The sequence below is a fragment of the Ascaphus truei genome, chromosome 1 (assembly GCF_040206685.1).
Source record: "Ascaphus truei isolate aAscTru1 chromosome 1, aAscTru1.hap1, whole genome shotgun sequence".
NCBI lineage: Eukaryota > Metazoa > Chordata > Amphibia > Anura > Ascaphidae > Ascaphus > Ascaphus truei.
This window is the reverse complement of record NC_134483.1, coordinates 309,937,713-310,008,235: the sequence shown is the minus strand read 5'-3', so window position 1 is coordinate 310,008,235 and position 70,523 is coordinate 309,937,713. Positions and strand designations below refer to the sequence as shown.

Genomic DNA, 70,523 nt, shown 5'->3' with positions numbered 1-70,523 from the left:
CCCTCAGTGCATATTGTTACTTTGTGCTTGAAGTGTTTTCAAGGTTACAATCAACAAAATAGATATCCCTTGAAGGTATGCTGTTAGTAGTCAGTGTGCACTGCAACCCATCACCTAGTTTAACTCACACTGCTAGAGTTGTTCTGAATAACAGAGATTGTGTGGTCCAACTTCTGATCCTGTTGGTTCTGACTCCATAACCCATTCCTAAGGTACCTTAGACTTGTCAACCCAATACCACTTTGTGTTCCGTGGGAACAAGTGGAATCATTTCCTGCAGTTTGTAGAGTTTAATTTATTGTAAAATAAAGTATTTAAATTCTGTATGTGTCTGGCACTCTGGTAGATTTAAATATACTTTGCATAGCCATTAGTATATCTGCCAGCCAGATGCCTCAGGTGTACTCTTTTTTCAGCACAGGTATGTCTCCCTAGTTTATTTGGAGGGACGTTTGAGGAGATAGATATACACAACTGGCGACTGCTTAAAAATGTAGAAAGGTGTGTGTGTGTTAATATATTGTATATGTACAAATGTTGTACCCTTCCCTCCTTTCCCTACCTCCCTCCACCTATTATTTTACCCAATTATAAGTATCAATGTACCCCACTCCTTTTTCTTTTGTGTATCCCCCTCCCCACGCCGCAAAATCCTGCAAAATGATTAATAAACATGTATGTAGTAAAAAAAAAATATATGTGTGTGTGTGTTCATTTTTTAAAAATCCATTTGCGGATTCTTAAAAATGAATCCGGAAACACAAGACAAGAACACAAAGTGTCCCAAGAAAACCGAAATTAAGCATGGAACTATTGAATTCCCCAATAAGACCAAAAGAAATAACAGAAAAAATAAAAAAAATCTAAAAAAAATTACAAAGCACTAGGACTAGATGTGTAACAGATGAATTCTTCAAAAAAAGGAAAAGACCTGGTGCCAAAAGTTCAATGGAAAGTCCTGTACTCCTCAGGGGGTCCGCACACTTGCTTGACAGGCCATGTAATGGAAAAAACACAAACAAACACAAATCATAGTGCAACACTGTAGGGTTAAAACAGTTCTACACTACACACCACATATAACAGTGAGACTCCTAGTGACAATTAAAATACTATTTATTAAAAAAGAACTATGCCATAAATGGTAAGGACTAATGTAAAAACTGCTGGTCATCCAGGATGGAAAAATTGGAGCCCTACTTACAAACAGCAGGACATAAACACGCGATGTAATATAGAGTCCTCTTTGGCGCAGATGGTTCTTGGCAGAGTTGTTATCCTGCTCCGCCGCGACTCACATGCGAAACCTCCCTTCAGGAATTGCCAGGAACAGTGCCGGTGACGGAGGCCCGCTCGTGGGGCACACAGCTCTACACCACGTGTGGCCGTTTTCCTCACTCCCTCTTCCGGTTTCACAGACTGTCTCTGCGCGCCCGCGCACGAGTGTGCCCGTGCCCTTAAAGTTCGTGCGTGCTGAATGCCAAAAGCTGACAAATGTAAATGTAATGTAATGTAATTTTACATTTGTCAGCTTTTGGCATTCAGCTGTTTGTAAGCAGGGCTCCAATTTTTCCATCCTGGATGACCAGCGGTTTTTACATTAGTCCTTACCATTTATGGCGTAGTTCTTTTTTAATAAATAGTATTTTAATTGTCACTAGGAGTCTCACTGTTATATGTGGTGTGTAGAGTAGAACTGTTTTAACCCTACAGTGTTGCACTATGATTTGTGTTTGTTTGTGTTTTTTCCATTACATGGCCTGTCAAGCAAGTGTGCGGACCCCCTGAGGAGTACAGGACTTTCCATTGAACTTTTGGCGCCAGGTCTTTTCCTTTTTTTCACGTATATTCTGTTAGTACTGGCAGTATTACCAGGCAGCCTATTTTTATTTGTAACTTGTCACATTGGTGTTTTAAACTCCCAAAATGTTTAGGAATAATGTTCGAGCCAGAATTGGGAGAATTATATTGCAACATCAACCATATTATTAATAACAAATAAAAAATCAGGACGATGGATGGACCTTCTGTTGTTCGGTAGAGGATATGCAAGATTATTATATCCCATACACACCCTACCAATGCTGAGACAGCACAAAGACGTAAAATGAGGGCGAACCAGCTTTGTGACGCCCCCACCACGCGTCTACAATCTCCTGCAGCCAAGTTCACAAATCGCTTGGGCTGCAGGAGTGCACGCAGGCAGTATACTAGTATTCGATCACTATCTATTTATTTTATTGTTTGCTGGTATCTGGTAATGTTTTTTTTTGGTGCACAAAGGCAATCCATTTGGAAGGGCATTCATCCACCTCTTTGCTACCTCCCTTCCCTCTCCCCCCCCTTTTTTTTCCCCTTCCCCTACCTTTTTTCATTCTTCCATTTGCTTTCCCCAGTGTCATCCACTCCTACCAATATTATTTATTTATTTCCGTTTTAAATGTTGTTGTGTTTTAACTTTTGTTTAAATTATTTTATTACATTCATAGCATCATTGACAATTGCAGCCTACCCTTTCACTTGTCAGCTATGCATAGAATCCCAGGAATCCGGCAGCCAGTGGAGAAGAGCAGGTCCAGAGCGCTTTGCAGAGCAGACACGGAAGGAGGTGCATTTGATGTCACTGCGCTGGGGCGTGCTCCTCCCCTGGCCTCTTTGGAGCCATTTCTCTTCGACACGCACCATGATGTTGGCCGTCAGCACCGCCCCCCTCCCCGCCTATCCGCCCCCTCCCCAAATGTCCATGCGCCCACCCATGCGCCTGTCAGCCTGCCCGTGAGCCTGCCTGCCTGCCCGTGCGCCTGTGCGCCCCCTGCCTGTCCACCTGTCCACCTGTCCATGCACACGCCCTCGCACAGCATGTTTTGGCGTCTGCCGGTCCGCAGACAACAGGTTTTGCCGCTCGCCGCCTTCGCCCCCCCCATAACAATCTTGCAACCCCGAGAGGAGCGCCCCCCCCCAGTTTGCGCACCGCTGACATAAAGATTTGGGAGGCATAAATGTATCAGATCTGCGAAACTACAATTTTGCATGCCTCCTCTGACGTCGGATTTCGGGGGGGAAATTATTATGCATCAATTGTCTTAGAGAACCAATTGGGAAAACTATTGTCTCTGAATGGGATCTTGCGTATGAAGGATATACCACCACACATAAAACACAATGATTGTAGAGGGAGAAAGGGGGTGGCCCGGTATTAAAGGGGTTGCACCCCATTTGGCCATCCGCTGACCTCACCAGGGAGACAAGGGGTTAACTGGGCTGCGGTCCAGAAATGTGGTTTAACCCTTGTTATAGCATGAAAATGTATATTCCCCTGTCCCCATGCTTTATTGTTATATCTTGTTATATTAGTGTCTGCATTACACACACACACTGGGATCCATCCGGGAGGGCAAGGGTTAATAGTTCTTTAGTGATTATAGCCCTTTGTGTAATTTTCCCACCTTTTCAGGCACCATTTTGCAGAGTCCCATAGGCCGCCATTAGAGCTCAATGCATTTCAATGGCGGATCTTGCTGTTTTGGACCTGTTTCCCTTGAAGACCAGCAGGTGGCGTCCGACAGGAGGAGCGGCGGTTTCCCATTGTAAGTCAATGGGCTCATTGACTTCAATGGAGATTCCTCGATGGCGCTTTCCAGGAATGAGTTGGCTGCCGTCCAAACCGCAAAACCGCAAAGCGGATACTTTTTCTGAAAAAGAGCTTTGATCACTGATTAATCAAGTTCAACGTTAAGTGGCGTGGGAATCTACAGTTCTAGGGCACCCAGAAATAAAATTCTTTTTGCCCCTAGTTCCTAGACCTCCCCCCACTCGACCACCACCGGGTCCCCGAATCCTGGACCCCCGAGAAGGGTCGTGCCGAGAGAGCGGGTCGCGCCATAGGTTCCAATGGCGGCGGCAGAAACAGCTCAGGAATTTGACTAAGTCCGAAAAGCTACAAACCATGAATCCATACCTCCGGTTCCGGAGAGCCCCGAGGGCCAGGGTTTGGGGTACCTGTAGGCACTGCTCCGGCATGGCTGCAGAACCATCCTTGACCCTCTTGGACCAACCCGACGGAGTATGGACCCCCTTGAAAGTTCGGGAATTCTACCATAGACTTCAATGGCGGCCAATTCCCATTGACCGGCTATGGCGGAGAAACCCCATAGACTTCAACGGCGGCGATTCCCCATTGAAAGTCTATGGCGGTGGATTCCCATAGCCGCCAATGGCAGCGGTTTGCCATTGAAAGTCTATGGCGGCGGAGCCCGTTGTTTTCAATGGGGATTTAGTGAAAAACCGTGATTTAATTTACAGCTGAGTTTTTTGTATTCAAATTGGAAACGGTTTAAGTGGTATTTGTGTAACTCCGGTTCCGAAGGTTGTAGCGGGCTGAAACTCGGACCATATGGTGTCTCAGTTCCGGCATTGAGATCTGGGTAGTTTGGACCCGCTGGACCTAACGGAACCGGATATTTGAATATGTTTGTATTTTACTTGTAATACTGTATCCCAAGGCAGGGATAAAACCCAGAGAAAATTCCTTTGCATACAAGGAAGCATATGGTCAGAGAGGTGACCCAATGTCTAGGACCTAAGTACTGTTCAAAGGGTTTTGCCACCCTCACTGGTTACCTGAGGGCGGAGACGACTCAAACCAGAGCAGTCTGTGAATGCCATATTTTACACCTTCCAACAAAGGGTATCCTGCCAGAAATTCCGTTTGGTAGACTGGCTGGCATTCCCGATGTAAATGTGGGGCTACAGAAATGAGACCCCAGGGTCCTAGTGCGCATGAGCTAACTAGCAGGGGGGCATGGATTAAAATGTGTTCCCACGTTAAAGATTGGATACAGCTAATTGTTATCCAATAGCCTGTACTTAATGTTAAGGATAGGGTTACAAAAGATATATAACCTATGGTCAACCCTATATCCTTTGTCTTCTAATACTGTACCATCTTGATTGTGACATGATTGCTGGAGAATTGTTATCTGATACTTCTCATTCCCCACCCCCAAGTAAGTATTACTTCTTGCCTGTTACTGTACTATATTGCTGTGTTCACCTATTTAAGGAATAAATATACTTTATTATATCTAAGCCTCGTTCAGTTCAACCCAGTTATTTGGTGTATTATTATAGCCTGTCACAAAGCTCCCGTCACAGGCTTATAATAAAACTGGTGGCAGCGGCGGGATTGAACTTGACCTGTATTACAGTGTACTGAGGGATACTGTAATATAGTGGGAACTCGATGGTAATTGCGAGTTCCTGGGACTAATGATATTGAACACACGGTAGTGCAACAGTTAACACAAGTTGTAACACCACCTCACTGCTGCGACCCAGAACCATGAGTGAAGCGGAAGGCTCATTCAACCTGAGGACTAGAACTCAGCTGAAAGACAAGTGCCGTCAATATGGACTGGAGTATGAGAACCAGGTGGTCACAGACATGATAGCAGCAATCAGTGAGTATGAAGCCCAGCTTGCAGAGCCTCAGGATACGGCTCAGCTTGCCCTTGTACAGCCGCCCGGAGATCAGGGAAGGAACCCAGTGCCGGGGTGGCAGAATCCCGGGGAGGGAACAAGTGCACCTCCTGGGACCAGTGCAACAGGAGGGGCACTGGTGGCTGCAGCTACCAGTCCGTTCACCCCTGAAATGTTGGCACTGATTACAGCGTTGAGTGACCGAGAGACACCGGAGGAGCGGCTACAGTTCATCTCAATGGCAGTGAACTGACCCGCTTATTGTCCCCTTGTCCAAGCCAGCAAAGATGAACTCCGACTGGACAAGCACAGTCTCACCAAGTTCGTGGAAGGCACTGACCAGATTGACAGTTTCTTAAAGAACTTTGAAATGCAGTGCCGGCGGTACAACGTGCTTCCCCAGCATAGAGTTGCATGTTTGGACCCCTTACTGTCCGGCTTGGCTAAGCAGACAATGATGGCACTTCCAGAGCAGTATGCTGATGATTATGACCACCTGAAAGAGCTGTTATTTCAGTACGGTTTTACCCCTAAAGCCTACCGGGGTAAATTCCGGCTGAAAGAGAGACAGTCACTGGACACCTATGTCACCTATGCGACCCGCATGGCTTTGCACGGGATACACTGGGTGGAGGTCTATGAGGCCAGGACTTACCAACGCCTGCTGGACCTCATCTTTCAGGAGCAGCTCATGCAGCAGTGCCTGCCGGCGGTGAGGGCTTGGGTATATGACAAAAAGCCCAAGACTTACCAGGAGGCGGCAAGGCTAGCAGATGACTATGTGGCCAGCCGAGCCCTGATGCCCGCCAAGGTACACTGGCGACACACTTTATTCAAGCTCGGCTAGTCCCACGAATTCGGGTATACCCGGGTGTATTGAGGTTTGTGACTGTTTTCTGCCCGAGTGCATTGGGTTATTTTCCAGGCAGGGATTGAAGCATTTTATTCCCGCTGGCTGCAATACTGCACAGTATATATATATATATACTGCATTACAATTCATGAATTTATGCCATCTGGTAGACACGCGAAGCATTGCAGCCTATTAAATCCTAATCATTATCATTTAACAGATCAGCCGCCCGTCAGCCAGGCATGAACCCAGGCTGGGAAGGCAAACGCAACGGGGCTTGTTAGAGGTGAGGAGCGGCGCATTCCAGGTATCTGCCAGGTACATACTGGGTATTTGCTCGAATAAAGTGTGTCGGTGCAGTACCAGCCAAAGCAGTGGCGCTGTCCAAAAAGTCTGCTAATACCCCCCAATGGGCTCAGAGGCCGCCAGCGGGCAGCAGTCCACCGAAGGCGGGGGAGCTCCGGCACGAGTGCCGGTGCTACAACTGTAACAGCACTGGTCACATCAGACCAGATTGCCCAGAACCCCTGTGTTCCAGCAGACCCCATCGGGGGCAACGCAACCCAGCTGTGAAGATGGTAGCCCGCGTGCGGGTGGCTTCCACCAAAGAACCCGGACCGGTCATGGAAACAACTCCCAGCGAGACGTCCCATACAACCCCTGTCCCGGTTTCATCGGTGCCTACAGCCAGGAGTGGAGGACAGATCAGCGCAGCCCTGCAGCAGACGGACGGCCGGAGCAGACATCTCACCCCAGTTACAGTCGGTGACCGGCAAGCAGTCGGTGACCGGCAAGCAGTCGGCTTGCTGGATTCAGGAGCTGCAGTGACCATGGTCCGACCTGATATGGTCGGGCAAGAGGAATTGCTCCCAGGCCCTGGGATGCAGATCACTGTGGCCGACGGAGAGCCACGTTTCTTGCAAGTGGCAAGAATCTTTTTGGATTGGGGGGAGGGCCAGGGTGTGCGGGAGGTGGGGGTTTTACCTGGCTTGGATGCTGAAATTCTTCTTGGCAACGATTTGGGACCGATGACCTGCACCTACGACCTTTGCCCAAGCCCGCTGCAGTGGCGGCGGGTACCCAGAGCCAGACAACGGCAATGGCGGCGGCGCCAGTCCCCCAGCCTTGGGACCAACATTAGCGGAGGGCGCAGAGGAGCCCGGAGGAGGTAAGCCAGGATCAGTTGCAACCACAGACTGACATACTGTTCACCCTTCCCCATTCTCCGGACAATGACATGACTGGGGGGTGGCCAGAATTAGGAGCCCATTTTAGGAGGGCAGTGAAGACATACCCTACCCTGGCCGGCGTGAGATTTCGGGCATCCGAATCTCAGGCAGGGGAAGGCACTGAGCACTGCCTATGGCATAAGGGACTCCTGTATAGAGAAGAAGGGAACCCGGGGATAGAGAAGGGGGTGACTGGTAAGCGACAGCTAGTAGTGCCCCAGGGGTACTGACAGCAACTGTTACGGGTAGCTCACTCTATTCCGTTAGTGGGACATCAGGGGCGTCACCAGAACGCGAGCCCGGTTATTACAGCATTACTACTGGCCGGGGGCAACACGGGATGCAAGCAATTTCTGCCGCTCTTGTGATGCCTGCCAGCGAGTGGGTAAGGCAGGCGACTGTGTGAAGGCCGCCCTGAGACCCCTACTGATAATAGGGGAACCCTTTCAGAAGGGAGCGATTGACCTTATAGGACCCCTTATGATTCCTAGCAGGTCGGGGAAGTGCTACATCCTCACGTGGTGAATTTTGCCACCTGGTACCCTGAGGCGGTAGCGCTTGGCACCATAGATGCCAAAACAGTGGCAGCAGCTTTGCTGAACATTTTCTCTAGGGTAGGTTTCCCTAGTGCGATCCTAACCGATCAGAGGTCGCAGTTCATGAGTGAACTGTTACATTGTCTCTGGGATGCATGCGGTGTACAGCACCGGCGCACTACCCCTTACCATCCCCAGACAAACAGATTATGTGAGAGGTTTAACTGTACCCTGAAGCAGATGCTTCGGACCTATATAGAGGCGGAGGGGAAAGACTGGGAGATTCATTTACAGCACTTGCTGTTTGCCTACCGAGAGGTACCGCAGGAACCTACAGGCTTCTCCCCCTTCGAGCTACTATATGGCCGCAGGGTACGTGGACCTCTGGACCTATTCCGTGAGGGATGGGAAGGGGAGGCTAATGCTACTGATGCTTTAGTGATCCAGTATGTAGTAGATCTCCGAGACCGGTTAGAGATGCTCATGGGGGTGGTCCATGACCACCTCAGGGCCGCTCAGACCAAGCAGAAGCAATGGTATGACCAGCATGCCCGTAGCAGAGAATTCATCCCAGGACAGCAGGTGCTTGTTCTCAAACTCACTCACTCGAAAGATGAATGAGTGCAACTACGTTATACAGGTAGAGCCTGAGAGGCACAAGACATATCACATTAACATGTTGAAAGAGTACAGAGCACCGAGTATGGGAGCAGTGATGGCCATTTGTAGCCCACTGCTGGAGGATCCGGCGAGCAATGCTCTGCCTGATCTCCTAGGGGAGGCTAGACAGGGGAACACTGTGGAGCAGGTGGAGATACACTACCGACACGCTTTATCACTCTGCGGCCAGATCCGCAAGCCGGGAGATTTCCCGGCTTGCTAGTGGCCGCCCCTCGGCGTGCCGCGCGTCATAGACGCGCGGTCACGCGTCTTTGGGAGCGTGCGCCCCCTGCACGCGCGTCCAGGGGCTCCCCGAGGGACAGCGGCAGGGGGTTCCGGGGGACCCGGCGGACCTGGCAGCGGTAGGGAGAGCGCCCCGATCGGAGGGCGCTCTTCCACTGCTTCGGCGCGCGCCCGTCACTCTCGGGCGCGCGCCAGGCTACTGCTGCGGCCAAGAACGGGCAAATGCTCGAATAAACTTGGCCGCAGCAGTAGGGGCACCGTTGAGTGCTAGGCAGAAGGGAGAAGCCAGGGACATGCTAGCTAAGTTTAGCGCCCTCTTCACTGACAGGCCAGGGACCACACATCTCACAAAACACCCAGTGCACACAGGGGACCTGCAGCCTCTGCATAAGCATGCTTATAGAGTGTCAGCAGAGGTCAAGACAAGTATGAAGAGGTAAATAGAGGAGATGCTGACCCTAGGGGTAATTACTCCGTCCCAGAGCCCTTGGGCAAGTCCGGTAGTCCTAGTCCCTAAGAAGGACAAGACCACCCGGTTTTGTGTGGATTACCGGTTGCTCAATGCTGGGACGGTGTCAGATGCTTCCCCATGCCCCGCATGGATGAGTTACTGGATGAACTCGCGGGGGCAAAGTATCTGACCACCAAGGATTTGAGCAAAGGCTATTGGCAAATCCCACTGACCCTGGAGGCTAGGGAGAAGTCAGCATTCGTCACTCCAAGTGGCCTCTATGAGTTTTTAGTGATGCCATTTGGGATGAATAATGCCCCGGCTACCTTCCAACGCCTGGTCAATAGGTTACTGGAAGGGATGCAGAGCTATGCCAGGGCTTACTTAGATGACATTGCTGTCTTTAGTAGTTCCTGGGAATCCCGCTTAGGACATGTAACTGCGGTGCTGGATAGGATCAGGGAGGCTGGGCTTACCTTGAAACCCACCAAGTGTATGGTAGGGATGGCAGAGGTCCTCTACTTAGGGCACAGGGTGGACGGAGGGCACCTCAAACCAGAGCCAGCCAAGGTAGAAGCCATAGTTCAGTGGCCTGTTCCAAAAACCAAGAAACAGGTCATGGCATTTTTGGGCACCGCAGGGTACTATATGAAATGTGTCCCACAGTACAGCGCCATGGCCAAACCCCTGACTGATCTGACTAAGAAGCAACTGCCTGTGCTTATTACCTGGACTCCTGCCTGTGAAACTGCTTTCCAGGCACTGAAAATTGCACTTGCTGGAGCCCCCACACTGGCTGCCCCAGACTATACCAAGCATTTTCTCATTCAGACTGATGCCTCGGACTTTGGTATTGGAGCTGTACTGAGCCAGGTGGGAGACGACGGTAGAGAGCATCCTGTGGCGTATCTCAGTCGCAAACTACTCCCCAGGGAGGTGGCATATGCCACCATTGAGAAGGAGTGCTTGGCCATTGTGTGGGCCCTCAAAAAGCTCCAGCCCTATGTATATGGAAGGGCTTTCACGGTCATCACAGACCACAACCCCCTGAGTTGGCTGCAGAGGGTATCAGGGGAGAATGCCAAGTTGCTGAGATGGAGCTTAGCTTTACAAGAATTTGAATTTACCATTCAGCACAAAAAGGGCAGTGAAAACAGCAATGCTGATGGACTTTCACACCAGGACTATCCCTCTGAGACTGAATTCATTAATGGTGCCAGCAGTGCCCCACTCCCCGTTAGGAGTCACCCATTAAGAAGGGGAGGTGTAGAGGGAGAAAGGGGGTGGCCCGGTATTAAAGGGGTTGCATCCCATTTGGCCATCCCCTGACCTCACCAGGGAGACAAGGGGTTAACTGGGCTGCGGTCCAGAAATGTGGTTTAACCCTTGTTATAGCATGAAAATGTATATTCCCCTGTCCCCATGCTTTATTGTTATATCTTGTTATATCAGTGTCTGCATTATACACACACTGGGATCCATCCGGGAGGGCAAGGGTTAATAGTTCTTTAGTGATTATAGCCCTTTGTGTAATTTTCCCACCATTTCAGGCACCATTTTGCAGAGTCCCATAGGCCGCCATTAGAGCTCAATGCATTTCAATGACGGATCTTGCTGTTTTGGACCTGTTTCCCTCTAAGACCAGCAGGTGGCGTCCGAGAGGAGGAGCGGCGGTTTCCCATTGTAAGTCAATGGGCTCATTGACTTCAATGGAGATTCCTCGACGGCGCTTTCCAGGAATGAGTTGGCTGCCGTCCAAACCGCAAAACCGCAAAGCGGATACTTTTTCTGAAAAAGAGCTTTGATCACTGATTAGTCAAGTTCAACGTTAAGTGGCGTGGGAATCTACAGTTCTAGGGCACCCAGAAATAAAATTCTTTTTGCCCCTAGTTCCTAGACCTCCCCCCACTCGACCACCACCGGGTCCCCGAATCCTGGACCCCCAAGAAGGGTCATGCCGAGAGAGCGGGTCGCGCCATAGGTTCCAATGGCGGCGGCAGAAACAGCTCAGGAATTTGACTAAGTCCGAAAAGCTACAAACCATGAATCCATACCTCCGGTTCCCGGAGAGCCCCGAGGGCCAGGGTTTGGGGTACCTGTAGGCACTGCACCGGCATGGCTGCAGAACCATCCTTGACCCTCTTGGACCAACCCGATGGAGTATGGACCCCCTTGAAAGTTCGGGACTTCTCCCATAGACTTCAACGGCGGCCAATTTCCATTGACCGGCTATGGCGGAGAAACCCCATAGACTTCAACGGCGGCGATTCCCCATTGAAAATCTATGGCGGTGGATTCCCATAGCCGCCAACGGCGGCGGTTTGCCATTGAAAGTCTATGGCGGCGGAGCCCGTTGTTTTCAATGGGGATTTAGTGAAAAAACGTGATTTAATTTACAGCTGAGTTTTTTGTATTCAAATAGGAAACGGTTTAAGTGGTATTTGTGTAACTCCGGTTACGAAGGTCGTAGCGGGCTGAAACTCGGACCATATGGTGTCCCTTTTCCGACCTTGAGATCTGGGTAGTTTGGACCCGCTGGACCTAACGGAACCGGATATTTTAATATGTTTGTATTTTACCATGTAATACTGTATCCCAAGGCAGGGATAAAACCCAGAGGAAATTCCTTTGCATACAAGGAAGCATATGGTCAGAGAGGCGACCCAATGTCTAGGACCTAAGTACTGTTCAAAGGGTTTTGCCACCCTCACTGGTTACCTGAGGGCGGAGACGACTCAAACCAGATCAGTCTGTGAATGTCATATTTTACACCTTCCAACAAAGGGTATCCTGCCAGAAATTCCGTTTGGTAGACTGGCTGGCATTCCCGATGTAAATGTGGGGCTACAGAAATGAGACCCCAGGGTCCTAGTGCGCATGAGCTAACTAGCAGGCGGGCATGGATTAAAATGTGTTCCCACGTTAAAGATTGGAAACAGCTAATTGTTATCCAATAGCCTGTACTTAATGTTAAGGATAGGGTTACAAAAGATATATAAACTATGGTCAACCCTATATCCTTTGTCTTCTAATACCATCTTGATTGTGACCTGATTGCTGGAGAATTGCTATCTGATACTTCTCATTCCCCACCCCCAAGTAAGTATTACTTCTTGCCTGTTACTGTACTATATTGCTGTGTTCACCTATTTAAGGAATAAATATACTTTATTATATCTAAGCCTCGTTCAGTTCAACCCAGTTATTTGGTGTATTATTATAGCCTGTCACAAAGCTCCCGTCACAATGATAATAAGTGATACCAAAATAGCCTGGAGAGAAACAGGGGGGGGGGGGGGTGGGATGGGTTACCGTACAATATGATACGTCAAGATATCTGCCCTTACAGGCAGAATTTACACTAGAATTTATACCAGGAAAAACAAAACAAAAAAATCTGGGAAACAAAATGGATAGAATGTCTAGACCACTAAATAGACAGAGTAAAACAAACATGTATCCCTTTTCAGGAACAAAGTGTGAAAAGAGTTACCACAAACTCATTTGTTCTCCTATATCCTAGACCAGGGATGCCCAAACTTTTCCCCCTGTGCCCCCCTGCCTGTTCTTCACCCCTGCTCGCGCACCCCTCTTACCTTATCTCCGGCGTCAAATGATGCCGCAGGGTCATGTGACATCACATTTCCATGGCGAAGCACCATCAGAGACAAGTTAAGAGATTTTACAGAGGCCTAGCGCAGTCCCCCGGCATTTAATTAAAATGCTTTGGGGAAGAGCGCGGGGCATCTGTAAGTGACACTTCCCCCCCCCCCCCCCAACCCCATAAAATCTGGCGTGCTCCCCAGTTTGCGCGCTAGACTATGTGAAAGAAATGCCAGATTATAGGAAATATGTATTACAGAACAACAGATTTGATGACTACTTTGACCATACAAAAGAAAATAGAACTGTACAATGTAATAAGGCAGCGGTGCGCAATCTTTCCAGCATGCGCCCCCTTCCTGCTTCCCTCCCTGCTCGCTCCCCCCTCCCTTACCTCCTCTCTGGCGTCAAATTGCCATGCCAACATGATGTCACATGACACCGCGGTGTCATTTGACGCCGCGTCACCGAAGAGAAGGTAAGTGAAGTTGAAGAGGCCTCACGCGATCCCCCGGCATTAATTTAAATGCTTTGGGGGAAGAGCGCAGGGCCTCTGCAACGCCATGCCCCCCTGGAAAATCTTGCGCGCCCCCCAGATTGCGCACTGCTGTAGTAAGGGATGATGGAGCAAATATTACAGAACATCTTAATAGCATGGCAGAAAGACTTCCCAGAAATACAAGACATAATGTAGATAAACTTCTAGTGGGATTAAAAAATATATGTACATTTACACCTTCGGAGATTTGGAGAGCAGTCCAAATTAAAATAACTCACATGGCATATATTTCTGTTTACAACCGTCCTCACCCATCAGCAGGAACCATTAATCAATGCCCTAAATTTCAAATGTTGAAGGCGGATCTTAAACACTACCTGTGGTTGTGTGCCCCATTAAACATTTCTGGGATTAAATTGTTGACTATATAACAAAAGTAGGAAAAATCACAAAACACAAGAATCCAATGGTGTTACTATCGTAGAGCCATGGCTAGACGAGAAAGGCAACACGACAGGAGCTGACGAAGGCTTCTAAAATGCTGCTATTAGCAGCTTGTGATTCACCCAAATCCCTTTCCCGGATTTTCTCACATTTACACCCCAAAATCCATTTTGCAGTGTAAAATCCGCAAACGGATTTGGTAAATTTTAATCAGTGCGTATTCATCAAAAACCGCCACTGGATACAATCTGTTGACGAATTTGTAGAATCCAATCCACGGATTCAGCAACTCGTAGGCGGATTCTTAAAAATCTATCAACGGATTGCTGACTCCGTGGATGTATTGGCAATAATAATAAAAAATCTGCAAAACACGAATGGCCCAACTCTACTAGCAGCTAGAAAAGTAATAATACTGCAATGGATATCCTCATCACCTCCAACATTAGATATAGTCAAAGCATACCTATTTAAATTGATGTCCATGGACAAAATAGAGGCGAGCTTCCATAAAGAGCTCAAGACCAAAAATGTTTTTAAAAAATGGGGTTGGTTCATTAACACTTTATTGGACAAGGCCAAGACAGCCATAGAAACAATTTTGCGGACACAACATGGTGTCTAACCAGACAACTTCTTCCACAAAATAAAAATAGAATGCCAATAAGAGGACAAATCCTAGAGAACAAAAGATAACCCTGAACAGCTGATATATAAAATACAAAGAAACAGATATTGTAGTTAGGGGAAAGTTGTAATGTAATGTTAATTTAAATATTAACCAAAGTTGAAAAAAAAAAAAAACGAGGACAATAATGTCAGAATGACGGTAACAACATGTAAAAATGAATGTCTCTAAACAAGAAATCTATAAGTTGCTCCATGAGGGTCACAATATACATTAGATAATATACAAACCCTCTCTTGATTAATAGGAAAGTGTCGGACAACTAAATACGCATTTTGCCCCGCTCTGTTCTAGATTGTTCTTGAACATTTCTGACCAGCCCAGGCAGACATGTACAACACAGCGCCCCCTGCTGATTATATAAAATATCTAGCGAGGATGAGTGCAGCCATTTTAAGTGACTGGTGTACCAGGGAAGGCCTAGATTGTGATATACTGTAGTCTTTTTAGTAACTGAGATCTCTGACACAGTCGATAACACAACCTTCAACTAAGCACTTGCAATGGTAGAAGTGTGGGGAAGGGCACAAATAAAGAGGGAAAGTGTTATGTTATGACACCAAATATGCATTTGTACTGTGTGTGTTTACTGAAAGCCTTGATCCTGAATAGCCTGGGGAGATAAATATTGGATATGTTTGAATTTGGCGACAGCCTCCACTTGAGTAATGGAAGCGACGTCTAAGGCAAAAGATGGCCAGAAAGCCTGAGGTGTTCTCCTCTACTGAGTGAGATGTGGGATGTGCTAAGGGAGTGGATAACAAAATACGTCTACATGACACCCATCTATTTACAGAGAGGTCAAGGAGGTGGCCCCAGCTGATGTTGAAGATTTGAGGCACCACCTGCAGCAGTTACTGACAGCACATATGATATTGGAGTCAAGGAACCTTTATGCTTCTCCAATTGTGGTGGCCCAGAAGAAAAGTGGAACAGTGCGAATGTGTATAAATGACCGCACATTGAATTAATGGCCCACCCCACACCACTATACAATGCCCAGAATAGAAGAAGCATTTGATTGCCTCACAGAGAGGCAAGTGGTTTTCAGTCATTGAGCTTTGAAGTGGTTACTACCAGATCGCCATGTATGAAAAAGACATGGGGAAAACACATCTTCTCTAAAAAAGGAAATGCCACCGACCCTTCAAAACTGGAGGCCATAGCATCCTGGCCGAGGCAATTACCTGAGTTGTGATCTTTCCTATTATTTTGTGTGTATGATTGGTGGTTTCTGGATAACTTCTCAGTTATAGTACAGCCTTTGACACAGCTAACCAAAAGCTATCCTCCATCCCGCGGATATAGTTTGATAAAAGGGGTCAGTGGACAGGATTATTTCAGAGCTTTGGAAGGTATTCCTCCTAGCATAGAGGAGATAGCAATGATCTGATACTTACAGTATGTTGCCTATTTTTTTTTTTTATTATTCAATGAAGAAAAACCTTCGTATGATGATAATGAAACTATAAACGTAGATATTTTTCTTTGAGTCACAGAAAAAAAAAATGCCCAGAGTCAGTTAGTAACGCGAGGCTAAACTTTTTGAACTATGGAAAAAAATTCCTCAGAATTAGATACATAACTAATGGTAAAACAGCACATACAGATGTAGCCAGACTTATTATTCTCGTAGCCACGGACCAACAGGCTGACATCCTTGGCTCGTCTGTTGTTTATCCACAGCCCCCGCAAACAGTTAATTTTGTGGCCGAGGATGCTTAAAGCAGCGTTTATCGTCCCGGGCCAGATAATTTGTAATAGCTGTGCAGCGGAGTCCCAGAGAGAAAAACTCTCTGTGTCTTCCAGAGAAACTCTTACAGACTTCTGTCTGTCCTGCCCCTTGATGACGTAGATTACCGAATGTGGGCCTCGAAGTCATGAGGGGGAACACGAGAGGACCATATTCGGTCATTTACATCATCAAGGGGCAGGGCATTTAAATAATTTTTCTATATTGTTTGAAGCCGGGGGTCTGAACCCCATTAAAGTCAGCTCCGAGAACCCCCCCCCCCCCGTGTCCAGATATATAGACCTCTGTAGGGGGTGCTGGTAAAATGTTAAAAAAAAGGTTGGATTGCTGTAAGAGCTGCCATGGGGAGACACAGAGAGATTAACTGCTTCTCTCTGAGACTCCTCAGTGCACACTTACAGACTCACGGCTGGCCTGGCAGGATTAATGGTGTGGGGGTCCCATTCAGAAGCAGGGACCCCCGCTGGGTTATTCCTCCTGGGCTGCTTTCTGTTTTCTTAGCTGCAATCAAGTGCAGCTGCACTGGGTTCCCGCCCCTGCAAACTTTTGTAGTCACAGGGACAGTAAGGCTGGGAACACACACAGCGCTACGCGACGTGCGCACGCATTTGTGCGCGCACATTTGTCACTGACCCTTGGCGGCCAATGGTTCATTGTTGAAACTACCATTGGCTGCGAAGCACGGCGTCGTCGCCGCTGCTGTAGCTGGAGTCTTTCAAAAGTGTGATTACAGGCTACAGCAGAGCGACGTCAGTTTCAGCCGCCAATCAATGTCCAGACGTTTTCATTGATTGGCTGCTGAAATTGCTGGGGGACGGGGTTAATTATTTTATTTATTATTTATTCTCCTTATTACATTATTTACTTTATATTACATTATTTTTATTACATTATTGATTTATCCGCCGCCCGCTCCCCCGCTTGCTCCCCCGAAACCGGCCCGCTTGCTCCCCCGAAACCGGCCCGCTTGCTCCCCCGAAACCGGCCCGCTTGCTCCCCCGAAACCGGCCCGCTTGCTCCCCCGAAACCGGCCCGCTTGCTCCCCCGAAACCGGCCCGCTTGCTCCCCCGAAACCGGCCTGCTTGCTCCCCCGAAACCGGCCCGCTCCCCCCACCCGCCCGCTAGCGGATCATTCCGTCTGCTGGGGATGTTTACACATCGCCCCGCAGACGGAGGCGCGCGCACGCAACGAAGCGCTGTGTGTGCTCTCGGCCTTAGTCTGGCTGCATCTGTACAGGAAAAAACATAGCAAACTGTAGATTTCTGTGGAAAAAAAATCTAAACTTTATTTAGCGTAGTGACTTAGTTTTCCACAGTAATTTATATTTACAATATCTGCAGGAAATCCATTAATATGTTTTGAAAGTCCAGAAAAAGCAGACAAGAAAAACAATATGTAAAAATAAAAATCCCACTGAAACTGAATGGAGGCAGTGGATATTTACAGTTGAGTGCAAATAGCCGCACGGCTATTCACAGTTGCTGGCACAAGAGCGCTGCGCTCTGCTCGGCCGTGCAATTTGTGGCTAGGTGCACGCTCATCTGGGGGCGCGGCCACAACGGCAATGAGCTGGTTCGGCCTCATTAGTTGAACCGCTTACGTGACGCGCTTGGAGGCGGCAAATTCAATTTTGCTTGCTCTGCAAGCGTCTCAAGCCCCGATGCTCACCCTGGCCAGACACATAAGGCCTCGGCCAGGGTTCCTGCGGAGGCGCGCTGAGGCTCAGGGAAAGCGGGTGCTTTCCCTGGCCTTAGACAGCGCTCCGTCTGGGGGTGCGTCGGGGGCGTGTCGGCGGGCGGGCAAGTGACGTCACGGAGCTGGTTCGCCCTCATTCGGCGAACCGCTCACGTGACCGGACCTGCGCGCCAGCAAGCGGGGAAATGTAAAATTTCCCTAAGACCTACGCTTCCGCAAGCGCGCGGAAGCGTAGGCGAGCCCCTACTAAAGCCACTCTCATTGCGGCTGTAGGGGCTCAGTGCCGAGTGGAATCGTGCCTCCGCCCGCAAGCACTAAACATGGACGCAGCCTTATGCATAATGATGTATACCAATTATAAACTGGGTTACGATATATGTGCTGTACACCATTGATCTTAATCAGGGCCGCCAACAGCGGGGGAGAAAGGGTACTGGCGTCCCTGGCCCCGTGGGCCAGGGGGACCCGGCCGCCCAGGCCCCCCGCGCGGCCGGGCGCCTATTAATTAAAAAAAATAAGAAATCGCTGCAAAAAAAATTGCGGTGTCTCCCTGTGGTAGCGCCGGAAGTAGTCTGGGTTAAGCTTCCGGCACGCCGGCGTCAGAGGGAGCCCTGTTTCGCGTGGGACCTGCATCGCGAGACAGGTGCTTCATGGCCGGTGTCAACTGCTTTGACCCCCCCCCCTCATCGGGCCAGCATCGGCCCCACCCCCGCAGCACACTGGTGCGCGAGTGAGCAGTGGCGTGGTGCCTGCAGCAGGGCTGGCGGCAACTGCTGTGACCAGCCACCGGGCACCCCGCTGCACCGCCACACCCCCCCCTCTCTGCACCGCCACCCCTCCCCCCGCATGACAGGGCTGTCCCGCTACCCACCGCAGACGCTAGACAAACCACGCAGCCGCGGGAAACCCCCGTACCGCCGCCCCCCCCCACCCGCAGCATTGTTCCCCCACCCCCAGTACCGCCGCCACCGCCCGCAAGCACCCTCACGCCGCGCCGCGCCCCCCTGCTGGTAAGTCTGATTTTTGGGGGTGTTTGGGTTATTTTTTTTAGATTTATTTTATTGCAGATATTTTTTATATTATTACACATTCCTAGTCAGAGAGACAGAGACAGATATCCGTGGGCGTGTCTGGGGGCGGGCGAACCGCTGACGTGACCGGCCCTGCGCTCCGGCAAGCTAAGAAACGAAAGATTTCTTAAGACTCGGGCATGGTGCCTCGGGTCGCACTCCTGCTCTGCCTCGCCTGCAGAAGCTGGTGCTTTTTTGTGGCCTGACAGGTGAGGCAGTGAGCGCGCTTTGAGGGCGGGGCAAAGGTGTGGCGGAGGTGGGGTGAGAGGCGGGGCTAGTCCCTCATCCCCATTGGATGTTTGTTGTCATGTGACCGCTCCTCCGCTCCCCTCAGCGCGTATATTTAAACTAGCCTGTCGCCTGCATTTCCACACGCCTCCACACGCATGCGGAAGCAGCTTCTAAGGCTGCGGTCCCACTAACTATTACAGCGCACGCCTGTGCGATCAAGCCCCGCCCACCCAGTTCCTCCGGTCCCAGTCCCTACCTTGTCGCGCACCTTTCTCCAGCGGTGCGCGACAGGTTTTCAGGCAGGCAGGGGAGTTTCAGATTGGCATTTGTGACGGAGGCGTGGCCACGCCCCCGCCGGAGGTTCAGCCAATGAGGGCGAACCAGCCGCGAGACGTCATGGCCACGCCCCCGCAAACCTACCGCCACACGCCCTCCCGTCACAAACTTTCTCTCTCCCCTCAGACCGCAGATCGCGGACTAGCGCTGTGCATGCGCCGCCCCCCCGCCGGGCGCGTGGCACAGTGCTGACTGGGGACTCAGCCTAAAGCCGCGCTCATTACAGATGCAAGGGGTATAGAATGTCAATAGGAGAGTGTTCTGTCTTTTTTTTCCATTTTATTTCCTACTGAGTGCGAATAGCTGTGCGGCTATTTGCACTCAACTTAACTGAGTGCGAATAGCCGAGCTGTTATGAACAGTGTTATATCAATAGGTTTCTCTGCCTTTATTCACTAAAAATGCATCAGAAAGTCTTATAGCTCAGTGGTTATGCTCCAGGCCATTAGCAGAGTGGACCAGGGTTTGATTCCTGGCTGGGATGTTTATTTTTTTCGTTTATTTGCACTCAACTGTGAATAGCCGTGCGGCTATTTGCACTCAACTGTGAATAGCCGTGCGGCTATTTGCACTCAACTGTGAATATCCACTGCCCTGAATGGAAGCTGAAATAGTTAATCTCGCCCACCTACAAAAGGTACATCCATCTCTCTTCCTCTCTCTCTCTCTAGCAAAACCCATATTTCAGCGTCTGGATGGGAGTAACGCCACCTTTAGGTATAACCTAAGTAAAGCATCATTAAATCTCTGAGTTAACTATAAAGAAGATACAGTACATATGTTGATAGGTGCTGTTAGAGGGGACATCTCTTTTGCATATCATTAGTAATGGCAAAGACCTGTTACGTTTCAAAACAGCACTTAACGCTGCGTTACAAAACTTTGAAGATACCCATTAGCACTTAGGTTAACATATTTAAGTTAACGCTTCGATGGTCAATAACAGAGCTTTGTGGATCTGGGCCAAAGTGCTTTAATCATTAGTTAGGAAAATCTGTGCACTTTATTAAAGGAGACGGGAGCCTTTTTCCAATTTTTTTTTTACACTGCATACAGTACCCCTGGCGAAACACAGTTTTATTAAAAGTTTGAACAAAAAAAGTTCTCTTCTTTAAAGTTGATTGTGTCATTATTAACTAAAACTAAATACTATATCAGACTTGCTTAAGCACCTTCAGTGATAATTTTTTTAGACAGAAAAAAAAAACCTACCCCTGAAGTGTGCTGTCAAATTCTCCAGTGAGTGAAGGGGGGTGGAAGGAGACGTGGAGGGAGACGGGGAAGGAGGCTAATGTGAATTACTTTCAAGCATTCCAGTCATTTTTAGATCTCAAACGGGTTACTTCAGGTAATAAAACTGAAACTTATGCACTTCACAGCAGATGATGCAAAGATAACTATTAAACGGTTATCGTAAGAAACTTCATGATATCTTCCAACATACTTGGGAGTGTCCCTCTTTTAACTATTGAAGAAAATGGTTTGATTTTCTTTTGAATCTACTGAAAATTGAAAAGTTAAGACACTGTGAATTAGTTACTCATCACGGGCTTTTGATGCTCAATATTTTTATTTCTTTCACCTAGGAATGTCAGCTCTATATACATTTATGCAAACATTGTCAGAGATTTTACAGAGCACAAGGTATGTTTCCAGTAAAGATCCACTTCATAGCCAACTTTTTCTGATCAGTTTTTTGTTGTTGTAATATTCTTTGGAAGTGAACTTTGGGACCTCCTCCTGGTGGGGAGGTATTGATTTGCATATCTCTCATAACATAAGGAGACTGTTGGCTTCCAACAAACAGCAGAACCTGACTCCTCCTGCTTGAGGGGAACCCTTTTATTCAAAGCACTTTAGATTCTGAAAGCTTTAAAAGAAGTTGATTAAAAGCTTCTACAGTTGATCAGTGAACAATTCTTCAAAGGATATAGCTATTGTCATTCAGATTAGGGTGATGGTTGGAATAAACATGAGAAGTGGAGAACTCCTTGCACTGTTTGTATGGATACACTGTCTTGTTGCTTTCTACGGCGTTTTGGCAACTACTGAATCACCTACTCCAAGTAAGTCTGACTATGCAATCCAATGAGAGCAGTGTTTTACATACACCATACAGTTAAGACTATTTCATGCATTCTTACCTCCCATTCCCATTTCTCTTCTGAGTGCTAAAGGCAACGCAATTTAAAGTATTTAAACTGCTAAATAGCTCAATTACAAGGAACTTTGTGATTTATGTGTGTGCTGGAGGGGGGATTTGGGAGGGTAGAAGATTCAAATAGTTTCCTTTATACAAAACTATTAAAAATAAGCAAAAGCTCTAACATTCTATGTGTTTTGATTTAGTGGGGTTTTGTTTATGTAGTCTTAGAGGTCTACTGTATATGTCAAGGCAAATGTATTAAAGAAACACATTTCCCTTGAAATCATAATTTCCTGATTTTTTTTTCATTAGCTGAAGTTGGTGATCCACACATTTACCTCCCCCCTCTCCCCCCCAAAAATAAATGTCGTGGAAATTGTCAATGTTGGCAAAGAAAAAATATGCCAAGCATTAAGTCAATGTGCCTGTCATGTGACTAAATTCAGGTCACACAGCCCCTTACACTGTATACTACTATTCTCACAAAAATCTGTAGAAAAGTGACCAATTAGTGAAAAGTGGTACATTTTGAGCAATGTGATCTAACATTTTTGTGAAGCTTTCATGAGATTAAAAGAAAAGTTCGCCAAAAATTGATGCTCACCACATTTGAAGATATTCACAAATCGTGAATGAGAAGCTTTCAGAGGATTAGATGAGTCACTGTCTGGGAGTAGTTTGCATGCATTTCTCTTCAAAGACGGGGAAGGCAGGTGGTAAGCGGCAATGTGTTTAATAACAGTGCAAAAGGAATACATCAATATTAGGAATATACTATGTTGGGCTACCGTTTAAGTGTTTTGGGGTTTTCATTTGTTCCTGGCAAAGAATGATGTTTCAGGCTAAAATGTGACACATTCCCAGCACGCTCTAACTCCAACAAAAATGTGATGCTGTAGTAGAAAATGTGCAAGGTTGTAAATAAATAATTTATGGTACGGTGGGAGATGAATTAAATCTATGCTGCCTTTCATTTCGTTAATTAGACCATACTTGCTACATATGTTATAGTACAAAACAATCGCCTGATTAACTTGTAGAATTTGCCGTTTAGATCCAATAAAGAAGTTATCGTTTTAAACGTTTTTTTTTTTTTACTAAAAAAATAATCCTTAATCATATTAGAAACGATATGAATGATATGGGGAAGAAGTCCAGTACAGAAATAGAAATGCTCATAAAATGTAGTTTTTCTCCATTGTGCAGCTGAACTGCTACAGTAGGTGCTATTCACGTGATTGTTTATGCCATTTAATACAAACGTATGATATCTCAAAAATGTAACACCGTATTCCATATTTTACTTTCAAGCACAGACAAACACAATGGGGCTTATGCAGAGAGGTACGGTAAGGACAAATTCGGCAGGTTTGCGGCAAAAATGTCCGCATTAAAAGAGTTAGTGGCGAGAATGTGGCGGGACAAGTCAAATTCGCCAGACGGGTGGCGAGAAGCGTGAGTTCGCCATTGTTAAAACACGCACGATTCCAGTAGCTCCGAAGCGCATGAACGCGCCAATCGGAGCTACTATATGGCGCGTTTGGGTGACATTTTGCCCGCCAACAAAAGTTGGCTTTATTGTGTCCAAATAACGCGCGCCTCATAATGGCGAGTTTCACGACAAGTGAAACTCGCCAAATTAACAATTTAATGCAAACCGGGCTACCCTGCATAGGACTAAAATAAAAGCCAATCCTGTGGCGAATTTATGCCTTTCCGGTACGTACCTCTCTGCATAAGCCCCAATGGTTTTTTTTTTATCGCATTAAAGAAAAATTGCAGGCACTGTAGTAGAGGGTTATCCAAGTTCTAATGATGGTCTTTCTACATGAGATCTGACTCTGTATACTTTTTAGGGGTTAATCTGTATCAAAGTCTCAAAGCTACAAAACTGAAGCAAAAAAATGCACCACATTTATCAAAGAATAATGTCCCTTAGGATGCAGTGGGATTTTTTTGCTTGGGTAAATATAGAGCCGTTTATAATTTTTGGCCAGAGTTGCAACTGGAAGACTTTGATACATAAAAACTCTCTATGTTTCAAGTTTGGACTTTGCTGGAGACCCACGAATGTGCGGAGATGATTGCTTCCTGATTGACAAAAAGCCAAGTTGACCGATTGTAACCTCACTACCGTAAGACTGAGAAAGCTTTTAACCTGATACAAGGTCATTGTGACTCCACCCAGCTCACCCACCCCCTTTTCTGAGTGGCTGATTGGCTCAGTCAGTGATCAGCGTGAGTGGGCTTGTCCCAAGATTCTCTTACGCTCACAAACTCTTGGCAGCTATTGTGACATTTGTAGCATTCTCAAAGCTGTTCTGCTTGGAAGCTCTCCCACTTCTACAGCCTGGAGACGTTTATCTTTCTCTTTGAATATGCACACAGTCATATTTTACATATATATTTATGTAAATAATTCTTCTGTTAGTGTTCATTGAGATGTTAGGCTGCGCTCAGACAGGGCGCTACGCCCGCGTCTTGCGTTCGTGCCTCCGCTGCGCGCTCCTGCAGCCCAGCAGTTTCTGCTGAAACTGCAGGAGTTGGATCGCGGCGTTTGGGAGCGTGACGGGGGACGTTATGTACATGTCACGAAGCTGGTTCGCCTTGATTGGCTGAACCAGCTCGCGTCACGCGACTGTAGCCCAAAATTTCAATTTGGGTTGTGATGGCAAAATGTTGCAACAACAACGCTGCACTTTGCCGCCGGTGGAGTTTTCAGTTTGAAAACTCCCACCGAACAACCCAAATTTGCGACGGACGTGCGCGCGCACACGTCTCAACGTGCCATGTCCGAGCGAGGCCTTAGGCCTTGTCCAGGGTCACGCTGAACGGGCGATTGATTGATTTTGCTGCTCGCAAGCGCGTCACGTGAGCGGTTCGCCCAATGAGGGTGAACCAGCTCCGTGACGTTGTGGCCGCGCCCCCAGACGCGCGCACCTACCTGGCTAGGAGTCGCCCGGCCGAGCAGGGCGCAGCGCTGGAGCGCCAGCGCGCCTGTTTCCACCCTGGACGAGGCATTTGGCTGCAGGCAGGGAGCGTGCGCGGTGACGTCACGCTCCCTGCTCAGCCGGGAGATTTGTGGCCGGCTAGGTGCTGGGGGCATGGCCATGACGTCGCGGAGCTGGTTTGCCCTCATTAGGCGAACTGCTCACGTGACGCGCCAACGAGAGGCAAATTCAATTTTGCTTGCTTCGGTAAGCAGCTAAGCGCCAAGCAGGCGCTTGCTCACGCTGGCCACACACATTGCTGCAATGTGTTTCATCACCGCCAGCGTGAGCCCGCCCGCTCAGCGCCACCCTGGCCGCAGCTTTATACACGTATGAATGCAAAGCGCATTAATACTGCAATATGCTGATGTAAGCAACACTTTATATCTAAGGCCAAGCTTATTCTGCCTACTTCAGAACGCGTTCGCGCGCCTCTGTCTGCTGGGCGATGTGTGCTCATCCCCAGCAGACTGAATGACGCAACTTAGAGGCGGGACTTCCATATCCTCCGTCATTCATGTAATAAAAAATAAAAAAAGAAACAAAGTGTGTGTGTGTGTAATTTCATTGGCTGGCGAAGTACACGTGACGCCGCCGCTGCTGCAGCATAAAATTACAACTTGAGTTGTCTTCCTCAAGTGCAGCGGCGTCAACGCTGTACTTCGCCGCCTGGAGTCATTTGTAGTTTGAACACTGCCTATCACAATCCAAGAGTGCCGAATGCGCGCGCATGTCGCATAGTAGGCAGAGTGAGCCTAAGACGTCATGTGAAATAAATAACTAAAAATTTGCAAGTGCAAAATGAGGTTGAAAAGGTAGGGAGGATTGACCACAAAGCTTACACTATTTATGGCTGGATGGTAGTGGAAGGAATTTCTGTGCAGAAAAGCAATTTGGTTGAAATACAAATGAAAAGTTGTCACGCCATTATTGCATAAGATGTACAGTACTGTATGATGTACACTGCAAATCATTACAATTAAATCACATAGGAAATCTGTCGCATTTCGAATTGTGTTGCAATCTGTCATGTTATCATTTCTCATAGTTTTAAGCGAGCACACTACTAACTCAGTTTTTATAATAAACTAGCAGATATACCCGGCGTTGCCCGGGATGTAAATGTGTGAAATGATATGATGTACAGTAGTTGTTGTTCAAAAATTGTGAGGTGGGGTGGTGTGGGGGGGAGAAGAGGTGGTGTGGTGTGGGAAAGTGGTGGGGTGGTGTGGGGAGGGAAAAGAGGTGGGGTGGTGTGGGGGGGGGGAAAGAGGTGGGGTGGTGTGGGGGGGGGGGGAAAGAGGTGGGGTGGTGTGGGGGGGGGAAGAGGTGGGGTGGTGGGGGGGGGGGGAAAGGTGGGTTGGTGTGGGGGGAAAAGAGGTGGGTTGGTGTGGGGGGAAAAGAGGTGGGTTGGTGTGGGGGGAAAAGAGAGGGGGGAAGAGAGGGGAGGGGGGGGAGGGGAGGGGGGGAAGAGAGGGGAGGGGGGGAAAGAGAGGGAGGGGGGGGAGAAAGAGAGGGGGGGGAGAAAGAGAGGGGGGGGAGAAAGAGAGGGGGGGGAGAAAGAGAGGGGGGGAGAAAGAGAGGAGGGGGAGAAAGAGAGGGGAGGGGGGGGGAGAAAGAGAGGGGAGGGGGGGGGAGAAAGAGAGGGGAGGGGGGGGGAGAAAGAGAGGGGAGGGGGGGAGAAAGAGAGGGGAGGGGGGGGGAGAAAGAGAGGGGAGAAAGAGAGGGGAGAAAGAGAGGGAGGGGGGGGAGAAAGAGAGGGAGGGGGGGGGGAGAAAGAGAGGGAGGGGGGGGGAGAAAGAGAGGGAGGGGGGGGGAGAAAGAGAGGGAGGGGGGGAGGAAAGAGAGGGAGGGGGGGAGAAAGAGAGGGAGGGGGGGAGAAAGAGAGGGGGGGGGGGAGAAAGAGAGGGAGGGGGGGGAGAAAGAGAGGGGGGGGGGGAGAAAGAGAGGGAGGGGGGGGGAGAAAGAGGGGGGGGGAGAAAGAGAGGGGAGGGGGGGGAGAAAGAGAGGGGAGGGGGGGGAGAAAGAGAGGCGGGGGGGGAGAAAGAGAGGGGAGGGAGAAAGAGAGGGGGGGGGGGGGGAGAAAGAGAGGGGAGGGGGGGGGAGAAAGAGAAGGGAGGGGGGGGAGAAAGAGAAGGGAGGGGGGGAGAAAGAGAGGGGAGGGTGGAGAAAGAGAGGGGAGGGGGGGGGGAGAAAAAGAGGGGAGGGGGGGAAAGAGAGGGAAGGGGGGGAGAAGAGAGGGGAGGGGGGGAGAAAGAGAGGGGAGGGGGGGAGAAAGAGAGGGGAGAAAGAGAGGGAGGGGGGGAGAAAGAGAGGGAGGGGGGGAGAAAGAGAGGGGAGGGGGGGGAGAAAGAGAGGGGAGGGGGGAGAAAGAGAGGGGAGGGGGGGGAGAAAGAGAAGGGAGGGGGGGAGAAAGAGAGGGGAGGGGGGAGAAAGAGAGGGGAGGGGCGGAGAAAGAGAGGGGAGGGGGGAGAAAGAGAGGGGAGGGGGGGAGAAAGAGAGGGAAGGGGGGGAGAAAGAGAGGGAAGGGGGGGGAGAAAGAGAGGGGAGGGGGGGAGAAAGAGAGGGGAGGGGGGGAGAAAGAGAGGGGAGGGGGGGAGAAAGAGAGGGGAGAAAGAGAGGGGAGAAAGAGAGGGACGGGGGGAGAAAGAGAAGGAGGGGGGGAGAAAGAGAGGGGAGGGGGGGGAGAAAGAGAGGGGAGGGGGGGAGAAAGAGAGGGGAGGGGGGGAGAAAGAGAGGGGGGGAGAAAGAGAGGGGAAAAAGAGGGAGGGGGGAGAGGGAGGGGGGAAGAGAGGGGAGGGGGTGGAGAAAGAGAGGGAAGGGGGGTGAAAGAGGGGGAGGGGGGGGAGAAAGAGGGGGAGGGGGGAGAAAGAGAGGGGAGGGGGGAGAAAGAGGGGAGGGGGGGGGAGAAGAGGGGAGGGGGGGAGAAAGAGGGGAGGGGGGAGAAAGAGAGGGGAGGGGGGGAGAAAGAGAGGGGGGGGAGAAAGAGGGGAGGGGGGGAGAAAGAGAAGGGAGGGGGGGGAGAAAGAGAGGGGAGGGGGGGAGAAAGAGAGGGGAGGGGGGGGGAGAAAGAGAGGGGAGGGGGGGGGAGAAAGAGAGGGAAGGGGGGGGAGAAAGAGGGGGAAGGGGGGGGGAGAAGAGAGGGGGAGGGGGGGAGAAAGAGAGGGGAGAAGAGAGGGAGTGGGGGAGAAAGAGAGGGGAGGGGGGAGAAAGAGAGGGGAGGGGGGGAGAAAGAGAGGGAGGGGGGAAGAGTGAGGGAGGGGGGGAGAAAGAGAGGGGGGAGAAAGAGGGGAGAAGAGAGGAGGGGGGAAGAGAGGGGAGGGGGGGGAGAAGTGAGGGAAGGGGGTTGAGAGGGAGGGGGGGAGAAGAGAGGGGGGGGGGAGAAGAGAGGGAGGGGGGGGAGAAGAGAGGGGGGGGAGTGGGGAGGGGGTGAGAGTGGGGAGGGGGGAGAATGTGGGGGGGTGGGAGAAAGAGGGGAGGGGGGGGAGAAGAGAGGGGAGGGGGGGAGAAAGAGAGGGGAGGGGGGGGGGAAGAGAGGGAGGGGGGGGGGAGGGGGGGGGGGAGAAAGAGAGGGGGGGGGGTGAGCGGGCTGTTTGTGAGGTCCCGCAGAGTGGTGGCAGGGGGGGTGGTGATAGTGTTCTGTTTCTGCTGTCTAGCGGCGGCGATGTGGGGTACGTGTGCTGATAGAGGGTGTTGTTGGGGGGGGTGCCGCATGGCTGGCCGCTCCACTTCCCGCCTCGGGACCGGGCGGGCCTAACGCTCGCAGCACGCAAGTGCCCGTGCTCCCCCTGCGGGAGCACCACGTGGCACACAAGTGGCTGTACCTCCGCCTACCGTGCGCGGCCGCCGTTCCCGAAGCGGGGAACCTGACTGCTATCCCCCTTCTGGCCGCCAGACCCCTCTGCTCCCCGAAACCCCCCCTCCCCGCCGGCAGCGTGCTCGTTTTAGAGGACCCGCGGCGGAAAGTGCCGCGTGGGGTAAGGGCTTAGCAAAGGGGCCGTAATGGTGATAGGGGGTGGCTCTGTTGTTGCAGGCCAGCGCCAGGAAGGGAGAAGGGGTGAGAGGGTGGGTGGTCAAGGGCGGCCAGCCGTTGAGGAGGGCCAGAGGGGTGACAGTTGGGGGGGGCAAGTCCACAGGGGTGAGAGGGTGTGTGTGTGTGTGTGTGTGTGTGTGTGTGTGTGTGTGTGTGTGTGTGTGTGTGTGTGTGTGTGTGTGTGTGTGTGTGTGTGTGTGTGTCAGGCCAATGAGAGGTGTGCGGGGGCGGGTGGGCGGGTGGGCCCAGGGACCCCCTAGGGACACAGGACATCCAGACAGGCATACAGTGCTTTCACTAATATAGTATAAGATTGTTAATTCTTTCTAAAGTATTTTTTTTACCTTTCTCTTTATGCCATGTTTCTTTCTAAGTTTCTTCTATATACAGTTATTGTTTATTTATTAATTTTCAGAAATAAAAATAGCTAATGTGTTATCACTGAATCCATAGGTTTGCAGCCAATTTCATAGAATCCTTATACAGTACATGTAGTTTTAATCTTGAACTTTTGAACTTACAAAAAGATGAAGAAACAGGCACGCTTATTAAAGTTATGGTTTCTGTATTTAAAGAATGATTGCTTAAGGAAGTGAATTGCAAATGTTTTTACAAAATGTTTGCTTTTTTCAGTGAGCTAAGTGGGAATGCAACTTTAAATGTTATAATCTAAATTATGGAATTTAAATTCCCTTTTAAAACAATGAGGTGTTTCCAGTTACAGATCTGGTTGTATCTTGAACAAGCAAATACATTCCTATCACTGTATAAATGTGAGTCTGAACATGTATTTGTATCCTTTAAAACCATTCAAGTGTAGTAATCATGTAATAAAATACACATTATTTTATTAGACAGCAGTTTTATATTGCTGTATCTTTTCAATTGGAGTAGAAGCCAGTGGGAAAAATGTTTAGGATTAAAGTTCAAATTTAGTAGGAATGATATATATATATATTTATATTTATTTTTTTAATTAAGAGCAATATGTTATGTTTGCAGATTACCAGTTGACAGCTTGATAACTTTTTAACTTTCTTAAGCCAGTTTGTCATTACAGGATTTAATTAGAAATCACCTTATAACATTGTCAAATGTACATGAGACATTATTGGAATAATTCAGAGGTGTGGCATTTATATTTAATTCTGTATGTTTATGGTATCGGTCTACAAGTAACGATGCATTTTACAACAACAACAAAAACCTTTTGTATTCTCCAGTTCTCACTTGTTAAACCCTGAAGTTAGTGGGAAGAGTGCTCAATTAACAGGACTACGTCACTGTGGACTAAAATAAACAGCAATTCTTGGAAAGTTATCGTCATGGGATATAACGGTGCCAAATCAAACGCTGAGAACATTTCTGTCTGCTAGAGTAATTCGTGCCTGGCAATTGTAGTGCGTTGCAAGTAATGGGATAGGAAGAAATGTGAAACAATTTGGTCCGTCTGAAATAGGGATAATCCAGAAATCCCCAAACTTTTGTTTTCAATCACAATGCAGGAAAACATAGAGGACAATGTATCAGATTGACAATATTAAGTCGCTACAGAGAACAAAATGAATTGTTGAATACATTTATACAATTGACAAATAAGCAAGATGTGTAAGAAGCTTATCAAGAGTCAGACATGCACATTTACATTCCTTGTCAGATTAGGCTCATTCCAGTTTAATAGTAATTGCAGAAAATGCAGTCAGGAATTCACTGGTTACCATATGTACATTAAGTAACTCCTTTTACTTTCTCCATGTACAGTAGTTCTCCATGTAAATACTCCTACTGTATATTGCTCACTGATACAAACAGGCAAAATGAAAGCAAAGTAGCTGATACACCAAGAGATGCATGTTTCAATTAATTATCTTAGTAACCTGATCAGTGTGTTATGAAGTAGTGCTTCCCTAGCTCTTCTAAAGCTAGTGGGTTCACATCCTTTTGAATAGGTCATGGTGTAAATAATAAACAAAAAATGACAGCTTATTAAAGCAGCATTTCACTCAAAACCCTATGTGGTTTGTTTTCTAAATAAATCAGTTGTATAGTATTAGCTAATACTTACTGCGTTTTTCCAAACTTTATGCCCTATGTAATGGTTTTAAATGTATTAAGCTTCCTTGGGTTGCTATAGCAACTGTTTTGGAAGCCACAGTACTTACTCTTTTGAAAAAGGCGGCCATATTGGGTGCCCTGGGAAGCAGGATCTTTTTCGATTTTTAATCACGTAGCATGGATCGATCGGCAGCTTAGATAATTAAATTGGCGTAAATGTGAGGAACTGATGCATTTATTTGATCAAAACTAAACTAAAATCGAGCAAGAGGAAATGCCCCTGTTAAAGGGCAGAGAGAGGGACAGAACAGTGATTATGAAAATGTGAAGATGTGGTACTGCATTTTCTAAACACAGTTGCATGAAGATAAAGGGAAGGTAAATCACAAAAAGATATAACCCAAAAGAACGCAGAAGGCATCGACAAGGGTTTGCACATGAAACGAATAATGTAGCACTACTGATCCGCAGGAAAAGCATAATAATAAAACTGCCATATTTCATAAGGAATATAATAGACTGTGCTAACTCTAAACACAAGTTCATGAAAGTGGCAAAATTCCACATGAATGTGTGAAAAATAACAACGCTCAGCAAAAATGTTTTGTTTTTTTCTGCAGGGTCTCACGATCAAAATGTGCAAGGTCACATTTGTCACGTGACCTTGACGTTGTTTTCTTTATAAAATTAACAACACATATGGTGAAATGTTGCCCCTTTTATGAAATTCCAAAACATTTAAAAAAGGGCGAAATGTAAAAAAAAAAAAAAATCCTAAACCCGTTTTGTCCCTTGTGAATTTTAGTGATATTTCTGAAAAATTAGCAAACTGAAAAATAAAGCATTGTCACATCTCTAGAATATAGTATGAAAACAGCAGGAGGAACTCATCAGCTACTGCCAGGAAAGCGTTTTATCAAGATCACCAACAGAAATAGTTGGGCCCAGGACAAATGTACGAAGCAGCTCCCTCCTCTGTGATGTTGGACAGGCCTGAGGGGAGGAAAAAGGAGATATGAGCTTGGGAGAAAAGGGTGCTCTGGTATGGGCCTAGGGGGAGGGGGTTTAAGGAGGTAATGGACTTGGGGGGTGGGGGATCATGGAGCATAGTGTGCCGAGGGTGGGACACAGAGTCTGTATGTTGTGTACAGTATGCTGTTTGGTTATTTAAATTGTATGGAAGAAATATTGACATAGTAAATAAGGGGTGTGCACTTGCCAAGATAGACTGCACAATTAAAGTTCAAACGATCCGAGTAAAATGACTAATTCAGTAAATGGTTAACGATAAAGAAACAAAAACAGAAAAAAAAAAATCTGTTTGGCTATTGAAGGTGTTCCCAGTTTGTTGTTGGTTAACACGGCATGTACAAACACAACTTAGATCAAGTTTGACAGGTCTCTCGTCTGCTCTTTCACAAGAGCCCTATTTCAGGGTCTGTATTTCTCAGTCTTGAGAAATCTGGTGGAAACCAAAAAATGTTTGCAACATTTTTCGCAAACAAAATGAGCCAATTCCACATGATTTGTAAACATGGGCAAACATTGTGCACCTCTCTAGTGGGGAACAGCTTGCTTGTTGTTGGTCCTGCCTCCTGCGACATGACATCACACAAAAGGGAGGTGACCCCTCCCAAGCTTAAAATAGCCGTCATTGCAAAGTAATTTAGCAAAAATAAATACATAGAAAAAATACTTCAATATGACTGTCCTATTGCAAATTACTGCAATTACTGATATAGGTATAACATAAGATATAAATGGACTGTTGGGGCTAGTTTATGGGCTGAAAACATATATTGTAATGACATTGTGTATTGTGTCTTATATTTTTATTACTTGAAATTGTACTTTGATATAAGATTTACATTTTTAGGATACTACAGGGGATGAATAGACAAATTAGACGTATTTGACAAGAGATACTGTAAAGACAGTAGACAAATGAGATATATTTTGACTTCAGTGATGCATAAATAGAATCATTTGATACACAAATTGGTTAGAATATTAGAAAATATTTTAAAAGGATAAAATGGTAATCTTTAATGCATATTTACTAAGCTGTGCTATTCCATGACACCTTTTTATGGTAGATGACACCTTTTATGGCTTATTCATTGTGAATTACTTTGTCTTAACATATGATAATGAGGTCTTATATTAGTGTCGTGCTGTGAATAATTTTTACGTTCCTCCACATTCATAAGTCTGTGCACAGAGCCGCCAACAGAAATCTTGCGGCCCAGGTCAAATGAAATGAGCAGGGTATTGGCCTGTATGTGGGGTGGGAGAAGAAAGTATTGGGGGGGGGGAGAAGAAGAAGAAGGGGGGGTAGCTATGGACCTGTGGGTGTGGAGCCCAGAGGAGGGCACAGGACCATGTGGGCCTACCGGTGGCCCAAGGAGGGGCCCTGCTGAAGGCCCAGATGGAAGGAGAGGTCCATGTGTTGCACAAACTATTACTTACTCAGCACATAGAATCTGCATTATACTAATCATTAAAGCAGCAGTTCCCCCCCATCTCTTTTTTTTGTTTGTTTATTTTGCTCCCCCCCACCCCCTTTGTGTTTACAAGGATAAAAAAACAGAGGGTCCCCAGAGCTAAAACATGGAACCCCCGGTTCCAGAGATACTTACTGGTAAAAGTAGCACACTACCGTCCCCTCTAGAGGAAACAAAATGGCGATCCGAGTCTCCTGCCTCAAGCATGACACAGGGGATTTAAAAAAACAGGAAGTACCAGCGCTACTTTTAACTGGCTGGTGTCTGGAGCTGAAAATAACATGTTTCAGCTCTGGGAGCCCCCTGCTGCCCATCCTGGTAAAAAGGGGGTGAGGAGCACTTTAAGTTTCATGCATGGTTTATTGACACATTGATGTGCTGTGAAGTTGTTATGAAGTTACTTACCTAATCAACATTTGGTTTTACTGGCAATTAACAGAAAATTATAAACATAGCATTGTTAATGTAGATGGCAGACCAGGATAAAAGCAATGTATTAATGTGTAGAGATTATGAAAGTAGGGGCCCTGGTGCAAGAATATTCTACCTTCTACCTCATCAGCACAGAGTGGGCCCATTAAGATTGCATGGTCTCGTTGCCTTGCAGCAATTGTAGTTCTGCTCCTGCTTGGTTTACTTGGGAACAAAAACAAGTGGATTTCTTTATGTTTGTTACGTGTGGTTTATTTGACAGTTGAATACATAATGCTTAGCTGCAATCTGTAAGGACAATCCCTGAGTGATAGTCGTGATTCCAAACAATGACATCAAATATGCTTTGTAGTAATAAGGAATCTTTGACTCATACATCCCCAATAATGATTCTGCTTGATGTGTTCTACATTGCAGGAAGCACGGTCGGAAAGAAAACTGATTTCAATAACATTGAGAGCAAATTTTCCCTTCGAACCTTACAAGAACCAGATGATGACACGTGTTATCTGGTACCTGGTCAAGAACAAACAGTTGATCAATGCAATTTCAACCACACAAGCAAAACATTTGTGGTAATCCATGGATGGACGGTAAGACTATATATTTTTCAGAATTTTGACTATCAATAATATATGTAACTTAACATACATTTAGTATATAGTATACATGTGCAGACAGAGCACATCATACATGGAATTCCCAGAAAATAAAGGGCAGAACAGGCCTTCCTGTGTTTAAGGTATATAATTTCCTAATTGATTAGGAACTAGAGCTTTTAAGGATGACTGGCAAAATGTAATGACATTTTGAAAAGTTTGGTTCACTCCACTGTTAAATGATTTTCAGATGTTTTGCCATGTAGAGTTGGCGGTTCTTTCACAATATACATCATGAAGATAAGGCCTGTGTTGTATGGATGTAATTACACATATTCATGCATCACGCAGAATAAACTATTTCAGCTGCTCAACCTTATGTTCTAAGAATTATGCACATAATTATGTTAGTAAGACATAATTTAATTGATTCATGTTGTATCATGCAAAACAGTGATTTATTCAACTGAAGACAATTACATTTTTTGCGATTTACTGTATACTTCTGCATTGTAGTGAATACTCGACATGCATGCTTCTGTTGACTAGCTATATACATTCCAAGATGCACTGTTTTTGAGTAAACCCCTTGCCTGCTTTATTCAATGCAATTATATTCACATACTTACACACACACACTTTCTCTTACATCCCTCACATTCAGGGACTATTTAACACCTCTAGTCATAAATCACACACTACACAGGGGAGAGGGATGAGCTCTAGTCACATTCCAAGATGCACTTGTTTGAGTAAACCCATTGTCTGCTTTATTCAATGTAACAACACCCTGGAGGAAGAGATCAGTGTATCTCGAATCCTCACACAAATAAAAGCATTTAGTTAGCCACAGAACGATATTGTCTATTCATTTTCGAATATATATATATATATATATATATATCTCAGACAAAAATCAAAGCAGTGCTAACACAAACAGATTAATGCACACAATGACTCTAGAATGATATAAATACCAATTGGAGATCAAAGTTCAATCCATCAGACTCAAGTCCAGTAAAAATAGTCCTCTTGTGGAAAAAGGGGAATTAATTCAAAGCCAGGTTTAATTTGTGATGTGGGGGGCTGCTCATCCAAGGGAGAATCGCTTCCAAACGAGGTGCCGGGAGGAGCTACTGGAGGAACTCTTGCATACTGGTGAATACTCCCGGCACCTTGTGTGTACCAACTGAGGGAAGGGAAGACCATTACCGTCCACAATGTGCCTGGTACAATCGTGACTCTGACTGCTGTCGCCTTGATGTGTGAGAGCTTCTCGGCGGAGGGTCTACAGGCGTGTGGATATAGTGAGTCCATCAGGAGGTTCCCCTCGTTTATCCCAGCTGTTGTGCGCTAAGGTTACAGAGTAAAGATACCTTTATGTGAATTTTAACTCCTTCATCTTGTAAGTGTGTATTGCCTACCTTACATTTCTGATAATAAATTTTACTTCAATGCATCATTGAGGATAATGCACTAGGGGATTGCGCTTTTTTATTTTTCATATATATGCATTTTGCATTTTATTTATTATTCATTTTGTGTGTTTATTCACATTTCTCTTGCATTATAGATCATCACTGTTATATTACATCTGTCACTTATATGCAATTGTTCTTAACATATATATTATATATATTATATTAATAATAAATTCACCAATTATATTTGTACACACAATATGTTTTCACTTATATAGGTTAGTTCTACCTACATTTTTTGTGTTTGTATGTTAATACATACAAATCAGAGCACCACTGCCTGCCTGCAGCTAAAATGCACTCACCCCAGGTGAGTGCATTTGTCGAGCCCTGTTATGTGTCTATCTATCCCATCTATCCCATCTATCCCATCTATCCATCTATCCATCTATCCATCTATCCATCTATCCATCTATCCATCTATCCATCTATCCATCTATCCATCTATCCATCTATGCATCTATCCATCTATCCATCTATCCATCTATCCATCTATCCATCTATAATAATAAAAGAGCCAGTAGGTGCCATAACACCTGTACATCTGTACAATGGGGCTATTTATCCAAGCCTCTTGGCTGTAAAACGGTGGCAATATTGGAACCACAATGCCAGATTCTGCGGAGAAAAAAATCCCATTGGAGTTAAAGGGATTTTTATTCTCTAATCAATTTGGTCATTGTTATGCAGCCCTTCTTGCACCAGATTTCCAGGAAGACATCAGTCAGTAGTCACATCATTGAATAATGTTATGATGGTGCATTGCATTATAACATACCTAATACAATAGATAATACAATCTTCATATTGGCATGTTAACTGAAGAGTGATTCATGGCATTGTATTTTCAGGTCACTGGTATGTTTGAGAGTTGGATTCCCAAGCTGGTAGATGCCCTCTACAGAAGAGAACCAGATTCTAATGTTGTTGTTGTAGACTGGCTAACTCGAGCACAGCAGCACTACCCAATTTCCGCTGAATACACGCAACTAGTTGGACAGGATGTTGCAAGTTTCATTGACTGGATGGAAGTAAGTATACCTAAGAAAGTTTTCATTGTTTATTGTCTCAATGTTACGTTTCACACTGGAGCCTTTCTCAAGATGCACCCAGTAGGAATTCTACCAACTACAAAGTGAGTGCCCTGTCACTGGACTATATGTATGTGTGTACAGTATGTATGACGGGACCTGTTCTACTAGCCCATCGGTACACCTGTTGTCCCTCAACTGCAATGAGATCTGGGTTGGCCTCTTGCTAGGCTTTTACGGACACAGGAATCTGAATGGCAGCGTTTTTCAACATTGTTTTTTCTACCCGCACAAATATCTTCACGTTCACTCCAAGTCCACTAGCCAGATACTTGTACTGTATATGTGAACATATATTTACTAGATTACCTTCATTTTACCATTGATGATATATTGTAGATGACTGACACTCCAACTGGATAACCTTTTTTATCAGTACTTTATTCATGTTTGTGTATCCTGTGAGTTTATATACATTTGTTTTTTCATTTATATAAATGTATTAATTGACGTTATCACTTCCTCGAGCATGCACTTTTTAGTTTTTGGAATGTCTACTTTGGATGTGGTGCATCCTTTAAGCAGCAGCCTTGGGGGCTTATTCTGTAAGTTCTGTTAGCGCTGAACCATGCGATCTGCATGGAAAGCCCATTGACTTGATTGGGGCTTTCTGTGCCGATCGCTCGGTCCAGTACTATCTGAGTTTACAGAATAAGCCCCGTAGACTCCAGAATTTTCTACGAACTTTCACACATGAGCTCATTTGACTGGACATTATAATTGATTGCATTAGAGTGTGTATATATATATATACAGCTAAACCCCGTTATAACGCGGGTCTCGGGGTCCACCCCGAGACCACCGCGTTACTAACGGGGTCGCGAGAAAAAAAAATGGCCGCCGCGCTTTAGCGCATATTCATCCCGCGGGACAGGAGATGGGAGCGGGCATGTCCCTCCGCTCCCCGCTTCCCCCTGTCACCGCGGGACAGGCCGCGGGGCAGGAGATGGGAGCGGGGATGTCCCTCCTGTCCCCGCTTCCCCCTGTCACCGCGGGACAGGCCGCGGGGCAGGAGATGGGAGCGGGGATGTCCCTCCTGTCCCCGCTTCCCCCTGTCACCGCGGGACAGGCCGCGGGGCAGGAGATGGGAGCGGGGATGTCCCTCCTGTCCCCGCTTCCCCCTGTCACCGCGGGAACTGGCAGGCAACATCCACTCCTCACGAGCCGCACGGCGCATGCGCATGCGCACGGCGAACGTGAGGGGTGCCTGCATAAGTGTGCTGCTTTTGGAGACAGGTAAGCAGTCTCCGGAAGACCGCTAACCCCCCCCCCCCCCCGCCGCAGCACAGGGCCCTCGCGTGTGTGTAAGTGTCTGTGAGTGTGTGTAAGTGTCTGAGTGTGTGTGTAAGTAAGTGTAAGAGCCGGAGCGGGAGGTGGGAGGTTTGACAGGGAGGGGGGGCGTGGCTTGAGCGGAGGGACCCGCTACTCTCCTCCCCCTCCCTCCACGGACTGCAGGAGGGAGCTGCTACTCTCCCCCCCCCTCCCTACACGGACTGCAGGAGGGAGCTGCTACTCTCCCCCCCCTCCCCGGACTGCAGGAGGGACCAGGTATGTAGAACTTAAGCATGGTAAAAAGGCCTCGCTTTAATATGCTAACACTATGTGCAACGTGTGGGGTATTTAACAACAAATGACAATCTTGCTGACATGTAATCTATCTTTGGTACAGAAATCTGCCTAGCCTCATTGCCAAGATGATCATCTTCATCTTTTGGTAACACAAGTGCTGTTCATTTCTATGGGTCCCTCCCTCCACTGGCTGCAGGAGGGACCCGCTACTCTCCCGCCCCCCCTCCCTCCACGGACTCGGGCTGGAGCACTCATACATACACACATACACACACACACACACACACAGGCACTCACGCACTCATACACACACACGCGCGCATACACATGCAGGCACTCACGCACTCACACACACACACAGACAGGCACTCGCACTCACACACACAGACCGCTAACCCCCCCCCCCGCCGCAGTACAGGGCCCGCCATACAGTACCGACACACTTTATTCGAGTGTGGTCGGTACCGCAAGCCGGGAAATCTCCCGGCTTGCTAGTGGCCGCCCCTCGGCGTGCCGAGCGTCATAGACGCGCGGTCACGCGTCATCGGGAGCGTGCGCCCCCTGCACGCGCGTCCAGGGGCTCCCCGAGGGAGCCCTGGTGTCCCGCGATCGTGGGACAGCGGCAGGGGGTACCGGGGGACCCGGCGGACCCGGCAGCGGTAGGGAGAGCGCCGCGATCGGAGGGCGCTCTTCCGCTGCTTCGGCGCGCGCCCGTCACTCTCGGGCGCGCGCCAGGCTACTGCTGCGGCAGAGAACGGGCAAATGCTCGAATAAACTCTGCCGCAGCAGTAGCCGCAGCGCAGCGCAGGGCCCCGCCACCCCCCCAACCCCCACAGCACAATGACTTCCCACCCCCTTAACTTTGTGAAACAAAAGTCACAAGACAGGCAAAATACATCTGTTAAAGTGCAGTTGTCTGTTTATTTCTATATAATAATTATGTGCAGTGTGCAGTGTGTGTGCAGTGTGTCAGTGTGTGCAGTGTGTGCAGTGTGAGCAATGAGCAGTGTGCAGTGTGTGTGCAGTGTGTGTGCAGTGTGTCAGTGTGTGCAGTGTGAGCAATGAGCAGTGTGTGTGCAGTGTGCAGTGTGTGTGCAGTGTGTCAGTGTGTGCAGTGTCAGCAATGAGCAGTGTGTGCAGTGTGTGTGCAGTGTGTGTGCAGTGTGTCCAATGAGCAGTGTGTGTGCAGTGTGCAGTGTGTGTGCAGTGTGTGCAGTGTGCAGTGTGTGTGCAGTGTGTGTGCAGTGTGTCAGTGTGTGCAGTGTGTGTGCAGTGTGTGTGCAGTGTGTGTGCAGTGTGAGCAATGAGCAGTGTGTGTGCAGTGTGTCAGTGTGTGCAGTGTGAGCAATGAGCAGTGTGTGTGCAGTGTGCAGTGTGTGTGCAGTGTGTCAGTGTGAGCAATGAGCAGTGAGTGTGCAGTGTGGCAGTGTGAGCAATGAGCAGTGTGTGTGCAGTGAGTGTGTGCAGCGTGTGCAGCGTGTGCAGTGTGCAAAAAAAAATTTTTTTTAAATTTTTTTTTTTTTTTTTTTTTTTAAAAACGGGAGCCACGGGAAAACCGCGTTATAACCGAATCGCGGTATAACGAGGCGCGTTATAACGGGGTTTAGCTGTATATATATATATATATAATAATTATTATTATAGCAGCAGTTGGCACTCCGGTAGTATAATAGTTGTAGGTGCTCATCCCATATCGATACAATAAAAAAAATATTTCCATAGGAAAAAAGAGGCAGCACTCCAAAATAGGTGTATTAGATATAAAAAGCACACATACAGTAGAGAGTTTGTCTGTGTGTGCTTTTTATATCTAATACACCTATTTTGGATTACAACAGAGTGCTGCCTCTTTTTTCCTATGGAGGTATTATATAAATATATATATAATAAATATATATTATATATATATATATAAACACACACAAAGTATAAGATCTATAGACATATTTTCAAATATGCAAGCTCTAATACGTTTTCACAATGCTTTCCCAAGATTAGTGCAAAATTAACATATATTTTATTTAAAACACAGTGCTCACTCAGTTGTTGGTGTTTGTTTGTTTTAATAGGAAAAGTTAAATTATCCAGTGGACAACATTCATATTTTGGGATACAGTCTTGGTGCTCATGCAGCCGGGGTTGCCGGGAGTCTGACTACCAGAAAGGTGAACAGAATAACAGGTGAGAATCATTATAACTTTCTACCAATTCTTTATAACCTGTTGCAGGTAATAATGTTCCTGTCTATGCAATGCAAGTAAAATGTGCAGAACAGAACCTGTATGTGCATACAGTATGTATTAATCCACAACAGTTATAAATGCAGCCTCAAAATATAACAGTCGAAGCACATGATCTGAATATATTATTCAGGTTGTTAAGCAGCAATCGAAAATGTAGATTTATTTTTCTAGTAGGCTTCGAAGAAGAGGGGTCCTCTGGAGCTGAGCCTCTTTATTTTCAGCTCAGGGTGCCCCTTTATTCCTGACATCAGTACAATTTTCAATGCTGGTGCAAAGATGGTTCCCGCAGTCATCCAATGGGAAGCAGCAACGTCATTCTTTGTGACTTCCTATTGACCCATGGTATGGCTGCCATTTTGTATTCTGACTCCAAAAACGTAAGACATGTCAGAAACTCGGGTTCCTGGAGATGAGGGGTTCACCTCCTCAGCTCCTTGTTTTGAAAAATGAGTACAGTAGCTGGCATTGCTGCTTTAACGCATTTCAAATGTCACAGAAACAAGTTAATAACAAACCCAGAATGTTTCATTCCTGATCTATCCCCCAAGGCTAATAGCTAAATATCTGAGAGGCTTAATTAATTATTATCACAAAGGATACAGTATACACAAGAACAAAAGTGAAGTAGGTTATCAAACCCTGCTCTTATGCACTGCATGAGTTATTTACTTTAGTCTCCCAACTGCAAAACTGCGGCAAAACCACAAGTGCAAAACACACCACATCAAAGAAAGGGAGTCCCATTAAAAACAATTGGTCTTTTCCCTTGATAAATCTGGTGCAATTTTTTTGCTCTGGTTTTTTGTTACAGTTTTGCAAGCGGAAGACTTTAGTAAATAGCCGCCTGTGTCAGTTTAAATGTATGCAAATGGTAGGTGGAACAGCTTGAAAAAGCACCAACTGGTGTGAAACGCGTGGGATAGCTTTTTGTTGCTTGTTTTTAGCATGGTCGAATAAAGTCTTTATATTGTTTTCTCATTTTTTCAATATCTGGTGAGTTTCTGCCTAATCCCGGATCTGCGATTTCTCACCGATCTCCTTTAATTCCTTTGCTAAACTTATGCAAAGACTTGGCACTGAACAATCAATGGAGTCATTATCCCCATTATGACTGTAGGCCTGATTCTATATTCCCCGATTCCCCAGCCAATCGAGCTGTTTTTGGACGAAATTCCCTATTCAAGTTAATGGGGAAATTTGTCCATAAACAGCCCAATCAGCCATTTTCGACAAATATAGAATCAGCCTTTATGTCTGGTAATGGCCATTAGTTTTAACCATGCTTAACATTTAATGAAACCCCCTCATGAGACGTATGGCCTAAATCCTACAGTTTCAACATTGGATAGTATTGAAAGCAAAGCATTATTTTCAGGATCTATTGCTACTGTATGGTAGTGAAATCTGAAGTTCAATACTACCTGTGTTTCATTTCTAATTCCTTTCCTAAATGTATAGTAACCTGAAAAAACCCTCTTTATACCATTTGCGATTAAAATTGTATGGCCATTTTAGTTTAGCATAAATACAATTTTTCTATATAACCTTTTATCAGTAGTGCACATTCTAACATGAAGCACTTTAGTTCTGCATCCCTTCTGTAAAAACATTTATATTGTAATTAACATTAAATCATTCCCAACACCTCATGCTGGCCTCTCATGATTATTCATTTATACAGTATGCACACAAAAAAAAATATATTTATTTTTTTCAGATACTGTACAAAGTTTATATGCAGCAGAATTTTTTCAGTTTTAAACTACTTTGTAAAATGTCTTCTATCGGTCTTTAAATCTCTCATCGGGGAACCACCACCAGCCCATATGTTTTAACCCAATGAATTTAACGAAGGTGAAATTGTATTTAGTTTACAAATCAATGGGTTGTTAGCTGGCTATTGTCTAAACATGACATGCCGGGGTTTCCTGACTAGAGGGTTGAAAATGACTGCTTTATACAGTATGTGCTGTTTTCTATATACGTGTATATTGAATCATTCTGTGGTCTTTGTTCTTATTTTTTTTTATAATGGTTTCCCGAACAGGTTTGGATCCAGCTGGACCTACCTTTGAATATGCAGAAACCGCTATTCGTTTATCCCCTGATGATGCAGAATTTGTGGACGTGCTACATACTTACACCAGGGGATCCCCCGACCGCAGCATTGGAATCCAGAAACCTGTTGGACATATTGACATTTATCCTAATGGTGGAAGCTTCCAGCCAGGTTGCAACATTGGAGAGGCACTTCGCCTTATTGCAGAAAAAGGCTTTGCAGGTACGAAATATGTATTTATTATTTTTTATTTTACATATTGCAATAATATTTTATTGATCTACTTTTCTAATAATCTAAGTAATGTTAACAGTGGATCACTGTTAAATCCAGCTCTCATAGTTTACAGTACACAATCTTAACTCTTCATATAGCAACATTGGATATGAAAAATCCCAATTAATAAATGAATAGTCGATAGTGTGCTTTTTACAATTGATCGTCAGAAAAGATATATAAACAAATGCCTCTGAGAATGTAATTACAAATCTACAGAAAGTGTCCTAATTAATGTTTTATACCAATGAAAAATCGTCTGGCTACTTCAATCATTAAAGCTCCACTACTTACAATACAATAGGCAAGATGAAAGTAAAATAAATTATATTCTCCAAATTTTTATTTTACGTAATGCAAAAAGTTTTTTGTGTGCACTTTACTTTCTTGTTTAACTACTCTATGTTGCCTCTTGCAATCATCAGTGCTTTTAAATGAAGACATTGGGTGCTCTCAATAAACAATTAATTATACTTTAGTAATTGTGTGTTTTTTATTATCAACAAACAGTAGCAACAATGAGTTTTGCATACAGTATAGTTTTACTCATTCAGTGCTGCAGGAACTGCAATAGCTCACATACGGCATATATTGAGAATACAGTTTCAGTCTGTATGTGCCATATACCCATGTATTTCATTAATAAAGGGTATAAGTATCAAGGAAATTCAGGCTTAAATATCTCTGACAATCTGTGTATATTGAATGCAATGGTCATTCCAGCCTTGTTCCAAATGATCATGGCACTAACTGGAGTACCAGACTACATAGTATTCGGAACAATTTATTTCAAGTAATGTTACAAACCCCATATGGCCTTTTTTAATCTACAATTTAGAAATATAATTATTTGTTGGATGACTACCCAGTGGTAAAATTATTATTTTTAATGTAGTTGCTCATGTGTACATTATATATAATATTTGATTGATAATTATTGTGGGAATGGTATCAGTTAAAAACTTCAGACAAATGGCTTTAACCATCGAGTTTGATAAGTCATATACTATACTTAGCACTGACTCTCTTGAGAATTAACCTAGATTCTCTAAACTTCGTTAGGCCAATTAATGTAATGTTAGCCTGTTACATTAATAATAATGCTTTATTCACTACGAAACACAATGAGAAAAACAGGTTTCGCCCTGTTTCTCTAGTTGTGTGTTAGGCTGAGACAATGCAGCGCGTGCATGTGGTGTATGCCTGCCGCTGGCGCGATGTGTGAACTGTGCTCTCAGAGATGTTCAGGCGATGCGGAGGCGTGGCCGTGACATCACGTATGTGGTTGCCCTCATTGGCTGAACTGCATCACGTGACGCGAACGTCATGTGGCCATCGCTTGGAAAGACAAAATATTTTGTCTTTCCAAAAGGCGGTTGCGCTTTCTCTGCATCGCTCGCACTATGTGCGCCTCCATTGAGATTAGGTATTTGTTCGTCACCGGCACTGTAATCGCAGCCTTACTAAATTTGGTGGCTGCACATACAGTATTTTCCCCTCTTGAGACTCTCTTTTTATTTTTTATTTGCCCTATTATTTCTTCAAACTTTATTCACCAAGATCAATAACGTAACGCTAAGCCACATTTTCTCCCATACAGTGGTGTAGCTAGAAATGGACGGGCCCCGGGCAAAAAAAAATTCAGAGCCCCATTAATATTAATACACACTGCAATTTTTTTCTCCATTCCCCCATCCTCTCCCTGATCCTCGGTCTCATCTCTCCCCATCCGTCATCATCTCTTCCCCTTCTCATCATCTCTCCCCCTCCTACCAATACATAATAAAAAATACACCCCCCTCCCCAATACATAATAAAAAAACCCTACCCAATACATAATAATATACTATATATATAATAATAATATAATATAATAATAATATATACCAGGCAAGGTGCCACCAGTACTGTCCCCTCCATTGGAAACAAAAATTAAGTATGATCTCCTATCTCTCATGATGGGGGGATTTAAACCTCCATGAAATACCGGCAGCACCTTCTCCTGTAAGTATCTTGGAATTAGGATGTCCCCAGAGCTGAAATTTACGAATCCCTGCTTCCTATACATTATACTGTACATCCTATACCTTTACTTCAGCAAAATCCTCATTTCAGGGTGTGAATATGAGTAATGGCAAGACTTACATAATGTGCTGTTATGTAAGTTAACGTCAAGTTAACACATAGACAATGTGACATTAAGCCGATGCTAATGAGTTAAAGTATGGCTGTTTTCTTTGCATATAATTAGCTTAGTTAATACCACATTAACTCAGGAAATATAATGTCCATTCCTTTTTAGGTAACATCACTTTATGCTTCCTGATTTAACCTAGTTTAGTGAATCCCCTCACTCCCCTAAGTGTAGCTGACAGTAGGACCAGAGATGGATCCATTTTCTATTTAAACTCTGAGTAAATATAAATGTCACTAATACGTTTTTACTCTGTGTTTTTTCCAAGATGTGGACCAACTTGTTAAATGTTCTCATGAACGTTCCATTCACCTCTTCATTGACTCTCTTCTGCATGAAGAGAAGCCAAGCATGGCCTATCGCTGCAACTCAAAGGAGGCCTTTGAAAAGGGACTGTGTTTGGACTGCAAAAAAAATAGATGCAACACACTGGGTTACAAGGTCAACAAAGTGCGAGCAAAGAGGAGCAGCAAGATGTACTTGAAAACTACAGCTCAGATGCCTTTCAAAGGTATGAGCATGAAAAATAAATTGAAACCTAAATTCCAAAAGGTTATGGTTTCGAACTCACGAAGTTGCTATTTTGGCAGGGAAACAGTAATTTAGGTACATCACAATACTGTACTTTTATTGTTCAATTTTGCTTAGCTTAAGGCAGCAAGTGTCACCAAGAGTTAGGATTTGGATCAGTAGGAGATTCTACAATAAGAAACGCATGGCACATATAGTAAAATGTATTAGTTTGTGTGCCTTGTAGCATTCATTTTCTTCTAGCAATATAACTGCCAGTACAAAAAAAAAGTCTGACATAGGGCACCTGCGTTCCTAAGAAGTTAGGCTGCGCTTACACTGCCGGCAAAAGCAACGCAACATCGCGTCAAAACAAATGTATTGACGCCGTCGCATGCGCTTATAGTAGGCGCAACGGTTTGGTCGTGATCGCTAGAAAGTCACTTCAGTTTGATTTTTCCGGCAACCGCCGCGTGATGTCAGTTGTCGCCGTCGCCGGCACTATAAGCGCAGCCTTAGAAACAAATCTTGATAAACAGGTGTTAAAATGTGACAGAGGTTCAAATAAATTTATGAACATATTTACTAAAGTCTTCCAACTGAAAAAAAGAGGGCAAAACCAGTGCAAAAACCGCGCCATATTTATCAAAGAAAAGGAAACACACTGAAAGCAATGGGAGCTTTTTCCTTTGATAAATCTGGTGCAATTCATGTTCAGTGGTTGTGCCCTATTTGTGCAGGCATGAGATTTTGATAAAGAAACCCCTTAAAAGTAAATCATTGAGATGCTTTCCACTGTTAACATTGAAAAGATTAATGAAGACAGTTTTAGAAGGAGGTTGACAATCTACTTATATTATTGGTCCAGGAAGAAAAATAACAGGAATGATTCTACAATGATCATGCAATTCCATGATCAAGGTCAGAATACAACATTTTGTTAACAATTTAATAGTCTACGTGGTTTCCAAAAACAAATATAACCATGCCGATTGCAAAAGGTGTGCCTTTCATTTTTTGGGGTAAATTAATTACAAGTTGAATTTCTTAGGAAGCACTTTTTGAACCTCCGCCCATCCTGTCTTTATCATACAGACAAAGATAAGGGCAGGGGGAGAGAGTTGGCTTAGGCTGGACAAACACATGCAAAACAGCTGCAAAACTGGTTCAAACGAATTGCACCACATTTTTCCAAGAACGACGACATTCTAGTCATTTAAATGTAATTCGTTTTCTTTGCAAAACTAGAGCAAATTACAACACTATATTACCAAGCCATGATACTCGGGGCCTGGCTGCCAGGAGCGGCTGTCTGGGGAAAAAGTCCTCTCTCCCTGGTGGTCAATTAATGGTAGACTGTAACAAATGATATATAAAGGTCGATGTACAGTATGTAATCTTTGCCACAACTCTCTCTTTTATACATTTAGTTTTCCACTATCAAGTTAAAGTGCATTTCTGTGGGAAGAAGAACTTGACTGTAACCAATCAACCTTTCCTAATTTCTTTGTATGGAACCCGGGATGAGAGTGAAAATATAGCAATTACATTGTAAGTATTAAGATATTTAAATGACAGGCTATTGACCTGGAGAGCAATGTATTGATGTTAATTGAAGCCTGCTTTCTTGCATGTAGGTTCAGTTTAATTTCAAAATGCGAGCCTGATTTATTTTTGAACCTACTTTCCTTCATATCCTTATTTGACTTCTTGTACAGAAACTAAAACGGGTTTTAGTTATAGCTGACATAAAGGAAGTTTGAAAGAGCCAACAATAAACTAGTTTGTATAGGATAATGATGCTAAGACGTCATAATGATGTTTTCAGTGTAAGGATAAAGTGAGAAACTGAGGTCACACTACAGAATCAGATTGCATCTTCATTGCTGTGAGGGAGGGTATAATAAAGTAGGAATTTATCAGTACTAATTTTTTTGCATTTTCTTTTTGCATTTCTAATGCATGAGTACATTTTCATGGTAATGGGAAGTGATTCATCCATATATGTCTGTACTGTGGCTAAACAGTGGTGTGTATTTCAAAATATATTATTTTTAAGAAGAAATATTTTTTTTCAAGTGTACAAAAAATGCATACTTTTAATGACCTAAATTTAAATCTGTACACTTTTACGGTGAGGGCAAAATGATATATATGACCCAGAGTAAAAAATGAAGTGGTGGAATAAAAAACAAGCTTTTGTAAAAAAAAAACAAAAAAAGATATATATTTTCTTCATATTTAAAGGTTTATGTTCCAAGTTGTGTTATAAAACAAAAAAAGTACAGACTTCCTTGATGATAACTTACATTATTTGAGTATGTTAAACTTTGAAAAATATTTTAAGAAGAGATATATTATGTATACTGTATTTAAGACTGTAAACCCTTTGCCACCTGAGGCCCCAGCAATATATAACAAAGCAAAGGATACAAAGTATATCTGTCCGCTCCTTCCTGCAGCAAAGAGGACAAAGAGAGTATAGTCCTCAATTAAATACTTATTTGACATGGGAATTTGAGTAGGACCAGAGGGCACTTCCTGAAACTAAATGGAAATTTTTACTATAATTAGACATTTTGGAATGAGTTGTAGAGTAAAACACAGTAGACAGTGTCCGATTAGGGTTCAGGTAATTATTTCTTTTCTCTATTAATATGTATGTTGATAGATATTCACCAAAAGGTGAACTGATGTACAATATATACATAGTATTTATAATCAACTTTAAAACATGACATTGGAGTCTTCGATCAATCCCCTATCTAGTTACCTCCCGAAACATATCCCACAAAGAACACAAAATAGCCAAGATTGGAGGTAAAATTGGGCAGTAGTTTTATTTATAAACAACAATTTGTTTAAACTAAATGGAGATAGAAACGGTCCCCCATCCTGCCAGTGTGTTCTTAAGCAGATATCCAACTCCATGTCAACCACATATGTCTAGCCTTTGCTGCCAGGTTCCATCCAGCACACTTACCTGCAACACCCAAAAAAAACCCAAGGGTAAGCCACAAGTACCTACCACCTAGGAGATGTGACTTTCCTTCCAACTTGAGACCCATTCTCAGGTCAAACAATAATCAGAGTCCCTGCTGACAGAGTATCACCACTCAAACATTCTTCAAAGCTGCACCTATAATAAAGCTGAACCAAAACACCAAATGATTCCTTTATGAGTTTGTTTTGAGAAACAAACATAAAAAAAAGCAAACGAAGCACAGACAATCAAACAATACAAATTATCAAACATTATGGGGTGAGGGTGAGTTACTTTCTCCATAGTGTAGGAAAAGAGGAGATCCACTTCCTGAAGTATGCCTTTTAAGGCTTCTGAAGGGACCTCCCTGCACCCAACCCAACCACTCTCACTCGACATTAACCCCTTCCTACCACACCCCCTCTCCTGGGAATGGGAAAGAGGGTAAACAAGGAAGTTTGAGGGCCTCGGCCTGGCAGTCCTGATGCCCCTTCCCCTATGGGTCAAGGTTCCTTGATAGCTATAATGTTTGATCTAGTTAACCTAATTTGAATGTGATACAAATAAGCTAAAAGTCATGTTTCTGCTACAATGAGATACTGGTCTTTTTTATGAGAGGCTCTAATACACATGCTTTTGCAACTCTAGGTTTACAGAAGCATTCGAAAAAGTAATATGTAATGTCAATAGTACCAGTTATTTAAACCCCATTGATGATGGAGTTGAAAACACCCATGATGTTATAAAAAACATTTTCTGAGATGCATTGGCAGGGATTCCAGTTTTAGGTGTTTTTTTTTTTTTTTCCGGTGTTTTAATTTTTAAAACAAAAAATTAAATGAGTGTTTATCAGTATTAAGTTTGTTAACAATGGGAAAATTCATTAGAATTTGTTGTTTATCGGTGCACTTTAGTTACATCCCTTTTGTTGCCATTGTTTCCTATTGTTGCTCTGACTAGAAAGCTACAAGAGGTAGAACACAGTAGAAAATGATGCTTCAATTATGTTTTGTATTGGTTCTAACTAAAGTGCAAGATGATCAGTCACTGGTGTTTTTCCGGTGTTTCTCGTTTTAAACTTAAAACTAAAATCCTTAAACATAAAGTAATAAAATGCTGTGCATGCGTGTTTAGTATGAAATCTAACATGTATTTTTCCCATCCACAGGCCTGAAATTTCTACTAACAAGACCTACTCATTCTTGATCTATACTGAATTAAATATAGGAGATCTGTTAATGTTGAAACTACAATGGGAGAAGGACTCATTCTTCAGCTGGTCAGATTGGTGGACTACATATTCATATGACATCCAGCGAATTCGAGTAAAATCAGGAGAATTCCAAAAAAAGTACGCAACGTCACCTGTATACTGTGTACACATATCTCACAAGATTATTGTATTTAGTTTACTTTATTGATAATTCTGTTGATGAATCTGGTTATTTTTTCCCCCCAAGTTCAATGTTAAACTTATCACAATATATCTCAGGTGCAAGTGGTAGTGCTGGACATGAATACACAAACTTGTGGGCTTAGGTCCAACACTGGGCTATAGGGTGTATCTGGGGGGTATGTACGGTATCAAGGCCAAAGTGATGCACTTTGGATTTTTTCTTTGATATATCACATATGCCCCTTTGGATGATCTTTCAGAAACTCTTTGGAGTCCATGGCCCATATGCATCAAGGCAAAAGTGGTGCAATTCTGTGTGAGAGGGGGAGGGTGACTGCAGCTGGTGTTTTTAAATACAAATTCCCCTAGAAATCAATAGGACTTCTTCTGTGATACTGTATATCTAAAGCAATGTTTTTCCCCCAGAATTGCACCATGTGTTTCTTGATGCTTGAACCTCCTTGTTTTTCTGTGACACACTTTACATGCATTTAACTTGGTTACAAATGCTTCCTTATGCTCTCTCCCCTTTTAAGAGAGCACAAGGATTGTGATGCCATCAGACAGAGTTCCCGAGGCCCATGACTAGAGTTATGACCGGGCCTCCCCGGCCGGTGTCAGCATCCTTGCGCACCACCCCCAATTTCACACCTCGTGAGCCCCCCCTCTTCCCATGTATTTCTCTCCCCTCGGCCTCACTCCCTCTGTTCCTCACTCACCCTCTCCTCTCACTTCCCCCCCATCCTTCAATTACCCCACTCTCACTCAATCCCTTCCCCCCTGCCTTGCATGTATTTCTCTCCCCTCCATCTCACTCTTGCTCCCTCTTTTCCTCACTCACTCCCTCATCTCCTCTTACTCTCCCCCGTCCCAACACACACAATCCCTCCACAAAATACATACCAAAAACTCCCACCCCACAAATACAAAAAATCTTCCCACCCCACAAATATATACACCCCCTCTCCCCAAATACATACAAACCCCGCCACCACCCAGATACATATAAAAAAACTACCCCCCAAATACATATTTTTAAAAAAACACCCACCAGCTAAATATAATTAAAAAAAAAAAACATCCCCAAAATACATACAAGTAACCACCGCCCAAATACATATAAAAAAAAACATCCAGCTCCAAATAAAATGTAAAAAAAAAAAAAACCCCACCAAATAATCACAATCTTACCTACAGTACATTGGGGATGGCCTCAGGCCTCTGCTGCCCTGGCTCTCCCCCAACTTCTTTGCCTGGTTGCTGGCCCTCTCATTGCTGCCATGTCTGTCTGTCCCCATCTGCGAGCCTCCCTCACTGACATTGTACCACGCCGACCTTCTGATGCTGGTGTGTGCCGGGCCTCTCTTGCATGCCGGTGAGCGCTGGAACCTGAGCCCAGCATACTTCCAGCGCGCGCCAACATCAGAGAAGTCTGGCGCGCGCCAGCATCAGAAGCTCGACATGGGACAGTCAGTGAGGCAGGCCCGCAGCTGTGAAGAGCCAGACCCAGCGGCATCCAGGGAAGCAAGTTGGGCCCAGCTAGAGGTCAGTCCCAACTGCTTTTTCCAGCCGCCGGGCCCCCGCAGTTGTCCCGGCTCTCCCCCCCTGTCGGCGGCCCTGGCTGCCATGTTTCTACACAATGTACACATGATTGACTGCATGAAAGTCACTGAAGTAAAATTGTCAGGCACTTTGAAATTGATCCTGGCTAAACGCTCACTTTGGGCCTTGGAAGAATCTGGAAGTAATATAAAACATATCTACAGTTAAAACATTTCCTTTGGTATTTTGCAGGCTAGTTTTCTGTTCCAAAGATGGCAGCCATGCCTCTATGAAGCGAGGAAAGGGGCCTGTGGTGTTTGTGAAATGCGATGAAAACTCCCCCCGCAAGAAACATGCTTGGTAAGAACAGTGTATATTTAATGCAAGGTGAAAAAACATATTAGAAAACACCTTATCAGAGTCTTCATGCAAAGTTACTAAATTGCCTTTGACGTTTATCAAAATATTTTTCTTCTTCACGCTGCTTATATATGTTTGACATGATTAATTACAACTTCCAGGCTATAACTATAATATAATTGCAAATAGGGTATACTGTGTAATAACTAATATAACATACACATTGACTTTTGAGTTTTGGTTATCACAAATTAGGAGTTCATACTTTTAATACTGCCTGCAAAATTAGCCATGTAACAGTGAACTATATTACAACATGAATAAGTTGCAGTGGAAGCATTGTATGCTAAACGACACATGCAAATGTTCCCACAAGTGGTATTTGTATTTGCTGTACACCCTACGGTAGAGGGTCCTGTCAAGTTTTTACCCACCATAACTTTTTTGATGTCTGGTTATAACATAAATACGTACATTTTCAGTGCAAATGACATGCACTAGTCTCATAAGTAGAGATGTGCAAAACTTTTGCTGGAGTTTTTTTTGCATGAACTACCCATAAATTGCCTTATTTATCTGCAAATAATTTTATGACCTCCACAGAGTTTGAGTTTTGCGTTTCCAATGCTCTTTAATCCAGACCACTCTCTTTTTCTCTCTCACTCCTTCAAGAGTCCTATTTCAGGGTTGGGCTTGCAAAACTGAACATTTTTGGTAGAAATGTGGGGGTTTTTTGGCTAATTTTTGAACAATGCAAACATTCGGCACTTTACCAAATTGACAAAATAATACGTATAAACACATGCGAACAACTTTTGAACACATTCTCATATCACTATTCACAGGTAACCAATACATTTTAAGATAAATGTGATTTGTTTTACAGATGTGAACATACGCTGCACTTTGATCCACATCTTGAAGCTATGAAGACAATCTTCATAACTGGATCCACAGTATCTATACATTTACTGTTGTAACAAAGGCCATTTGATATATGCTATTGTTAAATATATTTGTATGACATGTTACAAAATTCAATAAGCATTGATGCCGTTTCTGAACAAAATACCTGAAACCTTGAGGCAAACAATAACTTTCTGTATCCCACTAACCAATGAATAGCAGGGTTTACTTAGTTGTATTGTGAATTGCACATATTTATTTTTGAAAAACATGTTATAACCGATATGTATTCCAAAAAGGTCTAGTCATGTGTGCACTAGGGTTTAAGGTACACGTCTTGATACTGATTGCATTTTTAGGGGATGACATTAAATACCACACAGCCGTACAAAAAAATATTTTTGGGATGGAGATATTCTCCAACATGATGTCTTTACACTGTGGCAATAAACATGATATAGTCTGAGCTGGGCATAAGTGAAAAATACCTCTACTTATATTTAACTAATCGCCAAAGTTTTTATTTTTTTTAAAAACACATGCATTCATTATAACATGAACATTTCTTTGAGCTAATCCACAATTCTGGCTCTCAGTGGCAATACTGAATAAAAAAGGAAAGCAAAGGAGTAACTCTGAAGGGTTTAGTATTGTTGTATACATGTAGATCATCTACCCTCACACACAATCTGCAGACAATATTACATATTGTAGATACAGTACAGTGTTAACTGCAGCTTGGAAGATGATTTATTAGACAGGTATAATCCTCATGATCTCCTTTAGTCTGTTTTAAGGACTCTAAAAGGTGCAGTTCCATTTTCCGTACATTTTAAATTGGTTGTTAAATATTTATTGTGAATTCCTCACACTTTAATTGTTGAAAAATGTAAATCTACATTTTTTTAAAAGACTCTAAAATTGCCAGTGCTACCACAGTGTTCTTAGCTTTTTAAATCTGTGTTGTGGTATTGTGAACAAGGCTTTTGTGCCGGACTTAAAACTGTTAAAGACATCCTGATTTATGATTTTTTTGGGAAAAGATGTTACATGACAACTGCTATACTGTAACTGTATTGAAGCTACTTTTAGATGTGTTTCTTAGTGGGACAGTACCTTTAAACATTTGGGGAAAGTTAAGTGTGGTAAATCATGTAGCCTAATAAAGATCAGCACTTGTTAAAGTACTGTAATATATATATATATATATATTGTTTTCCAAAAACTGTAAATGACATGCAAAGCTTGATAAGTGCTTAAATCAGCTGGAGCATGAGTTGTATATATGGGGAATTTCCGCAAAAGTTATGTGTATTGTAAAGTGGAAAAAAAAAAAGAACTTGCACTCACCAAATTAGCATTTTCTTTAAAAAAATATTATTTCTTATGCATTGGTGCTCATCTTTACTGCCTCCACCAATAGGCTTACAGACAATACAGGAACAACAATGGTTTGGATCGGTATTCAAATATAATGCAAAGTATACTATTAAAAAAAAAAACACTTAGAGTATCAGTGTAGCTCAACTCACTTTTATTGCAGAATCTTTTTTTGGAGACATTTTTACAACAAAAAAAAAAGGGGGGGGGGGTTAGACTTAATGTAGACATCTACAGCACTGTTCTCTAGCACCAAAATTTCAACGTTTTTGGGTACATACCCTTTCCTGAGCCCCAGAAGATCGAGGAAAGGGCATAGACCGTGAAGGATTACAGTCCTATTGGTTTTTTTCTGCAACTTCCATAATTTATCTTTTTTCCGCCTGCTAGATTATTTAATTTGAATTTCTACAAAAGCTTTCCATCTCTAAGGTAAATGAAAAAATAAATAAAATAAAGCAGAATTTATTCATAGTTTTTGGCTAACGCCTAGATAATTCACATTGATATTCATTATTATAAATAATGGCATAATGTAACTCAGACCTGATCAATCCAACTTTAACCCCTTACTTGCTAGAGAGCCTAGCAACACACTGCTCTGACAGCAACAGGATTCTAAGGCTGTGCTTATAGTGCCGGCGATGCGACATTACGGCAAAACAAATTATTGCCGCTTTCGTGTGCGCGTATAGTAGAAGCGACGTGACGGAGCGACGGCTTGGTCGCGATCGCTGGAAGTGAAATCAGTTTGATTTTTCCAGCGACTGCAGCGTGACGTCGCCGTCGCATCTCTGGCGACGGCACTATAAGGGCAGCCTAACTTCCATTAGCTTCCTCATCCCCTCCCCCACTCCCCCCAAAAAAAACAATAAGTATTGCACACTTTGTAAAAAAATAATTAAAAAAAAATTGTTATTTTCAAATTTAGGCTATTACATATCTGAGCCATTTTACTTGATTCCTACGGTTATGCAAGTTGCTACGTGGGACTGCACCTTTACTTGGATATACAGGTAGTCCTCGTTATCCAACGTTTCACTTTACAATGCATGGCATATCCAACGCTTTACAATGCAACCCTATAGACCGTTATCCGACGCCGGAATGTGTTATCCGACGCATGAATGCGTTATCTAATGCTCACCGCCACTGATTAACATGGGACTTGCTTTACAACTGTTTCATATTCCAACGCTACTTCCAGAATGGATTCCGTTGGATAACCGAGGACTGCCTGTATTGGATACTACAGTAGATCTCATTGGATTAGACAATAAAGCACTTTTTGATTTTAAAGACTGTTACGCAATAAAGATACAACACTTTTGTTATTTATTCGCTGTGTATAAATAGGTATGTGTGAATGTAAATTTTATTTTGTATATGTTGTAGGGGTGCAAAAGCATTTTTTTTTACTCTCAATGTAAATACTGTTTCTTTTAAAATATATTTTAAATCATATATTTTAATATAAGGCAGCAATCCGTTTATGTTATTCAAGAAAACAAATAAAGAATATATACCTGTGTAAAAAAAAATTATATACGATTTATGTTATTTGATTAGAAAATAAAAATGCTACAAAATTGATGTAACATTTGTCATTAAACAGAATGTTTAAATGTTAACAAATCCAGAAGTGTATATGTACTGTGTATATATACAGAATGGAGACTAATTACAAGTTGCAATGGGGGTCAGTGAGAAAGAACCAGCCGCTAAACCATAGAAGCATAGACCCAGATCCTCAAAAGGGTGTTAAGCTTAGCTTCATTTTGTGGATATGGGTCATAGGATTTGACAGTAGACAAGAACAATTGTGTCCATCTAGTCTACCCATTTTCCTATACGCTGTTAAACCTGGTATTTTATTTTATCCTTGGCATTCCTTTGCTTTTAGGATAACCTTATGTCTATCATAAGCATTGTTTAATTCCCCGTTTTGACCCTACCACCTCTGTAGGGCGGCTATTGCACAAATCCCCCACCCTTTCCATGAAGAAGTACTCCCTCACATGCCCCTTAGCCTGCTGCCACCCTCCAGCTTCAGAGCACTACATCTTGTTCTAGCACTTCTCTTTCCCTGAAATATGCTTCCCTCCTGTACTACAGTATGTTGAAACTCTAAACCAATGAAAAGGCAACCATATTAATGTCACCCAGCAATGAATAATTTGATGTCTTTAAGAATTAATTAAAACGTTTAAGCCATAAGATACTTTCTGGCGATAGAAGACACCATACAATCAATTTACCTAATGGCCGAAGACTTCTAAGTAAATATGGCTCCTAATATCTAATCCCACTTAAATTCTATGAATTAATTCCTTATTTATTGAATTCATGTTAACACTTCCCACATGTAATATTTTCTTATAAAACAAGATTCTTGGGAGGCGCATGCGTGACAGCCGAATGAATGGATGCTTAGTGTGACGGTGAGGGGGTAACCATGCTCACGATAAAGATTTAAGCCTATTTGGAACCCCAATACATATGGATTAGAGGTAACCAGAGTGTCAGCTCCTGAGCTCTGTTTGTACATGCATAACCTGTAATGTGCGGTAATAACGTATTTAATGTGTTTTTAGCTTTCCAGGAGTGCCAGCAAGCGGAGATTGCTATGGTATGAGTTTCAAGGGGGGGGGGTTTGCGGAGAAAGTGTTGTCAGAATGTGCCCAGGTAGCCGGGGTCCAGATTTGCTTGATACCCCAAAAACGTACCCGAAATCATGAGTGATTCCTGGATACATGTAGGCACATTGTCCCGGCAATATCTCCCCTTGAAAACGCTTTTGCGACTCACCACTAGGGGTTCCCTGCTTCAGCACAGACCAGAAAGGTAAAAGGGGCTTAGGGATGTCAGGTGTCCCTGAAACAGTCAAGGGGTCCCTAGGTTAATGGGGATACCAAGTGCCCAGGTCACCCAGAACCGGTATAGGGGGTTCTGAGGTGCTCCAACCACACATATAAGGTTGTGAGGGGATTCTTAGAATCCACACTAAGTCTATGCAATAATGTGTGGGGAATGTGGCTAGTGAAAAATAAAATGCAGCTTTTTATTCTATTTCCCATACCAGAAAGACTTAGTTTTTTAAAGTGTATATTTTATTAACAAAGTGTGTTAAGTACATATATGCTTTGTGCATAGTAACTGAGCTGGGACTTTCAGAACCAATGTTCTGACAGGCCACTGGGGCTACCAACTTGGTGCCAGTGAGTCTAATAGGACGTCGGAGATGAAACCCACAGAGGATGTCTGAGGTGCCCAAACCATTTGGGCAGGAGGGAAGAGCAAGTACCCACATCCTGGGATGAATGGATGTTCCTCGAAATTCCATTTGACCCACCAGACTTGGAGCAGCTCAACCCAGCGTGAGGCTTCTGAATAGCAAGTGGCTGAGGTGGCAACTTTGCACATGCCCTTAGCAGATTCAGCACCCCCACTTGCCTGGCTTCACAAGACCAGCATCGCTCTGATTGGCTGGTTAGGGAACTTCCATGCCCAGATTGACTGCCGGGTTTTGTGAGTTAAACTCAGAAGTATTATAAACCCCATGAGCCAATCAGATTTGTAGATTCTAAGCACAAAGTAAATTCCAGGCCTCTGGAGAGAGGGGAGCGGTGGCGTCTGGAATTGCAGGCTGATTTCAGTTCCAGGACATTTCAGGCTAGGTCCCTGTCAGGGTACGCTTTGGATTTAGGAGCCCCTGCACCTAGGAAAGTATAGTTTTCACCTGACCCCCAGTAAGTGTGTCTTTTCTTATGTTGTTTGTGTAACATTGTGTGTCTGCCTTTTCCTGTGAATAAATGTACAATTTATTTCGTATACCTGTTTTGCTCAATGTATGATCCTGGCAAAAATGTGTAAATGCCTGGTCTCCCGTGAAACTTAGATACTGAGCTCTGTCCCTACCGGCACTAAGATCGCACATAATAGGCATTAAAAACCATCATACAATGAGGACAAAGTAAGCCACAACTATAGGACCATCACAGGATGCCCACGAGGTCACAGACAAAGAGAGTAGCCCCTGTATTAACTGATTATTTACAAAAAAGCAAAATGGCGTGAGCGGGAGGCTCTAGTACATCTAACCTCAACAAAGATTCTGATTCTGATAGTGACAGATCGGAAAGCAGGAACGATGCTAGAGATTGTCAGGGTCTCCTAGACCTCCTGCCTAGCCATAGTTCTTCTTTGTCCACTGGGTGTGCTGCTGTCTTCTGTTTCCTCTGGGCTCCTCTGTCTGTCTGTCTTCTTGTTGCTCCTGTCTCTGTCCTTTATAGCTTCTGCTTCCTGGTTGGTTCAATTGCCTTTGCTTCAAGTCAGACTCCTATGCACATGCCTGTCTTTGATTCCTGATCTGTTCCTGTACCTGTATTTGTAGTCTGTTCACAGTAAAGGCCCTTGCTAGTAATCTGGCTTGTCCCTGTTTGTTCCTTGCTCCCCAGTCTCAGTCCCTGCTCCCCGGTCTCAGTCCCTGCTCCCCGTTCTCAGTCCCTGCTCCCGGACCTGTCCTGCCCCGCCTGTCCTGTTCCAGTCTCCTCGTTGCCGACCTCTGCTTGTTACCTGACTTCGCTACCTGCCGCCTGCTTCGGACCCCTGCTTGTTACCTGACTTCGCTACCTGCCGCCTGCCTCGGACTCCTGCTTGTGACCCCTACTACGCTCGTGCTGTTCCGGCCACCGAGATCCTACCCGCCACAGGAGTCTCCCGTGACAGAAAGCAAAGGCCACTTCTGGATCTCGCTGGAACAGATTCTTCTTCTGCCTGCACCCTTTCCTGCCTGCTGCAGCAGACCACATCCGCATGGTTGAAGATAAGTACTTTCGTTTCTTTTTTGGAAATCCAAGTTGGGATCTTGAAAGGTTTTTTTTTGCTGCTAAGTGTTCTGCAAGAAGTATTGCATTCATAACGAAAAAACATTTTTGCTGAGACTAGAACTGTTGCTGCAGAGACTAGTGCAACTTTCTTTGAGATTTTTCTTTTGTGCAGTGCCTGGGTTAACCCTTGCAGTACCTGTTGCCACCTTTAAGACTCTGACTTTTCATTCCCTGGACAAGGCTTGTCTCTGCATCCCTGGTTGGACCACTGCTGTTCACAGGGTTCCCATTTCAAAAGACAAGAGTGCTTCCATTATTTTGTTACTGCATACTGTGATTTTTTCTTGCAATCTGTAGTTCTTCCTATGATTGGTTCTAAGGTTTCAGGTTTACCTGCAAGTTCCCCTAGAGTGTGTTTTCTCTGTAATCTGTGATATCCCTACACCTGATATCAGAAGTTTCAGATTTAACTGCAAGGTTCTCTGTCTGATATTCCTATGTCCAATGTCAAAAGTTTCAGATCTAACTGCAAGTTTTCTCTGTATTAGTTTCCTGCTGTCTATGATATTTCTATGCCTGATATCTAAAGTTTCAGATTTAACTGCAGATTTCTCTGTATGATATCCCTACGCCTGATATCTAAAGTTTCAGATTTAACTGCAAGGTTCTGTCTGATATTCCTATGTCTGATCTCAAAAGTTTCAGATCTAACTGCAAGTTATCTCTGTAGTAGTTTCCTGCTGTCTATGATATTTCTATGCCTGATTTCAGAAGTTTCAGATTTAAACTGCAGATTTTCTCTGTCTGTATGATATCCCTACGCCTGATGTCTAAAGTTTCAGATTTAAACTGCAGGTTCTCTCTGTCTGTATGATATCACTACGCCTGATTTCTAAAGTTTCAGATATAACTACAGGTTTCTCTGTCTATGTTTTTTCCTTGCATTTATAAATCTCTGTGACTGATGCTAAAGTCTCAAAAGGTCAGCTCTCCTATCTTGTGTCTCTCTGTGTCTAATATTCCTGTTGTTCATTCTAATGCTTCTGCTTTAAAAACACATTTCCTCTTTACTGGTTTCTTGGGAAGTGTGGCTTCCCCATGTCTGAAATTATGGCTCCCACTCAAACAGTCTTGAGCAGTAAATGTGAACACAGTACCACTGATTCTTCAGAACTTCTCAAAGCAAGGAAGAATAAGAAAAAGAAGGGAGGCATTACTGTGGAAGTTGCAGAAGGAATTAAGAATGAAAATTTAACCTCAGAGTCTGCATTTGATGAAAGAGATATGCTGCAGCTTAAGGCAACTCACAGACGTATCCCAAGAATAGTGGAAGAAAAGAAAGATGCCCCTACTCAGACGCTTCAAGCTGCACAGAAAGTGATTGATTGTCTTTATGGACGTTTAGATAAGGAGCAAGAAGCCAACGCTGCACTACAAAGCTGTCTATCCTCAGCAATTGCTAAGTGTGTTCTTCAGGAGAAAGAAAAAGAGCAGTTGGAGAGTGACCTGGATGTCATGTCAGGTGAGCTGGAGAAGGCATATACTGATGCTGCTGAGAATCGGCGCCTCGCTTCTAAAAGTAATGAATTCCTGGAAATCTCTATGAAGGAAATTGACAGGCTTAATACAGAGCTTAAAGTCTCCAAGGAGGAGATTTGCTACTTCAAAAAAGAGATGGAAGTCGTTCGGGAGGAGAGATGCTACTTGAAAACAGAGATACGTTCTATGAGAGACGCCTCCGAAGAGTTAAATAGTAGGTTTGAAACTATAAACCAAATGAGTAAGAACTTCTCTGTCCAAGCCAGTGAAGGAGATAAAAGACTACATGAATCAGAAGAGGAGAAGAGACTATTGATAGAAGAAAAGTCAAGGATGCAATTAGCGCTGGAAAAAGCAGAGGGTGACTGGGAAAAAGAAAAATATCAGTTGGAGAATGACAGGTTGATCTTGTCAAGTAAGCTGGAGAAGGCCTACGCTGATTCTGCCCAGTACCAGACTTTCATGGCTCAAATTGACGCAGCACTGGAAGCATCTCAGAAAGAGGTTCACAGGCTTACTACAGAGCTGGAAGCCTCTAAGGAGAAGAGTTGCCACTTCAACACAGAACTATGTTCATTGAGAGAAATCTTCGAAGGGTTAAATATCAGTTTTGAAACTGTAACCCAAGAGTGCAAGAATCTCTATGTCCTAGTCAGGGAAGGAGATAAGAAACTCCATGAATTATACACTATCCCTAGTATTCGTGTAATTATTGTCCCCCACCCCCTATTATTCACACTTTGGCAATACTGAAATGTTCTTTCATCATGCCAATAAAGCTGATTTGATTTGATTTGATTTGAATTAGGAGAGGAGAAGAAACAGTTGGCCCAGGAAAAGTTAGACGTGCAAACAGCACTGCAGAATGCAGAGAGAGTGCTGCAAGAAGAACGTATCTCCCTGGAGCAGCGCACACAAGCAGAAAATATGCTGCAGAGTCAGCTGCGAGAACTGCGTACACAACTGCAGGACACCAAGGAGAAATGGGTGAATGCTGAAGAAAAGCAGCGAGTTCTGCAGGAAGAAAGTTTCCAGACTGCCTACAAAATAAAGATGCTGCAAGATTATTTGAGTACCCAGTGTGTCCCCAAAGAACAGCATGAGGAGCTGAAGGCCACACTGAGCATAACCAGAGCCTCGCTGGAGGAAGAGCTAAAGCTAGCAGCTGAACACACATCTCAGCAACTCACAGCGCTGCAGGCGCAGATCGCTGAGCTCACAGCTTGCCAAAAAGGAGGAGAGAGAGAAGGTGTCCGTCTGTCAAGTTGCTGGCCTGACACAGCGCTATGAGGTCAAAATGGCCGATGCCTGCAAATTATTGGACCACACAACCCGTGATAAGGTCCGGCTGCAGCTGGAGCTGTACAATGCCCGGGAGGAGTACCGGCAGCTGCAGATCAGAAATTAAGAAGATGCATCATATTTAAGCTTTACTCTGAGTCAGCTGGGAGATATGGAGTCGCGACTCAACTCCAAAGAAGCCGAACTGACAACTGCATTGAGTGGGAAAAGAAGTGCAGAAGGACAGCTTCAAGAGCTGAAAACTCAAATAGCTGGTCTTAGTGAGAATTTAGGTGATACCACGAAACGGCAGTCACAAAAGGAGACCATGGAGCGTGAATTCTATGTTCCCACTTACCCATGTGAAAAGTCTGCACCCGTCCTTGATGCCCACAATCCTGATGTCCATGCCTCTGCAATGGAGTTGACGTATCCATTGGGAAGTTCCAGATTCCAAAACTAAAAGAGATATATTGGTCACAAAAGGAGACCACGGAAAGTGAATATGTCCCCTCTGCCGCATGTGAAGAGCCTGATGTATCTGTTCCTGTTGCCCCTGCTATGACGTTAGATGGATCCCTGGTGAAGTTCCTTGCTATGCCTAATGTTCTTGATGCTGATGCCAACGCTCTTGTGATGAGGATAAATGCACCTCTCACAGATTTCCCTTCAGCACTTGACGTACACATTAAGTTGGCCTTCCATCAAGGTTTCCCTGAAGAGCCTGGAGGATCGTCCGGAGAACGCTCTTGAGAGGGGGGAGTAATGTCAGGGTCTCCTAGACCTCCTGCCTAGCCATAGTTCTTCTTTGTCCACTGGGTGTGCTGCTGTCTTCTGTTTCCTCTGGGCTCCTCTGTCTGTCTGTCTTCTTGTTGCTCCTGTCTCTGTCCTTTATAGCTTCTGCTTCCTGGTTGGTTCAATTGCCTTTGCTTCAAGTCAGACTCCTATGCACATGCCTGTCTTTGATTCCTGATCTGTTCCTGTACCTGTACCTGTATTTGTAGTCTGTTCACAGTAAAGGCCCTTGCTAGTAATCTGGCTTGTCCCTGTTTGTTCCTTGCTCCCCAGTCTCAGTCCCTGCTCCCTGGTCTCAGTCCCTGCTCCCCGGTCTCAGTCCCTGCTCCCCGTTCTCAGTCCCTGATCCTGGACCTGTCCTGCCCCGCCTGTCCTGTTCCAGTCTCCTCGTTGCAGACCTCTGCTTGTTACCTGACTTCGCTACCTGCCGCCTGCCTCGGACCCCTGCTTGTTACCTGACTTCGCTACCTGCCGCCTGCCTCGGACCCCTGCTTGTGACCCCTACTACGCTCGTGCTGTTCCGGCCACCGAGATTCTACCCGCCACAGGAGTCTCTCGTGTCCCAGATCAAGATCTGGTGACCAGAAGTGACTTAAAGAAATTCTGCAGAGAAATTAAATCCTTTTTTCAAAAAGAGTTGGTGGAAATGAGTAAGGCTATTAATATCATTGGAGATAGAACATATACCTTGGAAACACGTTTGGATTCTACCATTAAAGCCCTGCAAAAAAACAGAGAAAACCACAGCCCACCTGAAATCTATGGTCTTTGAGCTAGTGGATAAACAAGAAGACACAGAAAATCGAGATTGATGCAACAATAGGCTACGAGTTGTCCCAGAGGCCATTACAGGCCCGGAGGAGTTTGCCACAAAATGGCTGGCGCATGTGCTGCCTGACAGATCGGAGGCAGACTTACATCACGACCGATCTCACAGAGCTCTCCGCTCTAAGCCACAACCAGGGGACGCCACCAGAGATATTATAATGCGCTTTCATTACTTCAAAATAAAAGACGCTCTTTGCCAGATCACCAGGGCCACAAATAACATGGAATTTGAAGGGATAAAGTTGCAGGTATTCCAAGATCTGTCCCTCACTACACTAGCGAAAAGAAGGAACCTATTCCCATAACCAAGGCCCTACGCGACAAGGGGATCCGTTACCGCTGAATCTTCCCCTTTGGCCTCATGTGCTTAAAAACGGAGTGGCGGTCACAATGAGGCACTGCGAGGAAGGAGATACGTTCCTAAAAAAACATGGCCTGAATCCAGTCTCCACCATCACCACTCACCTTGCTCCAGAAGAAGAGTCTGCACCCGACGTGGCTTGGAAGAAAGTGCGAGCCCCAGTGTGCGAACGAAGAGACAAGCCAGCTAATTGATGGTAATTACGCCCTTAAAGGAGACTTACCCTATTACAGAAGTTTAAGCAGTTCTTGCTTTTAATTTGCACTACCTCTGGCGGACTCAGTGAGGAAAGGATTGGCGGCCATTTGGACTCTGGTGGAAAAGACAGAGGCACATCCGTAGTATGTCCAGGGTCCCTGCAGAGCAGTCAACTCGGGAGCACTCACAGCAGTCACTCATGACAGAGTAGCACCATCGACGGAGTCAGCGGGATCTATAGCACCATAGGAAGGGAAGCGGGCTGAAGGTTGGCGGGAGGTGGAGGGGGAGAGGTGGAAGAGGGGGGGTCGGGCCCGTTTCGGAAGGAGGCCAAACTTCAGCCACACAGAGGAAGTACCCAGGGCATCCAGGTGAAGTCAGTGAACGGGTGTCCGAAGTAAGTACCGCAACGTGGGTGGAGGAAGGGGGGCACTAGCCGCATGGGGCTCATTCCCAATTTATAGAGGGATATTACACATCTCATAATAAGACCCACGGACAGATAGGAATAGGAGGAGTTTAGGTGGGCTGGGCTTCATGAGGGACTCGGATGAACCCGCAGGTCTGCTTCCCTGCGGAGATAGAAGAGGGTATGCCGTTTAATGATATATCGGGCCAGGTCGGGAAGTAGGACTGGCACTAATTGTTCTCAGCGGCCTAGGGGAATGGACCTCTGTTGGATGCTGGGCACTATCACAATACCCCTGTCAAAGGACAGGACTAGTTATTTGGGACATACTGGGCCTCACAGGCTGGGGTTAATGTTACCACATAAAGAGGCGACAGAAGTGGAAGATGATGGATGTTCAGGAACGAGCCGGCAGGCCCAAGCAAGAAGGTTATATCAAATATTAACATAGAGCTATGACTGCTAGTTCGAATCTCAATGGGTTGGGGAGGGAGGTGGTGCTTTGCATTAAAAGGTTATTTTCTTGATCTCAGTTCAGAGATGATATTACTAGTTAAAAGTTCAAGGCTAGTGGTCCAGTATTGGGGATCTGCAGTGTGGAGAGACCGGGTACCCCAAACAGGAAACTTTGGTCACTGATGATACACAGACCACACGCTGCTCAGCTCCTCTGCAAGAATGCCACTCCCCCCAGTCAGTCCTTCACGACGTAATTGCATCAGTGCGTCACAACGTCCGATGCGTTTCATCACGTTAGTGACTTTCTCCTTGGGTGTGGTTTGGATATCAAGTGCGGTTTGGATATCATGAGCGAAGTGCCATAGCACAGATCAGACGGACGCCACTAAATACCACCTGAGGGAGGTGTGAGTCCATCAACATCGCTGAGACCAGTGGAAACACAGAGCGCTGCCTGTGTCTGCCCGTGCCTGCTCAGCCACAGATGAGTATCCATCTCACAATTTTAGCTACTGCAGCATCCACTACCTGTACCCATTTATGTGAACCACACTCCAACAGTCCTCAACATACAGATTGTCTCCCATGAAAGTTTTTTTAATTCTATGATGTGAGTGCATGTCCTGGCGACTACTCCTATTTTATCATAAATCCTTTATATACAGTATCATGCTATGGAGCTGGTGCTTCTTGTGTATATATATATATATATATATATACAGTGGTTGACAAATCACCAAAAAATCTACTCGCCACACAAAAAAATCTACTCGCCACCTAGTACCAAACGTGTGCTGCTTGGGCCAATATTTACTGGCCCGGGGGTTAAATCCACTCGCCCGGGGCGAGCAAATGTATAGGTTTGTCGAACACTGTATATATATACACAGTGTTCGACAAACCTATACATTTGCTCGCCCCGGGCGAGTGGATTTAACCCCCAGGCGAGTAAATATTGGCCCAAGCAGCACACGTTTGGTACTAGGCGGCGAGTAGATTTTTTTGTGTGGCGAGTAGATTTTTTGGTGATTTGTCAACCACTGTATATACATATATACATATATACTGACCAGAAGATTCAGGAACAGTTACCCAGACACATAGGTCCAAGGGCTGACGCTCTGAGCATAAAATCCAGAAACGAATCCCAGAGAACACAGTGACTGGAATTCATAAACACAGCAACAATTAGCATGAAGGAGACTGTGACCACCTGTTTCTTACCAGAGTCAAAGCTCTCAGTAAGAATTACCAAAGGTAAAATACTGTTCTTATTTCTCTGTAATCTGTAGAATAGTGTAGTGCAGTGTTTTTCAACCATGGTTCCTAGGAACCCTTGCGTTACCTGGGCATCCCTAAAGAGATCCCTGTAATTTTCAGGTAATTTTAAATTTGTACCACATACAGAAAAATTTACATCTGATCTCAGACTCACTGTTACAGAGGGTTGGGGTGCCTCAGAATTTCACAGAGGTTTAATGGGGAAAAAATGGTTGGAAACCACTGGTGTAGTGTTTGTGAATATTGTTTGTGAATATACTTGTATTATGTATATCTGTTTCTATGGGTTTCTTTGTCACACCTCCTTGTAGAGTCTAAAGAAATATTCATTAAACATAGTTATTGCTTTCATACTGGCAACAAGCCAGCAAAGTGGGGATTCGGTGTGGCAAAGAAAACATAAAAAAGAATAGGATTAGCAAGAAATTTATTTTAAATTACATTCTACTGAAATAGTGCCAGAGAAGGAATAAATAGGATTTCTGCAATTCTGAGGACTTGATAAGTATGCAAGGAGCAGTGGACCCCTGGTGTTATTTTCAGAACTTTGTAACCAAAGCAATTGAGAAACATTTTCACAAAAGAAAGCATGGGGGACATTATTGTAGGGAAGTATAAGGGCCTAAATGGTCAAAAACAGGAATTAGAGGAGAACATTTACAGACAGTAAGTGATAGATTTGACAAACGTTTGCATCAAGGACAGTATCAGGTATGCTATGGGATCAGAAAACTATTCATAAAAATATTAAACTACATAGTGTAGAAACAATTAGGAAGACTTGGTCACCTAGCACAGGTGGCAGTAGCAGAGCCTCCCCCAACCCATCAAATGGAAGGGAGGGATGGGGGGGAGAGCTTGCTTTCTCCTCCCTCAAACTGATCTACTGTGCAATGCATTTGCTTACTACGGTCATTCCACAACCAGCAAGCCCAATGAATACCTTCAAGTGGGCTAGTCCCCATTAAAGAAAAAGAATGTCTTCCAATAACTAACAGCTACAGATAATCAAACCCCAAAATCATTTTACTGCACTTGATTACTCCTATAACTTCACAAGAACATTTCTACTATTGCAACCAAATCAGGCAAACAGAAGGGCTTTATTATGTATAGCTTTTTCTCTCGCTTAAACAACCAGGTATTTACATCTTCCAAAGTGTTGTTTCAATAAGTGCTCGCCCTACAACGAGCTTCCAACTCCGCCAGGTACTGTATACATAAACTGAACAACAAAATAGTTTATAACTTGCTACTAAACACTAAACCACTAATTAGATGATAACATTTTCTCACGAGCCAAACTATTTGCTAACTTGTAAACTATACAGGACAGAACATGAAACACAGACAGAGCTCAGTGCACATCCAGTGAAACTTATACATGGTACAGTGCCTAAATATATATGTATAGATATCTATTAAATAAAATGTTCTTTTAGTTTAACATTTTGGCCAAAGTGTTGTAAGCCCCTGAGCCACTACACGGTAGACCACATCTCAAGGGTCCCTAACACTAATGTAAATTCTTAATAACCTGTGCATTACCAGGAAGAATGATTTATAATAAATCTGTCAAAATTAGTTGCATAGTTCTAAGTCTGATTGAAGCTTTTATTAACCTGTACATTACCAGGAAAAGCACTCTGTATTAGATTTGTCACAATCATACTGCAAGCAAGCAAGTTCCCCTGAGAGTGGGAGATGCTATGGAGTGAGCTTTTAACCATTTAAATGTGGGAGGGGGTGAGCTTCAATTAGGTAGGAGGTTGCCACCCTCTAATCAGCTAAGACCAGCTGGACAAGATATCTATACATATATATTTAGGCACTGTACCGTGTATAAGTTTCACTGGATGTGCACTGAGCTCTGTCTGTGTTTCATGTTCTGTCTCTGGTTTTAAATAACTTGTAAACTAGCAATTTGGTCTAACTACGGTAAGGCACACTCTGCTCCTTGACTTTTTGATCTACTGTACACTTAAAGTGCTCTACTGTACTAGGGCCGCAGACAGCTTTCCTGGGGCCCAGGACTAGAGTTTCCACTGCTCCCCCTCATTCCCAGCGTTTGTGACCTTGCAAGACCCCCCTCCCTTTTTCACACCCCCATCTCTCCCTTCCCTCTCATTCTCTCCCTTCACCCTCTCTCACTCCCCTCTCTTATACCCCACCTCACTATATCTCTCCCCCCTCTCCCACACCCCACCTCTCTCACCCTCTATAACCTCTCTCCCACCTCTCTCCCTCTCCAATGATCCCACCTCTCTTTTTGAATCATAATTCTTCTGTGCATTTTTCCTAGAATCACCCTGATAATTGGACATTTCAAATCTAAATTCTATGTCAGCCATTTAAAGTGGAACTATATAGAAATCTTCTTCAATTTAGTATTAAATGACTTCGAAAAAATGATAATAAAAAGAATAATTTAAGAATTTGCAGCATGATTTTAGTTAAAAAGTACTCTTTGTAGTCCCATGACTCACGTTTTTGCCATTTTTCTGAGTCTGATTTAAAAGAAATATATAAGAGAATGTAGCCTGTGAAGGTACTTTTAAAACACGGAAAGTGTATATTTGTGAGGTCTATGTTTATATCATTATTTAATTCATCACCATGGCATGTTCTTATTACAAATTACTTTTATTATTGACTAGGAAAAGTCTACAATGTACACTGTTATTTACATAAGGTACAATATACATTTCTGCCTGTGCAGATTACTGTTCGATGTTACAAGGGTTATTACTGGACAAATTCTTTTTCGTGCTGCATGACTTAAAATCACATGTTCCACTGGCTGTAAGACAAAATGATTATAGTTTACTAGGTTTGACAGTTTGACATTGAGGTGTATACTATGTAACTATTTCCAACAAAACAGCATTATATAAGTTAGGCAAACACTGAACATTCTGTAGCACAGTTAAAATGCCTTTGGCATTGATGTCATGTCTCCATAAGTAAACCAAGATGGAAATAGGAAAAGTTTGACTTAGTGTTTTCTTCATTTCATCTTAATGATAATATTATCTTATTTTAAGTAATGTTACTGTGAGAAGAAAAAATAACACGTAAAAGGATCAGCGTTTCAGTAGTCAATGTCCACTATGAAAAGATTGCAATAAATACAAAAGTCACAGGGTGCTTTCACTGCTTCCTCTTGAGAACTGATGTAGGATTTCATTTAACGTGAAACATGTATCATCTCCTTCACTTTGAGAATAACACAAGCTTCCTTTAATTGACATTTAATGTCGGACATTCTGGTTTTAGGGAAACATCCAAAGGGCCAGGCTACCTACAGAATCAAGTGTCACGGGAGACCAGGCATTTACACCTTTTATACCGGGATCATAATACTGAGCAAAACGAGTTGATGAAATATATTGTTATTTATTCACTTAAACAGGCAAACACACTATGAGACAAAATACATGAGAAAGACACACTTACTGGGGGTCTGGGGCAAAGAACTATCCTTTCCTGGTTGAAATACGCAAAGAAACAACGTTTTTAGTTGACCGGGATTTGGCCTGAAATGTCCCAGAGCTCAAATTGGCTTGAAGTTCCTGACGCCCCCGCTCTCTTTCTTCCGGAGGTGCTGAAATCCCTTGACATGGAGTTAGTCCCAAATGTCCTGGAACTGTTTTCGGCTTGCAATTCTAGCCGGGACCGCTACGTTCAATTCTCAGAAACTTGCCCCGAAAAGTGGGACATAGAAAATATTCTACCTTGACATTTCTGAAGCTGGCTCGCTGCTATTTCTCCAAGAGCATCATTTGGTGGTTTAAAATTTCCGCTGCTGTTCTGGCGCTTAGAATATGATCTCCGGATTAGCTGAGGCATCCTTATAGTAGTTATTTATTTATTTATTTATAAAATATTTTACCAGGAAGTAATACATTGAGAGTTACCTCTCGTTTTCAAGTATGTCATGGGCACAGAGTAAAACAAATAATACATGGTTACAAATACAGTTACATAAATGAACAGGGTATACATTATATACAAGACATTGCGT

The 70,523-nt window shown here is 44.5% G+C and overlaps 1 protein-coding gene across 1 annotated transcript; it reads left to right on the top strand.

Moving 5' to 3' along the window:
• The first annotated feature begins 21,562 nt into the window (after positions 1-21,562).
• Positions 21,563-55,377, top strand: LPL (lipoprotein lipase). The gene is made up of 10 exons (XM_075605000.1): positions 21,563-21,836; positions 34,348-34,523; positions 36,862-37,041; positions 40,740-40,851; positions 42,961-43,194; positions 45,711-45,953; positions 47,383-47,503; positions 50,104-50,286; positions 52,126-52,233; positions 53,120-55,377. Coding segments are annotated over exons 1-10 (1,467 nt in total). The 5' UTR covers positions 21,563-21,727; the 3' UTR covers positions 53,121-55,377.
• Positions 55,378-70,523: the final 15,146 nt, after the last annotated feature.

Coding starts and splice junctions, on each gene's coding strand:
- LPL (XM_075605000.1), top strand. CDS start 21,728: ATGGTTGGAATAAACATGAGAAGTGGAGAACTCCTTGCACTGTTTGTA. Junction 34,524..36,861: donor TGGTAATCCATGGATGGACG/GTAAGACTATAT, acceptor TTGTATTTTCAG/GTCACTGGTATGTTTGAGAG. Junction 40,852..42,960: donor AAAGGTGAACAGAATAACAG/GTGAGAATCATT, acceptor TTTCCCGAACAG/GTTTGGATCCAGCTGGACCT.